Below are 72,089 nucleotides of genomic sequence, written 5' to 3'. Positions count from 1 at the left end.
TTTTGCAGACAGAAATTGTGTAATTTCTTCTTCTCTCTGTATCCTAGTCAGAAACATTGCAACTATTACTTACCCTGATTTCTCAGAACCTTGTTTTTCATGAGGTGAGACTGCTATGTGACATTTTACCTCAAAGTCTTTTAATGTCTTCTTCTGTCAGTTTGAGCTGAATGTGTATGACTCTGCCAGTATCTGTCTTATACCATATGTCAGCTTAAAATGAATGGTTTAGCACCTATTGTGATCTCATGTGTGTGTATTTTTCTGCCTGTCTCTCTGTTTTATTGTCACTCTAAGTCCCTCTCCTCATTTCTTTATCTGTTTGTTACCTGGCCTTTCCTTCCTCTCACCCTCTCTCACTCTCTTGGCATCTTCTTTGAGTGTTATCTTTTTCCATTTTATCCTTTCTATTCAGTCTGTCTACCCTTTTACTCCCGCTCCATCTCTTTCCTTCAGTATCTGTATACAGAGCTCATCCTCTCTTCCCCCATCACCTCCTTCTTCCCTTATATTTGTTTTGGTTTTCATTTTTATTGCTCATTTCTCTCTTTCTTTCTCATTACATCTTAATCATTTTCATCCCTCTTGAATTTCTTATTACCTACCTTGTTTCAGTCTCTTGTGCTGTTGTGGATTTAATGAAATAACTATTATACATTGGGGATATATCCTATAACTGCCAGGCAGCTAGCAGGTACAGTACAGGTACAGGTATGCCTCTCAGATAAAAAGTTGGCCTTTTGATCTCCAGTTGCTGCAGCATGTATGTTGCTAACTAGCCTGTCACGGGTTACGGGGAAAAAACTCAAAAGGGAGGACCCAAATGCAGATAAAACAGAAAGATTTAATGAACAAACAAAAGAACTACTTACAACTTAAAACACCGGAATCAAAATCAAAGAAACAAAACAAAATCCAAAAGAGCACGAGGAAGCACGAGGAAGCACGCAAGGACTGAAAACTGAACACAAGAAGCAAAACTACAGAAACACTGAAAACACAGGAGGATACAAAGAACCAAGGAGTGAACTCAAACACAGGGAGTAAAACTAAACATGAGACATAGGAATTAACCAAACATGAAACACAGGGAATAACTAGACATAAAATACAAGGAGTAACTAAACATAAAACACAGGGAGTAACTAAATACTAGAAACAGGAAAATACTACACAAGAAACACGAGGGCTAAAGAAAACTCCTAATAAACTCCAAACCTAAAACAAGATCAAACTAGAAAACAAGAATTCACAAAGATAACCATATGAAAACTCAGAAACATAATAAATCAAAACCTGGATCATGACACGACTTTTGTGGTTTTTGAAAAGAAAACAACTCACTGCTGATCTTTGTTCTTCTTTTCATGAAGACATGTTGTCAAGTTCTGATAAAACTGGCGCTTAAGCAGCATCCACGCTAAGCTCTTCCTCCATAACTGCACCAGCTCTTGCTGCTGCTCGTTTACTTCACGACTCTGCCGTGCCTGAAAGTAATGCCCCTCGTCGCTGATTGGTCCTGTCACTGTCTAATGTCATATAACATTGTAGCTGTTATCATTATGTTGTGAAGTGGTGAAACAATAGAACACAATAGAAATATTTATCAACTTTTGACACTGTTAAATCCCGGCTGCTCTCTGTCTTTCTACATGATGGTCCTATCTCTCATCTTATCTGTTTTTTTTTTCTCATTATTTCTCAGAAGGCAGCGACTCTACAGCTTATATCAGAAACATGTCTTCAACAACATACCTTGCTATCAGTCTGTTTAATGCTTCCTTAGTGACACACTCAGCTGGCGGCGATTTAAAATCCAGTCTTGGTTGTTTACATGGAGTGGCTCCTTCTTGGTCTGTTTTGCTAACGTGAGCTGTACCTGGGTTAGCGGTGTTTATAGCATCCGGCTCTCTGGAACCGTGTTGTTTAACCTGAAACGTCGTGAGGTTAGAATAGCTGTTCTTGGTGGTGTAAAACTTTTCTTTCCTGTTGTTTTTCGTCATTTATTCTGAGGAGGGAAAAGTATTGTTTGTATACAACACAGAGAGCTCACGCTCGAGTGCTCAGCCATGACGTGTGTGTGCGTTTCAGTGGGTGTGTTTGTTTATGTGTCTTAGTGCTTCAGCTGTATCCTTCCTCACAGGATGCAGATGTGCCAACGGTCCCGTCACGTCATCCGCTGAACCGGATGTTTTCTAACCTTCATCAATGGGTTGTTGGCTGTAAAAGTAACGAGTAATGAGTGATTTAAATTCTCAGTAATTTTAACAGCGTTAATGATTTTAAAAAGAAATACGTTACACCACTAGTTACCTTAAACAACAGAGTTACTGTAACACGTTACTTAGCAACATGTTAGTACCAACACTGATGACATATGACTGGAAAAGTTCTCTTTTCTTCAAGTGAAAGTCATAGAATGCAAAGATCGCAGGTCCATTTTTAAAATTAAACTATCAACCCTCTGAGACCAGCGTTGTCGTATATGACAATAAGAGACATGTGTTATTCAAAGTTAAATTTTTTTAACCATAAATTGTTGCAACTTTTTTAGTGAGCCTGGAACTTGAGAGACTTTAGTCTTGAAATTTTAAATCCACACAAGTAACTCCAACACTGAACATCTTTTCTATAAACTTTCCAATCAATATTTTATTGTTCATAGTGCTAGCTTTTGCATTATGTTTCCTACAATGCATTATGGCAGACTTTTAACAACCAATAGCAGGCTGAACCGCTGTTATGTCATGCTTTGCCAAACTGCGTATGCTTCAACACTTTGAAACTGGATGAGACAGCCTGAGTGTATAACAGAGAAAGACACAGAGAGAGAGGCTGTGATGTGTCCCTCGGTGTCTCTGCAGACAGGCAGAAGCCAGTCCCAAAAGGTGCAATGACATTTTTTTTTTAATAAATATGTGAATATTTTGGATATTCTTTTGATAGAATGATTTATGTTTCTGATTTTAGTCCCCAAGAGATGAGAGAACAAGTTTGTGCAAAACAAACAAAAAAAAGCCATTGTGTTCATTGTTTACTGTGTGTCACACATAAAAATCTTTGAGTTTTAATTTCCATTTCTTTTTCTTTTGTTGTCACAGTCCCATAACTTTTTTGAAATTCAATTGACATTGCTTTAGAGCACAAGTCTAAAGGCCAGGTTGTCCTGAAAAGGAAAAGGATGTTTAGAGCTTGACTGTGCACAAGAGGGTTGATGTTTTACAAGATTTTTAAGACAAAAAGTCCAGGTGAGACGGAATGGTAAAAAAAAAAAAAAAGGATAAGTCTCAGAGATTTTCAATACGCTTGCACTCAACTGCACTACTTACAGATAGTTACGTCTTATCTAGCCATGACTCAAACATACATTTTAACAGTACTTCATAAATATCTGTGCATGTGAATAATGTGACACAGTGACCTGACATGCCAGATGGATGTGTTTCACACATCCATCTGGGAAAGCTTCAATAGGAAACGTTTGAGAAAAGGCACAGGCTTTGAAAAAAAATTTGGAGTGTGATTGGATGAACGTTCTGTCTGAGAAATCTCTACAGGCCAGAGAGAGCAACAAAACACGTGACTTATCGAGCTGTGCGTGTGCAGCTACAGGGAATAAGTAAGTAAGTACTCGACTTTTGTGGTTTTTGAAAACAACTCACTGTTGTTCTTTGTTCTTCTTTTAACAAAGAATTGTTGTCAAGTTCTGATAAAACTTATGCTTTAGCAGCATCCACACTAAGCTCTTTCGCCATAGTTGCACCAGCCTCTTGCTGCTGCTTGTTTACGTCACGACTCTGCTGCGTCTGAAAGTACTGCCCCTTGTTGCTGATTGGTTCTGTCACTTTCTAACCGGGCCCAAACAGTTCAGATGAAAGCTTCACAAGATGGATTCGCCAGTGAAAAACACGGAAATGGGCGTATCCATCTGCTTTGCAAGGTTAGTGACACAGTACTTCAGGTCTCATTTGCTACAACTGCAGAAATAATAAAGGTATTAGAAGCTGTTAGATAATTCTGGACCCTCTTTATACATAATGCTTCTAAAATCTACAGACTAGAAAATAAAAAGCTGCATCACTTTAATGTTAGTAGCCTATTTCTCATCCTCTATCAGGGATCAACAGTAATATAAACATGAAAATAAATCCATTTGTCATTAACATATTTGTTGTGACCCAAAGAATATTTTTTCCCTGAATTTGTTTTGTGGTATTTTTTTCATATGAGCATTGACAGATTTGGACACCTAACAAACACACACTCATTCATTTAGAGAATGAGTGTGTGTGTGTCTGGGCTCTGCTCTCTTGCCCTGCATGTTTCAGAGTGTGTGTCATACAACAGAGTGTTTATTAGCCCCTCTATCTCCAGTTGTAGGAGCAAATTAAGCGATATATGGTGGAGTTTACCACCACATCAGGACAACTTCATGGGAGCTACAGCCAACATTAATATCCTGCTAATATCATCTTACATTTTTCACCTTTTCTTGTTCATTCATTCTGTTAATCATTGTTTAATATATCCTGATGCTTTTTGCAAGTTCCCAAATCTTAAAAATGAGAAGTATAAAAATAACTGTGAAATCCTGACACTAACAAGTTGTGAACAGATTCTCAGTGAGAATTTTTAAACTTATTCTGTGCAATACAAGAGCCCATCTGGTTTTCAGGTTTTAATAGAGTACCATATTTACCAGACTATAAGTCGCACTTTTTTTCATAGTTTGGCTGGTCCTGTGACTTATAGTCAGGTGCGACTTATATATCAAAATATATATAATTTAACCTGTTTTTTAATGTTAACTCAAACTGACTGACATGCACAAGGAGTAAACATTACTGTCTACAGCCGCAAGAGGGCGCTCTAGCCTTGTGACAACTATATGCTGCCCCTGTACCACTAAAAAAATTAACGAAAATGGTAATCGAGCAGCAGAAAGAAAGTTTGAAGTGAGTGAGAAACTTGTGAGGGACTGGCAAAAAGCAGAGATTACTCTTACTGCAATGAAGAAAACAAAGAAAGCTAATCGCGGGCTGAAAGCAAGATGGCCAGAGCTGGAGGAATGAGTCCACAGATGGGTGCTTGAACAACGTGCTGCCGGGAGAGGCTTGTCAACGGTGCAGTTACCTCTCCACGCCCTGGTAGTTGCCAAGGAGAGGAATATAAATGACTTTGCAGGTGGGCCTTCTTGGTGTTGCCGCTTCATGCAACGCAACTGCCTCTCTATCAAAGCACGGACAACGGTGTGTCAATTTCTAAATAAATGCGACTTAGAGTCCAGTGCGACTTATATATGTTTTTTCCTCTTCATGACACATTTTTTGACTGATGCGACTTATACTCTGGAGCGACTTATACTCCGGAAAATACGGTATACATATGGTGACATTTCTGCATCATTTACTTGTTTTTTCCCCCTCTTTGCCATCACATTCCCTATACACCCATAACTCACTACAAGGTGTCCTGCTTGGTATTTTGCCCACTGACCAGGCACTGCAATCCCGTTCTGATGAAATCACCCCATACTAAATGGTGAAACAATGCCCTGTCCTGTCTGAAATAAGCTGAAAAACTCAGATACCCTCATCATGACCCTAATAAGGATTTACTGAAATATGACACCTTCTTAAAATTCTTGTCTTTGCCAATTTTTATATCAAGCAGATGTTGTATCATATGTTATAAATCCTGATTTTTTTTTTTTTTTTTTTTTTAAGCATATGATCAACATGGTCAAAAACAGGAACTATAGAAACATATAAAAGACACACCAAATCTTAGATAGTGTTAAAAACAGAATCAAAGTTGTGCTCAGTCTGGCTAGTTAAGAAACACACATGGATATCAAATGATGAGTAGGGAAAATTCTCCCAGCTTTACTGACTATAGTTGCTCCTTTTCTGAACAACACAGACACAGATCTACATGCACTAACCCACACACATACAAAAGCATCAAAATGATGTCCTGGCATGGTGTTCCCCTCTCCATCTTGGTGATGGTTTCATTTTTATCTCTGTTCAGGTGATTTATAGGTCCAGCAGGCTGCTATTAGTTAGCTTAAAAAATGGCTCTACACTGAGAAATACCAGCTTTGATTGGAGCAGACATGGCCCTCCACCTTCTCACTTCCTGCAGCCAAGAAAACCACAACACATTCAGCAACACACACTTGAATACAACACTCATACACACAAGGTTTTTCCAATCCCACACTTGTCCTTTCTCTTTGGAGCCCTGAAGGGAAAATGGAATTATTGTATTTTAAATAAAGCCTCTTAATATTTGTCTGGAAAGTTTTAAAAAGATATCAAAGCTGAGTATCATTAAGCATTTACAAACATAAAAATAAAGCTCGATTGTGATAATTAAAACCCTGGTTCAAAGTCTTTACTTATTAGAGTCAGAATAAGATAAAGAAGTAGAGGGACTGTAATCTGAATGATTCATTTAAAATGGTTAAAAATGCAGAAAAGTACTTTATTTGTCAGCTGATGTTTCCTTGTTGTTTTCAAACTTTGATTGCTATGCTAAATGATGACACAGTACATTAATTAATGCTATATTATTACATAATTAAACTCCCTCTAATGAGGTATTAAAAACTCAAACTAAAATAGATGATCAGCATCTGGTACTGAACTCCTGCAGTCTAAAATAGACAATCAACAGCAGGTGCTGACAGTAGTAACACATGATCAAAGCTTAAACTTAGAACATTTACATAATGACTCTTCATTAGAATGGTTTACAGGTTGAATGTGTCATTTAAACAGAGATTTTAAACTGAACCACTGGGAGTGGGTACACTTACTCCACTGATTAGCCTTTGTTACACTGGCTATGTCACGGGTTACGGGGCCCTCTGTCACGGGTTACGGGGAAAAAACTCAAAAGGGAGGACCCAAATGCAGATAAAACAGAAAGATTTAATGAACAAACAAAAGAACTACTTACAACTTAAAACACCGGAATCAAAATCAAAGAAACAAAACAAAATCCAAAAGAGCACGAGGAAGCACGAGGAAGCACGCAAGGACTGAAAACTGAACACAAGAAGCAAAACTACAGAAACACTGAAAACACAGGAGGATACAAAGAACCAAGGAGTGAACTCAAACACAGGGAGTAAAACTAAACATGAGACATAGGAATTAACCAAACATGAAACACAGGGAATAACTAGACATAAAATACAAGGAGTAACTAAACATAAAACACAGGGAGTAACTAAATACTAGAAACAGGAAAATACTACACAAGAAACACGAGGGCTAAAGAAAACTCCTAATAAACTCCAAACCTAAAACAAGATCAAACTAGAAAACAAGAATTCACAAAGATAACCATATGAAAACTCAGAAACATAATAAATCAAAACCTGGATCATGACAGAGCCCCTCCCTCAAGGGACGGATTCCAGACGTCCCAAACCAAAAAAAATCCAAAAACAGTTCAAGACCAGCAGGGTGGGTGGGAGGGGGGCCTGGAGGAGGGCCAAAGAGTCCATGTGGGCTGTCAGGGGGCAGCCCAGACGGGCACGAGAGTTCAGGTGGGCGGCCCAGAGGCGGCCCAGAGGGGCACGAGAGATCAGGTGGGCGGCCCGGAGGCGGCCCAGAGGGCACGAGAGATCAGGTGGGCGGCCGGGAGGCAGCCCAGAGAGGCACGAGAGTTCTGGTGGGCGGCCGGGGGGCAGCCCAGGAGGACACGACGATTCAGGAGGGCGACCCAGGGGCAGCCCAGAGGGACACAAGGATTCAGGAGGGCGGCCAGGGGGCAGCCCAGGAGGACACGAGGACTCAGGAGGGCGGCCAGGGGGCAGCCCAGGAGGACACGAGGACTCAGGAGGGCGGCCAGGGGGCAGCCCAGGAGGACACGAGGATTCAGGAGGGCGGCCAGGGGGCAGCCCAGGAGGACACGAGGATTCAGGAGGGCGGCCAGGGGGCAGCCCAGGAGGACACGAGGATTCAGGAGGGCGGCCCAGGGGCATCCCAGGAACACAGTTGGGGGTCAGAACCACCGACGGGGAGCCAGGAGCCGAGGGCTCTGTCAGGACCTCCGACAGGGAGCCAGGAACAGAGGTCTCCCTCAGGACCTCTGACAGGGAGCCAGGAACAGAGGTCTGGACAGCCACAGATGAGGAATAAGGAGCTTGGGTCTGGACGGCCACCGACGAGGAACCAGGAGCATTGGTCTGGATGGCGACAGACGAGGAACCAGGAGCTCTGGTCTGGATGGCGACAGACGAGGAACCAGGAGCTCTGGTCTGGATGGCCCCCGGCAAAGAGTCAGGATCTGGGGTCCGGACGGCCGCCAGCAGAGAATCAGGATCTGCGGTCCGGACCGCCTCCAGGGAAGAGTCAGGATCTGGGGTCTGGACGGCCTCCAGGGAAGGGTCAGGATCTGGGGTCTGGACGGCCTCCAGGGAAGAATCAGGATCTGGGGTCTGGACGGCCTCCAGGGAAGAGTCAGGATCTGGGGTCTGGACGGCCTCCAGGGAAGAGTCAGGATCTGGGGTCTGGACGGCCTCCAGCGAAGAATCAGGATCTGGGGTCTGGACGGCCTCCAGCGAAGAATCAGGATCTGGGGTCTGGACGGCCTCCAGCGAAGAATCAGGATCTGGGGTCTGGACGGCCTCCAGCGAAGAATCAGGATCTGGGGTCTGGACGGCCTCCAGCGAAGAATCAGGATCTGGGGTCTGGACGGCCTCCAGCGAAGAATCAGGATCTGGGGTCTGGACGGCCTCCAGCGAAGAATCAGGATCTGGGGTCCGGATGGCCTCCAGCAAAGAGTCAGGGGTCTGGACGGCCTCGGACAATGGGGTACCAGGCACAGGCCTCCAGACCGCCTCGGACAACGGGGAACCAGGAACAGGGCTCTGGACAGCCTCAGACGACAGGGAACCAGGAACTGGGGCCAGGATGGCCTCAGGCAGGACAGGAAGCAGACAACACTCAGCCGGGAATAGTGGCTGACGGCGCCTCTGCCGAACAGGAACCAGAAGGCGCTTGGCAGGAACAGGAGGCAGACGGCGCCAGTTGGGACTGGTGGCTGACGGCGCCTGCCAGAACAGGAGCCAGATGGCGCTTAGCAGGAACAAGAGGCAGACGGCGCCCAGCCGGGACTGGTGGCTGACAGCGCCCACCGAACGGGAGCCAGACGGCGCTTAGCAGGAACGGGAGGCAGACGGCGCCAGCCGGGACTGGTGGCTGACGGCGCTCTGCCAGAACAGGAGCCAGATGGCGCTTAGCAGGAACAAGAGGCAGACGGCGCCAGCGGGCTCAGGAACCAGACGACGCCAGCGGGCTCAGGAACCAGACGACGCCAGCGGGCTCAGGAACCAGACGACGCCAGCGGGCTCAGGAACCAGACGACGCCAGCGGGCTCAGGAACCAGACGACGCCAGCGGGCACAGGAAACAGACGGCGCCCAACCGGAACAGGTGGCTGAGGCTCTGCGGCTCTGGAGACACGTGGCTGAGGCTCTGCGGCTCTGGAGACACGTGGCTGAGGCTCTGCGGCTCTGGAGACACGTGGCTGAGGCTCTGCGGCTCTGGAAGCTGGAATCTCAGGGGTACTGGAAGCTGGAATCTCTGGGGCACTGGAAGCTGGACTCTCTGGGGCACTGGAAGCTGGACTCTCTGGGGCACTGGAAGCTGGACTCTCTGGGGCACTGGAAGCTGGACTCTCTGGGGCACTGGAAGCTGGACTCTCTGGGGCACTGGAAGCTGGACTCTCTGGGGCACTGGAAGCTGGACACTCTGGGGCACTGGAAGCTGGACACTCTGGGGCACTGGAAGCTGGACACTCTGGGGCACTGGAAGCTGGACTCTCTGGGGCACTGGAAGCTGGCTGAGGCTCAGGGAGTGGTGGCTCTGGCTCAGAGGAGTTTATAAAAGCCAGCAGCCACCCAGGCAGCGAAAACTTTAGCCATGGTTTTACAGCAACCTTTCTTTTGGCTATCTTTAAAGCTGCCTCTCTAACAGAAGAATGAGCTGCTTTGTCCTTCCAAAGTCCATAGAAGGGAACTAAAATGTCAATTAGTTCAAAAAGCTCATCTTCAAGGTGAGGATCTGCTGGGTCCATTTCTGGTCGGTTCATTCTGTCACGGGTTACGGGGCCCTCTGTCACGGGTTACGGGGAAAAAACTCAAAAGGGAGGACCCAAATGCAGATAAAACAGAAAGATTTAATGAACAAACAAAAGAACTACTTACAACTTAAAACACCGGAATCAAAATCAAAGAAACAAAACAAAATCCAAAAGAGCACGAGGAAGCACGAGGAAGCACGCAAGGACTGAAAACTGAACACAAGAAGCAAAACTACAGAAACACTGAAAACACAGGAGGATACAAAGAACCAAGGAGTGAACTCAAACACAGGGAGTAAAACTAAACATGAGACATAGGAATTAACCAAACATGAAACACAGGGAATAACTAGACATAAAATACAAGGAGTAACTAAACATAAAACACAGGGAGTAACTAAATACTAGAAACAGGAAAATACTACACAAGAAACACGAGGGCTAAAGAAAACTCCTAATAAACTCCAAACCTAAAACAAGATCAAACTAGAAAACAAGAATTCACAAAGATAACCATATGAAAACTCAGAAACATAATAAATCAAAACCTGGATCATGACAAGTCGAGTACTTATATGTCTATAGTTGCCATGTTTCGCGTAGCTGCGCACGCACCGCTCGATAGCAGCTACGTCACGTGTTTTGTTGCTCTGTTTGGCCCGTGGAGATGTGACAGACAGAACGTACATCCAATCAAACTCTGAGATTTTTTCAAATCCTTTGCCTTTTCCCAAATGTTTCCTATTGAAGCTTTCCCAGATGGATGTGTGAAACACATCCATCTGGCGTGTCAGGTTACCCACCCCTAGTATTAGCTTATTCCATTCAGAGCTACTGATGCATGCAATGGGAGCAAATTGAGGTGAATTGTTTTGCTCAGGGACACTTTGATTTAAGACTGCAGGAGCTGGGGAAGTGATCAGATCCAGGTAAAAATAACCTTTAGTGAGGCCCTGTAGCACTTGACAAAACACAAGCCTGTAAAGGAGTCGAAGTCAACCAAGTTTTCTTCAATAGCTATTTGAATGAGAAAAACTTCAACTTCTTCCAGAAGCTACACTTTTTCTCTGTTGATTTTAGTTGTTCTGGTACAATCAGAATCATTACATTTGGTGAAAGCATTGTCATTGGCTTTATGTGTGCTTATATGATTACATGGTGTTTAATGGGTCGTTATTACTGTTTTATATCACTTTCATTGTTCTCATGCAGTCCTGGAACTAGAGAAATTGTGTAATAGCCCCTCAAAACAATTCAATAATTCAATTAATACCTTAAACAAGGGGGGACTTTTAATTTAATAGATTTAACTAATTATTGTTAACAACCTAGAACATCATTATTGTGACCAGTTGAAGCTGAGACAGAGATAGCATTTGATGCAGATGTTAATCAAATGTATATTCATTAACCCTCTTGTACCACCCTCGATATACTTGCAGAATATAGCTTGGCAGTCAGTTAAACACCTTCTGTTCATCAAAACTCTGGAGACAGTCATCAGTTTGTCCGTAGGTTTATTGACTAGAAAAAGGGTGAAACTAAGAACAAAAAAGGGCATAATCAGCAATAAGTATGCTGTAAGTTTCTTGGACATGTATTGTAAACACACTTTTATCATGAATAACATTGAGCCTTTTACAACTAACTCACATTTCTGTATGTATTGGACAATAAACAAAAGATGCATTACAAATTAAATCAGCCTAAACTAAAATAGTAGCTGCGGTAAGTCATCAAATCAACTGTGCAACACATCATTGTATTTTTACATCAAACTACACAAAACAACCTTTTGTATGGCAAATAATGAATTGGAATTAAACATAAGGATGTAAAATAACATTACATACCGACAATGCTGCGTATGGCATAAGATGTAAGCAGATGTTTGCCGATGAAAGCAGACAGTAGGATGATAGCTGTTCTCTCTCTAGCATGTGCGTCTCATTATTTTTCTCATGTTACTTCCTTAACCTGACTTCCTGTCACTAACTTCCTGTATTTCTTAAAGGGACCACGACATGTGATCAAAATTTACACAGACAAACCTTGAGAACTAACTGTGGTAACAGAACACCTCTACATTCTCCGGTTAAATCTTTGAGCCCGTTTCAGACTGGGAGTGGGACACATGCGTCTGAACCGCGACACGCCTGGATTTTCAGTTTGATTGCATGTTAACAAGTCAGGGCTATCCGAGTGCCTGCATGTGCACCACGCATGTGCCTGATACCCGCATCTCATGTGCGGAGAGTTTAGAAATTTGAAGTCTCGCTTATGTTTTTTTCCGCGCACTGCGTGCGGCTATGGACCATATTAGTCAGGAAAACGATAAATGGAGAGCCATATTTACATTGTTGTATCATACATGCACATAGAATATGTTTACAGTGTGTTTCCTGATAACCCTGAGGAAGGCCACAAGCATAAATGCGCCTGTTTGATTAAGTTGTTCTCTAAAGATCTACTATTAGTGAGACTTTCTGCCTCCACACTGGTAGAATATGTCACAGGAAAGTCAAACACAGTAAGTGCTTTTCTGGTTTTTGCATTTCATATTAAAAGCCTGGTTAAGTATGTCTGTACAGAAACTCCTAGCCTTTGTCTTGAATAGTTCCTTACATACTTCCTCTATACACTGAATCAAGTAGCTTGTAGGGGGGTTTATTCAGGTAAAACCTGTGAAGGACAGGTCTGTGAGAGCAGTGAGATTCGACTGACATGCAGCAAAACATGCCCCCAGTCTGAAACAGGCTTAAAGTGTTCATTAAAGCATAGGTGGTGTAACTTATAGCATTTGTAACTGTGACCTGAAATAGAATCTTGTCAGAGCATTTTCCTTCAGATCGTATTTCTTCATCCACTTTGTTGCTGTTTTTCAGGACTCTTATTTATCAAGGTTTACTGTCAATCACATAAACATTTTTGTGGTGTTATGAATGATATTTTAAATGTTTTTTTTAAACCAGCACTACCTCTCTGCCAAATGTAGGCTGCGTTTTTTTTTTCAGAGTACGAGATTTAATTCAGGTCAAGTTTTGCAGACACTTTAATGCTGTGAGGCAGATAAGAAACTTTGATATGTGAGTGGAGATGGTTTGTCCCTCAAGCCTTCCATCCTCAACATAAATAATCTTCTATGATTCCAAGATTGAATTCAGGTCCCCAGGTATTCAGCCAGGAAGTTTGCACTGATACTTTGGTACAGGAGAAGTGTGTAGGCGTCCACACTTTGGAGAATTAATGAGGGGAAAAAATCATTCATTTAGCAGGTTGGATATTAAAATTAGATTGAGCATTTTGTCATTCAGAGAGAACAATTCTTTCATTGGCGTTTTCATTTGCTTGATCTTGGATATCAGCTTTAGGGAGAGAAACAAAAAAATAATGTTATGGGCCAACTCTGTGATTAGCCTTTTGTGTTACACATTAAAAGGGTTAGGACTGGGGATTATATTCATAAAGTGGCTGTGTGTGGGTAGGGATGGTCCAAACCATTTTTTTTCTCATCCCTGTGTGTGTAGGCTTTAGTATTAGTCATCTCTGGTTATGCCTCAGATACAAGTGTAAGGACATAACATCTGACAAATATTATGGTATAGGATATTGGTATATTGATTTGAACAATTGCTGGTATCCAAAACAACATTTCAGTTGGTATTTGAGGCCAATCAATACTTCTGATACTGCTACAAAAAAGAACACAATGGGGGCGCAGATGGCCTAATGGTTCAATCACACCCCATGTGTGCAGGAGGCTCAGGTTTGATTCTGGCCTGCGGCTTCTTTTCCACGTTTTACCCCCACTCTCTTTTTTCACAACTCTATCCACTGTTCTTCTCTCTGAATCAAGGCATAATAATCCCCAAAACATATCTTAAAAAACTGAACACTATCTTGTGGTTGATCTGCTAGATAGGCCTGGTGGTGTTTAGGATAAGAGAACTGAGCAGAATACAGTAGATTTTAAATGAACACAAAAGAAAGTTATAAAATAGCTACAAAAGTCAGAAAAATATCCATAGGGCAATATACCGTTGTCCTGACTTGTGTGATACAATTAACACTGTTGCCAAAGGCATGGTTTTCCATAACAGAAGCCCACCGGTCAAGCCCGCCTACAGAATTGCCTGGGCCCCTGACAAACCTAGAGAATGGGCCCTGTCCACTGGTGATTTATTGATATATATCAATACATTTGTGTTGGATCAGTAGCATTGGTGCAAGCGTCTTGGCAAACAGTTACTTCATTTTGGAGCAGAGAAGTGTATCAAGGTGTTATTGGGTTCTGATGTTGCCCACTCAGGAGAAAAACCATCCTCTCAGATTTAAAAATGTCACAATCTGAATGTTGACTTTATGAGCAAAATGCAGCTGCCTGGCTCTGTGCAAGAGAAGAGATAAAGTCCATTTTCTGGCTTCAATCTCTGTTATGATGCTTTAAATGATCCATAGTCCACTGTGGCTGATAGATTTGGCAAATTTAACTCACAATGAACAATAAAACAGCATTTAACAACAGACTGTGCTGAGATGAACTGCTCTGGGATTCTATATTGTAGTGTTGGAGGTGCAGGGTCATTCCCACTGTGGGCTCATGACATCGTGAGCCCACATATTGGCCCCGCCCACATGAAACCAAGCCAGGAAAGAGGTGAAAAACTTTCTAACATCCAGAATTTAATCACATGTAGATCTCAGTATTTTCACATGTTTACAGCAACCTTATTCCAACATGTGTAGTGTGTTAAGACAAAAACTTTGGATTTCACTTTACAGGGTAAAGGGAATTTCTGTTTAAGAATAGGGATTTACAATTTAATTAGGCTCATTTCTACTACAGTAAAAATAAAGTTCATTTTTTGTTGCTTTGACAAGAGTGGTTATTATTCAGATTAGAAATAAAATATGATATTTAAGTTTAACTTTACAATGGACCATGATTTTCCTGACTTCCATGGGCCCCTTGTTTGGCTGGGCCCCTGATTATTGTTGAGTTTGTAAAAGTTTTTCCCAAAAGTTACATCTTTATTATCCTGTAGATCAGCAATCCCCAAATGGCGGCCCATGGGCCACTTCTGGCCTGCCAGCAGGTGTCATCTGGCCTGCAAGACATTTGGGAAAAAAGAAGGAGATTTTTAAAAATATAACAATGTTTTATTTTTACCCTCTTAGGTGTTTCAAATACAAATTTGTACTCATTTATCACGATCTTTCTGTAATTATAGCAAGGAAAGGTCATACTACTATGCAATAAATGAGTTAGATATGGTGTGTTGAACTCTCTTTAGGGAGGAGCATCGTAAAAAGACACTTCATCACCTTAACTCTGCAAATATGCTGCCTGAAAAGAGGCTGATACAGAGTACATGACTTTTAAGAGTGAAGGAGAAGGATTTATTTTGTCTAATCTAATATTGATTATTTTGCTGAAGATGAAGAATTTAACCACCGTGCGCAGCTGCACAGACTCTCATAGAGTCCAGCCCTTCCCACACCTCTGACTAGTTTTCTGCATCTCAGGCTTTAACGAATGTCAGAGGTTTTTGCCTTGTAAAAGATCAGCATTTTTGGTGTTGGTGCAGCGCTCACAGACGTAATTACACACGGAGATGGGCCACTTCATGATGCGCACAGGGATGTCAGGGGGATTACGAAAGAACGGACATACAGAAGAACAACTGTTGTGGCTCAGACGTACTTTTAAGTCAAGTTTTCTCTCAGTAGGTGAGGGTTTATAGCTCTTTGAGCAGTAGACTAATAGTGCAGCAGTCAGGGAAACATCTCAGCAGGATCCTCCTCTCACTCTCTTTCTGGACTCTGCAATGATCTAAGGTCGGGTGAAATAATCTCAGGGTTTGATCAGATATTGTGGACAACAGGTTGCCATTTTAAAGTCATAAACAGTCATGCTGAATGAATGTCTTGTAAACTTAGCATCAGTGGGTCTTAAAAACGTTAGGAATGCAAAAAAAATTGCCACCTGATATAAGGACAGCATATTTATGCCACCTGTTTAGATTACTTGCAAATAAATCCTCTTAAGTGTAGCTAATTAAGCCATACTCTGTGTGTGGGTATATATATATATATATATATATATATACATGAGCCGGCTCCAGTTTGGGTGAATTCAGTTTGAAATTCCTCATTCCTGTTCAAAATGGTAAAACATGGAGAGCTCACTGAAAATGAAAAAGTCCACATTAAAGCACTTCATGATGCTGGATGGTCTCTGAGACAAATACGACCAGTGGTCTAATAAATTTAAATTTTGGCCCCCAGGAAAAACTAATTGGGGAACACTGCTGTAGATTAAGAAGAACTTTTCTCTGCTTAAATATTTTGATGATGGGAAAGATGCCCATCAGTCTGTACCAGCCCTACCCCTCAGTGTTTTAGTGCGGGGATACAGAAGCACACTGCTGAACAGAGTTCAGTCATGGTCATTATCAAGGCTTTTTCAGAAAATGTCAAAAAACACAGTGGCAGCAACATAACACCTGCACCTTCAAAGTTTTCTATTTCTACCTTTACCTCTCTCTCTCTCTCTCTCTCTTACTATCAGCCAAGGGTGAGCAATATGCCTTGATCTCCTATCATTAGTTTAATTTTCAGCAACCTGATGTATTAGGTTTCATTGAAAGACATTCTCACTTCAACATGTCGGTGTTTTAGTTTGTGATTTAAAAAAGCTCAGACATGCAGCAGAACAGATCTCAAAGCTCATTACAGACTACTGAAAATGAATAACTAAACATGTTCCTGTGGAAAAGGAAAAGGGCCACTGAAAAAGAAAAATTAAACGCAATTTTTATTTTTATTTATTTATTTATTTTACCTGTGAGAAAAAGAATTCTGAGTTTCGAGTCAGAATTCTGAGAATAAAAATCAGGAATCTAAGAAAAAAATCTGAATTCTGAATTTAAAAAAATGCGTCTCAAAATTGCTTTTGTTCAGTGGCCCTAATCCTCTTCCATAGATCCCAATTCTGAGGGATCACGATTTAATTCAGGATCAATTTTTGATACAAAGCGATTCCCGATTCACAACACATTCCCTATTTCTTTGAAAAGGTGATACTTTCAGCATCTGCTCCAGTCTACTGTGCATTATGGGCTGTATTTTATTATTTGACATTAAAAAGCTTAATGAATTGCATTCAAGAAAATGCTTTTTAAGCATCTTTCCAAACCAGCACTGACAATAGAGGCCAATTTCTCTTTTACAATCATTCTCTAAACTACTTTAGTAAACCAAAATAGGTCATTATAAAAATCAGTGTATATGTTAGAATAGTGGCAGTCAAAGGATGTCAGTGAGGAGAAGCTAAAGGTCAAGCATGACCAGAGACAAAAATGAGACTGAATTGCAGTGAATACAGTCCATTAAGTCATAGTAAGGGCATTTCCTACCTCAGCTTATTAGATGTCAAGCTGTTTTATTTTATGACTGTCTTACAGTGTATCAGTTATCAGTGAATAACTGCATCAATATATTATCGTTACTGTGAGCCCTATACTCCATCTTGAATGACAGTGAATAACTCTGCAAATCCCTCTACAGTCAGTGGCATCAGCTTTTGTCACTAAAAATGACTGATGAGCACTGAATACCTAAATGACAGCTGTACTTGAGAAAGTCCAACAAACAGTGGCACAGTGGTCCATAATCAGGCCTGCATGAATAGATGATGTATGCACATCACTATGGAGCAGTAAGTGCAAATTTGCTCTTGCATTCAACAAGGTTAGGAATAAAAACAGCAAGAGGAAAAAAAAACAAAAAAAAAAACACTTTTATTAGCATTGTAATGTAATTAAGAGTGTTTTCATGGAAACCAGGAGGATTGTGTGTGCCGTAAAAGGGATTCTCATTGCTCACTAGGGGCTGTGAATATGTTTATTAGCTAAAGCTCTTATAACAACAGTGAAGCACCACCCAAGGAGTCTTTAACAAGCATAAACACACCTGCAAACTGGTGACATTAATGTAACAGAGCATCAAGAACCAGAGTGTTACAGAAATTCATGCACTTAATACTCATAAGACTTTACACCCATTCTGACACCTGAGTGTTTCCATAATCAGAAAATACCTCTCTTGAGACAGAGAGGCGATAGAAACATTTTTCCATCAGAGCTTTTTCTTCTTCTGTGTTTCTGTGGATCTTTTCAAAAGTTGTTACACGAGGAAGGTGGTCTCAGATTGGTGGTGTCTGTTATTTCACAATGGCTGTCAAAGAAATTCACTTTTCCACCGCCAACCACACACATGACAGCAACAAGTGACAATTTTTACTATCTTAAACTAGTGATGTGTCTTATGTTGGGTAATTAGAAGTCAAAGAAACATTGGACGGTAAAAAAATATATATACAGAGAGAGAGGAGGACGGAAAGTAGCTGATAAATGAATCAAATGAATCACAAAGAGAAAATGAATTAATAAAAATCACAAAGAAGAAATGGTGATTGAATTATCTTCAGCAAATAGAAGTAATCCAAAGCCCATTATCAGCAGCATTTTATCTTAAAAATGTCTGCCACTGTCTGTGAGTCAACACAATAGCTATTCTTCACAGTATAAGAAAAACTGAACAGTGAAATATATTTCTAAAAAATGTTTGAGGGCTACTATTATGTGGAAAAATACAAATGATCAGTAATAAAAAAGAAGAGTCTTTTAATTTTTTTCTCATTAGTACTTTCTATGTGCTAAAAAGTACAGAAAGTGCTGTTTTACAGTATTTGTTATTATGTTATGTGGAATAATAAAGTACATAACAAATCATTTATTCTTCCTGTTTTGTAGATTATTTGGCATGTTAAAAATTCTGATCAAGTTTTCAGTTTTTTTTTTTCACTTCTTGCCGGTCCATCTGCCAATACAAAAAGAAAAAAAAACATTTCTGATATTTCTTCAAGTGTAACAGTCAGTTATCTAAAGTTCTTCAGACAGATTATATGTCTATCAAACTTTCCTTCAAACTGACATCCCCTTCAAGGGCATACATTAGACATTTTCTTTTTTTAAAATATTTATTTTTGGCCTTTATTTGATAGGACAGTGGATAGAGTCGGAAACAGGGAAGAGAGCGGGGAGAGACATGCAGGAAATAGTGCCACGGGCTGGATTCGAACCCCGGTCGCCTGCGTACATGGCGCACACCTTGACCACTCGACTACCGGCGCACCCTACATTAGATATTTTCTATCAGTTCAAATGTTAGTGGATCACAAAAATAGAGCAGAGATTAATACAGGACATATTTATAAAATACCAGGGTATAGTTATTACCACCAGGTGTTTGAAAATATTTTATAAGCACTTATGGAGTAAATAAAGGGTCATGTACTTACGTCTTCATATACAGATCCGGCTTTTGTTAAAAATTAGCACTAAAAGTAATGATAATGACTTAATGAGGAATGTAGCGTTTACTGATGAGATCAATATTTATGACGAAGTATCAGGTGTGCAAGTGTTTGCTTCAGTCAAAGTGTCCAATTTGTCTAGAATAATTTTAGAAATAACTGGGGTCTTTAGAAGTAAGTAATCAATAGTGAAGAAAATATAAAAGATGCACCCTGAAGTCAGAAAATTAAAGTGTTTCTTTAACATATATTCAATCTTAGATGTAGGAGTTTGTGTCTGCATCACTGAAAATCAGACTCTTATGATTTGAAATTCAGATGCAGGCACACTCATCATGCAGTGTTGCCTTCATTTTCTAAATTTTCAAAGTTTGATTTTACCTCTTTCATAAAATGTTACCCGCAGTGACTGAATTACTGCTGCAGTGACAGTAAAAACACACTGAAAGTTTTAAATCATTAAGGCTTTTCAGACACATGAATGAGGAAGACACCAGTACGTGCCACTGACACTGAATGTAACTCCACAGGAAACAGAACGTTTTTTCATTATGTTTCACTGAGAAGCTTGTATCTCAGTTATCTCAGCTTGTAATAAGTTTTTGCACCTTTGAAGTTGCTAGTGCAACGCTTTGCTTCTTGCCTTCAAGTGCAGGGTTTAAAAACCTCTTTTGGCACAGTTTTGTCTCTTTTTGTTTTAACGTTTCATGCATTAGGTTTTAACAGAGAATTTTTTTTTTCCTTTAAATAGGAGTAGCATTTACAATTTTTACTCGTCACAACTAAAGAAAAGAATGCAATTTTGTTTGTTTGTTTCCATCCTTAATGATTAACATACACTATATTGCCAAAAGTATTCACTCACCCTGCCAAACAATTGAAATCAGGTGTTCCAATCACTTCCATGGCCACAGGTGTATAAAATCAAGCACCTAGGCATACAGACTGTTTCTACAAACATTTGTGAAAGAATGGGTCGCTCTCAGGAGCTCAGTGAATTCCAGCATGGTACTGTGATAGGATACCACCTGTGTAACAAGTCCAGCCGTGAAATTTCCTCACTCCTAAATATTCCACAGTCAACTGTCAGTGGTATTATAACAAAGTGGAAGTGATTGAGAATGACAGCAACTCAGCCACGAAGTTGTAGGCCATGTAAAATGACGGAGTGGGGTCAGCGTGTGCTGAGACGCATAGTGCACAGAGGTCACCAACTTTTTGCAGAGTCAATCGCTACAGACCTCCAAACTTAATGTGGCCTTCAGGTTAGCTCAAGAACAGTGCGTAAAGAGCTTCATGGAATGGGTCCCCATGGCTGAGCAGCTGCATCCAAGCCATACATCACCACGTGCAATGCAAAGTGTTGGATAAAGTGGTGTAAAGCACGCCGCCACTGGACTCTAGAGCAGTGGAGAGCTGGAGTGACGAATTGCGCTTCTCCATCTGGCAATCTGATGGACAAGTCTGGATTTTGTGGTTGCCAGGAGAACTATATTTGTCTGACTGCATTGCGCCAAGTGTAAAGTTCGGTGCAGGGGGGATTATGGTATGGGGTTGTTTTTTAGGAGCTGGGCTTGGCCCCTTAGTTGCAGTGAAAGGAACTCTGAATGCTTCAGCATACCAAGAGATTTTGGACCATTCCATGCTCCCAACTTTGTGGGAACAGTTTGGGGATGGCCCCTTCCTGTTACAGCATGACTGTACACCAGTGCACAAAGCCACCAAGCGACTGCATGCATGTATGCCGCTATCATGGACACTAACTGGAAAAGTTGTGAGAACCGTTATGCTCCGATTCCTCTGGTAAACTTTGGGTTCTAATGGCAAATGGACAGCTTTCATTTCCATGGTAACATTTCTCTCCTCTGCTACAGCGATGAATAAACCCTTGATCTTTGATATAGCACATAAAGAAAATGACCTGAAAATAATGATAGGCTAGAGCAGTCATGGCAGAGGGAATCTGGGTTAATAAGAGTTCAGATACTGCCTTTGTACTCCCAGCACCATTTTTAAACAGTCTTTTTGGCACAAAGGACTCAGAAGTCCATGAGTGTGTGCACACTTTCACGTGCATAACAGAAATACTACAGTGTATAGTTACTGCAGTGATAGTTCAGGGTACACCCTTGCTCATAAATCTTTGACATTTTAATGTAAAGTTGAATATGTATATATGGATGTAAAGGTTTTTTTTAATTTGCATTCTTCATAAAAAAATGAGTAGGACACTTGAACTGGACACGCCCACATTGTGTTTATTTACAATAGCTAAACATATAATGGAATAATGAAAATGCTGGCAGTCCTCAATGAGTTCACAATGCCTGCTTTTGAACTTAGCCTTGGGATGCCAGTGATTAGCCAGCTAAATGGTTCAATTTGGATCCCGTTGTTGTCAACACTAGAATTAAGAGTTTGTTAATCTAATTCATATTTAGTTAGAATTAATTTAGCAGTTTTGATCAGCTGAGCTGCAAACACTCCATCTAAACTGTAATTCAGCTGCCCACCACTAGTGGCTGCTGTAGCTGTTCTTAATGACTACTGCCATGATTCCACACTGCTCTTTTTTCTGATAAAAACATCCCATAATTGCTAGTTTAGCACTATTTACAAGTAAAAGTTGCTCAGTGAAATTTTACTCAAGTTAAAGTACTAAAGTACTTACTTTAAAAAAATATTTAAGTATTCAAAAGTACAAAGTACATTTTCTTGTATCAGTACATTATCACCCAAACCATAATTTTTAGTCTGTCCCCTCTTCCAACAACCATCACCTCTGGTTTGGTCAAAAACAAATCCTTAATTCACCGCGTGTAAAGAGTGGAAAGAGTCTGACTCTGCAGGATGTTTTCCTCTCACATGTCACCAAGCTTAGCGCACTGATGGTCGGCTGCATTTCAATCATTGGTCATCATATTAAACCCCAACTACTTTAACCTCAGACAGCTTCATTTAAAATGTTTATCTAGAGAGAAAAATAACTTCTGTTTACGTATCTCAATGTGCTTTTTCAGGTTGGACGGTGAGTTCTTGAATGCAGAAATGTAGTTTGTTTGCGGTGTACACAGAAGACATTTGAAATGATATGAATTATTCCTCATTTCTGAAATCTCAAACATCAAGCTGAGATATGGCCATGAGTGCACTGGTTTTTCATCTCCATTGCCGAGTTTTGTTTGAATGAAGGCGGGAGAGCTTGCTACACAGAGCGAGGACGTAGCTTATTTCCAAATCCATCCCAGGTGTGGGCGGTGACTGTGATTGGTTCCCTGCTGTAAGGAGCACAGCATGTGGCCAATTGCATTTTAGAAAAGAAAAACACCTACATCTTTCTACAAAGCTATGCTGAACCTAAAAGGAACAAATAACGACAAGCTTCCTAGAAATGCAGTGGAGTGGAAAGTACAATATTTGTCTTTGAAATGTAATGGAGCGAAAGTCATAAGTTTCCAAAAAAAAAAAAAACAAATACTCAAGTAAAGTACAAATACTGGAAAAATTTACTTAAGTACAGTAATCAAGTAAATGTACTCCATTACTGTCCACCACTGTCTGTAGATATTCATCTGCTAAACAACTGATTCTGCTGAGAATGTTTCAACTGTGCTCCAGTTTATCAAAAAAAGAAAAAAAGAAAAAAAAAAAAAAGATGACTGCCCCGTAACTGTGTGCTCTTCTCTAAACTTAACACCTGTGTTAAAGTATTAAGAATAGATAAATCCTTTTAAAAACAAGGGCAGAAACTGTCCAGGGTGTTTTTGTTTCCAGACTGGCAGATCCTTCTGAACAGCACTCACTGTTATTAACATTTGTCTGTTATGCAAATACAGTGAGAGGGTGCAGTCGCAGCTGAATACAGAAACCACACACACAAACAGTTAAACACACATGCTCACATGTGAGTGTCACCTGGAATGAGCATGTGTAATGAAAGGCTTCACTTCAGAGGCAAGAGAACCCTCAGATCATTATAATGAAGCAGCACTGGCACAATCCAACATAGACTGATAAATATAGCTGCGCAAGTAAATATAAAGAGGTCGTCAAGTGTGTATAGACACAAACAATATCCATACACACACAGGGGTATAAGTAAGTATGTGCACACGCTCATACAGGATGTTAAATTAGACACACCTTTTGAAAAATAGCTGCGGTGTATGATGCACATGTATTGATGTGCACATATGTCACAGTTTAAATTAGATTCCAAGCAGGCCTTTGAAATGGCAAAAGGAAGCTATTGATTTGCCAATCTGTATGCATGGCTTCTCTATAGGAGATGAGTTCATAATGCAGACATACCATCCAGAATTATAAGTAATTGTTGACAAAAACGGCACCTTGACACTTCCTTACAAAGAGGATTTTATCCTATTGCTATTCATTTCTTTATAGCTCATTATCTTGAGTGAACTGTTTAACTAAACACTCCTAAGGAATGGAAATGTTGCTTCATATTTTAAAGAATGCATCTGAATGCAGTGCAGATTTCTGAGCAACAGATTTGTTGACTTACAATTAGGAAACAATACAGATGAAAATGTGATACAACTTCGTGTCAAAAAAGGGCTCAAATTGAATCCAGTGGGTTTAGGTAACAACTCTGTGGTTATGGTATTACCAGCCTTGCTCTGCTTCTGCTAACATTCAGAGTTATGTTTTTCATCTGACCCTTGGCTTTCAGCTTACAAAATGAGATTCTAACTGCTTTTTCATTTGCATTTTGAAATGTCATTTTTAATGTCAGTGTGTGTCCATGATGTTGTCAGGGTTTCACTTGCAGTGACTAGTTGAAGCTCATCAAGGGCGACAGGCTGAGCCAACAGGTCTGATAAAGTAGATGTTTTTACTTACCAACAAAAATTAATGTGCATTTCACTAGCAAGGACCACACCACAACAGAATGTGTTTAAAGGTTTAATCAGGATTTTTAAGTATGTGCTGTAAGACTGTTGTCTGTTGTGATGAAGATGAGGGACGTGGGTAAGTAGTTTTAGTCTAGTCTGGGAGATGCAGACTCGCCAGAGGGAGACTCAGGATGAGGGTTCCGTCTCAGGTGTCATTCTGCCCGAGCAGAACAAGAATAAGATGACACTTGGGTGAGGCAGATAGTTGAGGAGGAGATTAATGAGTTAGAGAACGGAGGGAGGGTGGGTTGAAGACTCTCAGACAGACGCCGTGATGTGGGTTGGCTACGTTTAAGTAGGCTTGTCAGGTGATTGAGGGTGTGGTTTTCGTGTGGCCCTGCTCCCGAACTTAAGTTAATACATTAACTACATTAATACATGTAGGCACAGAGCTTAAATGCTCCGCAGTTGTGAAATAGGTCAGACAGATTTCACATTTTTCTATTGTTTCTCATAAATCTTACTAAGCTACATGGCTGTTCTTTTAATATTTTATCAGAGGTGACAAACAACTCTGATGTTAGAGTGTCAATACTCTGAACTACACCATGCTTCATCAAATACTTTCCTAATCTAACAAAGTGAGTCACAACATGCTTTTTTGAATATTTTGCCCAAATTTTCTTCTAAACCTTTAATCAGACTTATTTTTAAACCTGTTGAGTTACACCAAATTCAACACTGGGGGAAAGGCAGTCTTTTACAATACAGGAACTTTGTCCACGTCTCTCTTACAGTCTTTGGACACAGTACACATGATTTTTGTGCTTTGTTGATTGTTGATGCACAAAATGAATAATGGATTTAAGTAAGAAGTACTGACTGTACCTGCAAGGATGAGACATTTGAAAGTAGAAAAAAAAAACCAAAAGCTTTTATACTTTAATGTCATTCAATTTAATAATAAATGATGGTTGTTTTTATTCTGCTTTCATGTATGATAGAGTGTTGCAGCTTATGTAAAAGTGACATCTTGTGCTCTTGTTACACTGCTTTTGAAGCAAAAATATGTTGTGTGAAAGCCTGCACTAGTTTTCTCTCTTTTCAAAGTTAAAACATTTTGTTAAAACTAGCATTTCTTATCACCAAGGATGCCCTGATACCACATTGTTCCAGACTAAGTACAAGTTCAAGTACTTACATTTGGGTCCTCACAGACACCGAGTACAAATGTAACCTCTTGATTATACCATATATCCTAGAAAATTTTCCAGTGCAAACTTTTTATTCTTGTCTAATTTTGACATCGTCATTAATGTTAAATGATCACAAAAATGCAGACATTGCTCCAACTTTTATGATAAACTCACCTGATTATTAGATGGCTCTAAAGATGATAGAGTTTCCTGTGGTGTGTTAAGAGTGATCTTTGCCTCTCTGGTAAGGCTATCAGAGCCGCTCTTCATGGAGATCAAAAATTTTAAACATGTAAAAAATTGTTTTTTCACAAATCCTGTTGTGTAAGGGGAAAACAGGCAACTGAGCAGGCACTAGCAGGATTATTACATGGAACGAAACTACTGCCAGTCAGAAAGCAAGCTGACTGAAGGAGGAAGCACAACAAGCACAGCCATGGAAACTGTAGTACATGAAACAAGAAGTTAGATTGAAAAGGGAACTTTAACTTGCTAACTCCAAAGTCCAGCCTGACCATAAGATCTTGAGTTTTGAGAGTGAAGAGGTAGTTGGTGAGCAGAATCTGGCAGTGTTAAGATGGTTAAGATCACCATCTGTTAAGATGGTGTGGCTCTATGGATTAGATTTGGAATCCACTACTACAAGATCAGCTTAGTTTTCCTTGAGAGCAGACCTTTATGGTATTTCTCCTTTTTTCCAAGTAGGCGTGGGAGATCTGATTTGATCATTCATGGCTTGAACTTGGAGAGCTCTTGTTTAAGGTTAGAGGAATTTTTCGGTTTTAGTTTTCATCTGAAAACAGAATGTAACTGTTGTAAGGATAGGTTTAACACTTCAAGATGCAGAACATCTATAAAGGTTACTGCTGAATTTGATTCTACAAGGTACTGCAGAGGTGCAAGGTTCAAACTGAGAAATATAGAACAGAAAATAAAGGAACTGACATACAAATCCCATGTGTTTATATATATATTTATATATTTCTTCTACCTTGTGTTAAGTGTGACGCTTTGACATATTGCTGAGCACAAAAATGCAAGACAAACAGTACATATAAAGGTGCTGATTCTGTTATAAAAGTCTAGCTCAGGGTTTCTGAACAATAGAAGTGAAGAAGCAGCTGTTTAGCTGTGCACAATTAAACATGGCAGGGTATTATGTTTGAAACAAAACAAAATCCATTTGTCATTTCATCTTTTATGCTGTACACTGAGAGTTTCCTTACATGTTTTGATGTGTCCAATATATTGATCATTAAATAGTATTTTATTATATATTTACCCTTGCCCAAACTGACATACTTTGCCTTAAATGCTTTCATATTTAGGAGTAATGTGTAAGATTTTAATGTAAAAAATCAACTGGTAGTCGTTTGGGAATTTTGATGTAAAAGGTTGTAAAAGGGGATGTTAAAGTAACCTATGACTTTCTTCATTTTAATGTTTGTCATATTTATCTGAGTCGGAGTCACTTTTGACCTTTAGTGTGTAGCATTATGACATCTGCCCAGCCCAAGCCCATGGGCGTAGCACAGGGGGAAAAAGGGTACTGATTACCCGGGCCCACAAAAGGGAGGGGCCCCTTGGAAGCCTGCAATGCAAAGTGTTTTATTTATTTTTTATTATATTAGTTAGTGTCATTATTGAATCAAAAGCAACTAAATGAAAACAGACATACATTTATATCAGAATGAAATAAAACGCTGGGGGGCCCCTGCTCCTCCCTCAAAAATGTCCAAATGGTATAGTCCAGCACTGCGAAATAATGCAGGTAAATGTAATTTAACCATTGTAAAAATATTGCTCATAAATCAAGAAATTGTGGTTAAAAAATACATTTGAATACATAGATATTTGTAAAACTGACACACTTGTTGCTTGGCTACCCGGTTAAGGGGGGACCTTTGTAATATTTTTTCTGGCGGCCCAAAATCCCAAGCTACATCCCTTCCTAGCCCAATGATAAACAAGACATGGTACTTAGTGGGTTCCAGAGCATGTGAGCGGAGTGGAGCGATGAGATTTCCTGCTCCTCGCTCACAGAGCTGTTCCTTGCGCCCGCTCGTCCACTCAGAGGGGATTCACGGGGATTCATTTCTACCCGGGGGGTTCTCTCCCCACTGCTCTCCCTCCTCTACCCCAATGACTGCACCTCAGGGGACCCAACTGTGAAACCCCTGAAGTTTGCTGGTGACACCACAGTCATCGGTCTCATCCGTGACCGTGACGAGTCAGCATACAGACAGGAGGTGGATCGGCTGGTTCTCTGGTGCAGTCAGATCCACCTGGAGCTGAACCCTCTCAAGACTGTTGAGATGACAGTGGATGACCTGCCCTCCATCCAGGACTTTCACAGGACCAGGGTCAGGAAATGGGCAGGAAACATCTCTGCAGAGCTCTCACACCCCACACACAAACTGTTCAACCTCCTCCCCTCATGCAGGCGTTACAAAGCACTTTACACCAAAACCAGCAGACCAGCAGAGCCAGCTTCTTCACCCAAGCTGTTGCTCTGCTGAACTCTTAACGGCCACTGAGTGCCAAAACAAACTGTGCAATAACCTTGGACAACTCCTCATTTAACTGTAGAAAATTCTAACCATAATTCTGTATTTATCTGTATTTATAATAACTTGCTAGTATTTACAGCTCAATGTCATCCCCATATCCATATGTATGCACACAGTATTCTTGTAAATATGGCATAACCATAAGCTTCATCTACCTCATGTTTATCACTCAGCTGTAAAAACTGCATGAATGTAGTCACAGTCTCTGTAACCAAGCCAGTTAAAAGTCAAAATGTTCATATCCATAGTGTATATTCATAGTGTATATTTATAGTGTATATTCTTGTGCACTAAGAGAGTAATGTTTAACCAAGTCAAATTCCTCGTATGTGCACACATACCTGGCCAGTAAAGCTGATTCTGATTTGCAACAGAACCACTGGCAAACATTAGTGAGCCTGTGTCCTGGTTATTTCCAACTCAGTGAGATTTTGGAAAACCAGAAAGAGTTCTGGCAAATGCCACTTTGTTTAGACGGGTGTCTAAATGGCAGATTTTGACATTTCAATGAAAAACTGACTACGAAGGTACTCTCAAGGCAAATACAGAGGCATCATCTTTTATGAACAGAGAAATGCTTCCTTTAGGTTGGTGTTCACAAGTTTCTCCTACAAGCGACCTGGATGTGACTCACTTCATTTGACAGTCACTGATGTTTGTGTTAATCATTCTGTTATGCTACTTTCTTTTACTTTTATGGCTCTCAAATGCACCTTGAATGTAACCATTTACTTAAATACATAGTGGTCTAATATCAACACCTGTACTTCAGCTGTCCTGCTGTAGTTACTGATGTTTAGGCGTATGTCTTAACGTGAAAGAGTATTGTATCTGAATGCCCTGCCAACCGCCATGACTCATTATCTTTAATACATTCTGTATGTGAACATGTGTGGCACGGAGAGATTGAAAAAGAAATGCAGAGTGACAGGAAATGACTGATGCATTTTCAAGAAAAGGTCATAGACACTCTGATGTAGTCATACACTGAGGCGTATTGACTGGCATGAACATTTATATTCACATTGTGTCCAAATAAGGATAACAGCGACTGCTATAGCATTGGTAACAGAAACAAACTGACCTGTGTGTTGGTGTGTGAGTATTAATAAGTTTTTCATATTCATGCCCTTTCTTCAAGGTCATTTGAATACAGGTGAAATGCTACTATGGTTAACTAAACAATTAGAGCTTGTCAGAGCAGTTTAACAATAAGACTGTTTTAATATAAGTCACTGACTTTAAGTCTGCGAAAGCTTCACTTTTCCCATTCATTTGCTCCTCTTTTTTCTTGTTTTCTGCTCACTTACACATGCTCACACCCTCCCCTGATCAGCTGTTTAGAAACTGAAGTCTTTTTTTTCACCTCAGGTAGAAAAAAAGACTTGACTTATTTTGCCACCAATTAATTGATAAATTCAAACTCCCCTAAAGAACTGGCAATAAGTGTCCTGTAGCAATTATCCACCAGAGCAGGTGATGGTGACATAAAGTTCATAAATATTTTTACACACGACAAAAGCACTGATTTCCTATAGCAACACTGATGATCCCACATTGTTTTTGCACTTTTTTACGTAATTTTTATTTCTTCGAAAGAAAACCCTCGCTGTCTTAAATAATTACAAACTAGGATTATTTATAAAGGCTAAGTAAAAGGCTTATAAAAACATGAAACTGTCAACTTTAAGCCAGGAATGTGTGCAATTGGTTGACTGAATGTTTCAACACCCTGTCCCTTTGTTGGCACAAGAATCATGAGTTGATGGACGTAATTTAGGGATGCACTTCACTGGATTTTTTCTGATATTGAATATATTGATATTTCCAAATTAATTTGAGCTGATACCAATATTTACACTGGTATATTAATGTAGTTCAGACCTCAAATTTTAGTCCTAAAAGCCTTTGCACACTAAAGACAATGTGAAGAAATGGCGCAAAATAGAATGATTTAGAGAAAATTTTGTTACACCTTCCTATTTATAGCACAAGCGACGAAATTTTACAAATAAATTCAGCAACTTTTCAAAAACATTCACGCTGCAAAAATCTGTTACATTGTATGTTTTACGCACCAGTCTGCGTGTAACAGTACCTCTATGCACAGGTAGGAAGTCCGTGCTGTTTTTCACTATTTAATCCACTGCTCTGCTCCCTTTTATCAGCCAAGCTGGCTGTGAGGAAGGACTGACTTTTCATTTGTTCTTATGAATATTAAGGGTGCAAGGAGGGCTCAGCTGTTTGTGTTACACACTGGTCAGAGGACTAATTTCAGTGAGCTGATTGATCTGGAGCAGTAATTAGCCATATTTCTGAGGTCAGAGGAGACTGTGTTGTCAAATGTATCCCTAAAGTAAAGTGCCATTTGGTAGTAATCAGCTCCAGCTGTGCACATAGTGCTGTTCGGTTCATGTGGATGCTGTCTCCAAAGAAAAAAAAATTATATGAAAAGGAGAAAAAAGGAGGTTTGATACTCTGCCCCAAAACTCTTCTCCCATCGGCAGCGATGAGTGTTTTGATTGGTCAGACGTATTCTTGTTGAAGTGAAACTTTGAAAAAAAAAAAAAAATCTGCTTCAATTTGCACACTGAAATTACACTGCTGGTGTGAAACTTGTGTTCACTTGCTAGATAGTTGAAAGAAAATTATTTCCTGTGAATTATTCACATGAAAAAACATGTTTGGTGTGTTTGGGTCTTAAAAATACTATTTAACCTATTTAACCCTTCAAAGCCTATTGTATCACATTTTATACACAGTTTTGTGAGACCTCTGCATAATCAACATGATCAGTAGTTTCCTTTAAAACCTTATGTAACAGCCAGATTAATGATAAAAAAAAAGCCTTCCAGTGGATTTTCAATTGTCAGAAATGCCTTATGCATCAAAGATGATTAAAAAATATATATGTGAATTTTTGGGGGATTTTGACAGAAGGCTAAATAAATATCTCAGTTCCCTCAACTTTGTTTTTTTTTTTTTGGCTATTATTTAAGGTTTCAAGCTTTAAAGAGTTAAAGTTGAAAGATAAGAACAAACAAACATAAATCCTCAACTTACACTGACTTTTTAAGGAATGAGGATGAACAATTAAAAGATTTCTGCAGGCATAGCTCTGTTGGTCCTGCCTGAAACACCGTAAAATGATACAAATGTACAGCTGCTATTTACAACTAATATACAGGTTGTAAATATTGGCAAAAACTTATATATCTTCTGAAAGTATAATTAACTTTATCAACTATTATCTGCCTGATATCAAGTAAAAAATATTGTGCACTTTTAATGTAATTCTTAATTGCTTCAATCAAATCCATCCAAACTGTAACAAAGTCACCTGCCAGTAGTAGCCACTGTAGTTGTGATTAATACTGTCACAATTGTCTTTACTCTGTTTGCTTCTGTTTGCACTGCTGATCCTGATTTAAATCAATAGTGCCTATTTTTGACTGTTTTTTTAAATGTATTTATATTTAAGTAACTGATGTTTCACATAAAAAAAAAATGTGTCCCCCTTGTTAGCAAAATGACCCCTTTGTTAACCTGCCATCCCCTCTCTGTCAGGGCAGAGCAGGGATGCTTAGTTGAGTTCTGCCTGACTCATTGATCCTTTACAGGGTTTCCCATTTATTATCACCACTGTTTAATTAGCCCCCCTGTTTTAAAGTCAGCATTCCCATCCAGCATAACTTGTACTGTCCCATGCAGGGCCGGTTCTAGGCATAGGTGATAGGCTATAGGCGGTTGCCTAGGTCACCACGGTGAGGGGGCGCCGTCATGACCCCTGAACATTTTTAATAAGCCCACCAATGTAACAGATCATCAGCTCCTGCACTCCTCTAACCTCTGCGCCCCTTGTTCATGAAATGGTCCAGCCTCACCTTGCCACTCCTTGTCTCTCTCTCCATGCATGCCCCCGGCACACACACACTGGGAGCCCAGAAAGACCTTTAGAGAAAAAAAGTTTTCTTTTTCCTCGTTCACACAGCGCTGAATGGACAGGATGTAGAGATAGCGTCGGACAGCTAACACCCTACCTGCCCATTAACACCTGCTTGTGCATCCCTCTCTTCCACCTGTACCCGCAACATGCGCGTCCAATTTCTCCTGAAGTCTGACCCAACACGTAAAACACTGAATGACAGAAGCTGCGTTCAGTTTAAAAAATTATAATATTGTGTTCACTTAAGCACTGCCATCGACAAATAGGATTTTCACTGTTCTCATCCAAGTTTTCTCATTGAATGAAGTGTGAAAGAAAATTGTCACATCCTCATCAGCCATAACGCTCCAAAAAAACATCAGCTATGGCAGCTGACAGCCTGGACTAATTTAACTCTAGGTTATATCAATAAGAGTAACATCAGGATCATATTTACAGACTATGTACACATCCCTTGTTTTTTAAGCTGTAGGTGGATTTATTTCCTAAACAATATACATTCCCCTTGTTAAAAAAAAAAAAAAAAAAAACTAATCGCCTACTGGCTATAGCTAGCTAGAAAAATATCAAGTCTATATAAAATTACTTACAGAAAATAACAAATGATTAAAAAAATTACAAGATGATAGGGTAAAATTTACATCATACAATTACAGCAAAAGTAATAGTTAAGAATGCTCATCTTTGATTTTGTTTGAGCCCCTCTTTAACCCTGGTTTTCAGTCCCTATTTCTTATATTAATTTCATTTTAGTTGGTAGTGCATCCCACATTTGAGAGCCTTCTATAGAAAAAGCTGACAGCCCATGGGGTTTCACGATGGGTAATTTTACAATTACCACTGGCTGTGCCTCTGGTGTTCCTGCCACTCGTTTGCCTCAGATAATTAGAATTAAATTTCTGGCACTAAGTTTCAAACATGAGAATGTTTTAGAATGATCGAAATAGAGAAAATGATATTTCATGTGTTTGTATAACTTTGGACTAATCAACCAAGAGCATTAATAATTTGCATTTACCCACATTTTGAATTTTTCACCTTGAAACTGACAGTTTAAGTGCTCAACTGTTGTTTGAATGAGTTGTTGCAAAAAAGGGCAGAGATAGTTCTGTTGACAGATGAGGCTCTTATAGCATTCTCAGCTGGATTAAGAGAGTAAAGATGGAAAGGTGGGAGAAAATATATTGCAAAAATAAACAACTCTGTCTTAAAACACCAAGGTATACCAGTGAAACTGCGTGTGTATGTTCCAGCAGCCTTCAAACAGACTCTTGCCATTCTTAAGTGTATTAAACACTTGATTTAAGTACTTTCTAATGAGCTTTGTGTTTCATGTAGCCTTTGATACTCCATCAGAGAAATGTGATTAACTTCAGCAGAGACAGAAAGCAGAGACACATCTTCACACACACAAGGGCCTGACCTGCCCAGTGACAGTGAATCAGACCCAGACTTTAGGGACACATATATCTGCTCAGAAAAGGGCATTCTAGGAAACTGTTCTGATTTGTGCCTGACACCCTATTTGTCAAAGTCTTTAGCAGGCTAACCTTTCGGAAAGCACTGTTATTGATATTTGCACTCAATAGCACCTTGGCTACATCTGTTTCCATTCAAACACACGCTGGTTAACATTCTTGGACATCAATATGTGACTCTTAGACAGAAATGACCCGTGTTACTATGCTAAACATGCCATTAAAGATGCGTTTTTTTGGTTTGGTCTTTTAAATCAGCTGCCTCTGTCTAAAGTACATCTAAAGAAGTAAAGAAAAGCATGTATCTGATTTCCTGTTGCTCAACCCAGCTTTTATTTTGTATAAGAACATATTGCTCATAAGTTACACACAGTTGGACAGAACAGTCATTACTGCAGGTCTTCAGTAAACTTGTACCTGCAAAATGGATACATTTTCCTGCTGCTTACATTTTAGCGTCTGGGTGATAATTTGTTTTTCTTCCTCTTTCTACCTGTTGAAACAGCTTGTTGTTCTGAAACAACTGACCTTTCTCTTAATAAGCTGTGGGTGCATACATGGGTATTTGTGTGAAACAGAGCAGCAACATTGTGTGACCCATGTGAATTATGTTCACATCATAAACTTTTCCTGCTGAAGTTGTTGAACAACTTAAATGTCAAGTGAAACTCTTTTCTCCTGGAAATTTGACTTAATTGCTTACTAACAATGTTAGTATTACTGTTGATTTTGTTTAAATCATTGACTCCATCATAATCACCTAGGATGAGCTAGATGTCCCATCCCATATGAAACCATTAGACATGATCCTTTTGTGGGAGTTTATTACTACTGTTCATTCTTAATGTGCAAGTCTGTGAAAAGGCTGAACAAGATAACTATTCAAAATGAAGAGTGCCAAGACTGCAACCATTTACTGCAGAAGAATGAGACCTTTGGAAAAATTGATTTAAAAAAAGTGGAGAAAGGAGTAAATACAAAAGTGCTAAAGAGAAGTCAGACTAGTTATTAAAGTGAGAAAACGGTACAGGAGGAGAGTCATCTCAGTTTTCAGATAAAAGAACGAGCAGAGAGGATGTATGAGCGGCAAAAGTGCTGAGAACAAATGAGAAATGAGCAAGAAGAGAATATCAGCAATAAAGGGAAGCAGTGCAGAAAAGCTGAAGAATGCCAATGAAACAGCAGAATCGAATACAAACTTCAGGATAGAAAAGTCTTTCAAGCATACCCGTACAGAAGAGCAACTGAAGGAGCAGTATGGTGCCATGTTAGTTCAGTGCATCTAGCAGTTTGGTGGCATTAAGTTACAGTGGGACAGCAAGTTCTGGTGCCTTGATGGATTCGTTCTGGATTATGGTACCTTTAAAAAAAGACAATATTTTTAAATTGAGCCCAGAAGATTAAGATTAAGATAAGATAAGATAAGATAAGACTTTATTGATCCTCAGAGGGGAAATTCTTGCATTGCAGCAACACATCAGGTGGTAAAAAAAAAAACAATAGAATTGAACAATATAACTAAATAAAAGCCAAGTAAAGAATCTAATAAGGGAAAGTAGGTACGTATATACAATTCAAATTTGTTGCAACATTAAAGGGATAATTCAATATTTTTGAAGGTGGGTTGTATGAGATACTTAGCATAAGCAGCCATTACAGCTTTTAACGGTTGAACTTTGTGTTTATTTTCTTCTAGTGATGATTTGATATTTGCATTTTGTTGTAGTTTGGAGGGCTGTGGGTTTTTCTGTTCTTGTATCCCTTTGCTGCAGGCTGGTGGGAGTGGTTAGAGGCACAGGGGCTCTCCAGCTACACAGCTGCAAGCAATGTGAAGCATTTAGCTCTAGCTCATATTCACCTGGCTGAAGAGTGGAAGTTGCCAGAGTATGCCTTAAAAGTGCAGTAGGTAACTTTTCGGCAAACATCCAAGGGGAGAGCTTTTGAAACATCAACACAGCCCCTCCCAGCCTGATTCTCTCTCAGTTCACTCCCCACACTTCTGTGAGCCCCTCCCACAAGCTCATGCATGATCTAGTTTTAACCAACATGGCTCAACAGAGGACGCAAGGATTAAAGCCGTATCTGATTCTAAGAGAAGAAAGCTCGTAATGTCCGAAAATAATTCAAAACTGATGTAGTCGACCCCTCTTATGTAAATTTGTAATGAGGATGTTTATTTTACTAGGTTAGCATTAGAAGCCTCATCCTGGAGCAGCAGCAGAGATGACTGAAAGAGATCTTCATCACCATCCAGGGGTTCACAGCCATCATCATACATGTTTGTTTTTAATACGCTTATTTTCTGTGGACATTTACATACATTTTCACTTTTAGGTTCCAGGTTATGTTTATTTATTTTTTTTTTTTTACTATAAATGTATTTTTTTTTCTTTTAAATTTGATTTTGCTTTACACCTTAGTTTTACCTTGAGCGATTTCAACACTTGCTATACTTTTACTTTGTTTTCTTAGATTTGTAAACTACTTGTAGATGTGCAGTTAAAATGTTTTTACTTTAGAGTAAAATTAAATCATAAATGTGCAATTGGTTTGTTTCAAGCTGCTCTCCAAATAAATCAGTAAAACATATTTGTCATCCTCTCTTATGTGAGAAATAACTGTCACTTTGTTTAATACATCACCAAGTAGAATGCTGCATAAAAGATGAGTAAATATGATCCAAAAGTATTTTATCAGATAAAATAAATAGCCTTTTTCTGCATAAGATCGGGTACTCAGCTGTCATAGACAGTTAAACAATGAATACTTGCCCTATGAGATCTTTAGTGCGGCAGACTGGGACATGGTCTGGAGGTAGGAGTGCATCTTCAGGAGTTTAATCTTCATCCATGGTTTCATACAGTTTCACAGCTGGAAGTGCATCCCCCATTGCTCCTTCTGAAGTTCCCCACCTGTCCTGTTTAAACAGAAATGAAAGGCACAAAAGAAATCATTATACACTGGTCAACAGCCCAATGCCCTTTAAATTCAACAGTGTGGCTGTAGATTATCTGTGCTGTATTTCAATGGCCTTGCTGTTGCATTGAGCACTCTGACATACTGTATATATAACACAGATGGAGCTGCCCTCTTTATTCAGGGTCACAAGTGTTTTCTGATCAGAATGGAGAATTTTTGACTGTTGATTACTCAGGCATATGGAAACACAGAGATCTCACAATAGTGTCATTTTACTCCTCTCATTAAGAGCTCTCTGTGGATGTACGAACATTTGATCTAAACAGAACAGAAAAAAATTCACATTGGTTAGCAAAAAGTTACCTACTGCACCTTTAACCAGCATGGTAAAAGGATCTCACTCTAGCTTTGCTCTTTGAAAAGATTTTGTCATTTTCTCAAGTTTTTCATGAAGGCAAACTTACTTTATACTCTTTTCTCTTCCAGTGCCTCCATCCAGACTCCACATGCCTCTACCACTTCACCAGCCTCCCCTCTTCAGTTAATCACACCAGACTTCTGTGTTTTCAATAAATGTCAACTTCTACCATCACCCCAGTCTGTGTGTCACTCCTGGGTTCAGACAAAAGTTACCATCACACAGCTGTTTGCATTTGCAGGCACTGTCAGAGAAAAGAAACACAACATTAAGCTCAAACCAGTTATTTCATCTCAGTTTTCCACTTCATCAGCTGACACAATGTTTTCAGAGTAAACATTGTGCTGATTGTAGCTTGTCGAGTTATCGGCCATTAGAGGGATAAAGCAACAGCCATAAACTTACCTGGATGACAAATTTACATTTACATTCAGCTCTTCTGGTCGGGGTCAGTTTCTCCAATATATCTTCAGTAGGTTGAAGAAGGGCAGAAAGCATCAGCATTAAGTAAGGCAGGGAACTCTTGATGGGGAGTGATGCAGGCTGCAGGTGTCTATGAACTGTTATCCTCTGATTACAAATGTACTTAAAATGGATCAGTCTCACTCGCAACTAATAAAGTAGCTCTTTGGGTTTGATAGCATTTGCTCACATTTTTACACACCTACACTAGCAGGGAACTTAAGATCTCTCTTGCTGGCCAATTTCCAAAGGTCCGTTAAAAAAACATTCAGTTTTTAGTAAGGCAGGGAACTCTGGATGGGGAGTGATGCAAGCTGCATACATCTGAGCCACTATTCTTGATTAGCAATGTCCCGAGGGAGTGTTGTGAAGTCTCATTCATGACAACAGTAGCTTTTGAGAGAATGGGCTCACAGTTTCCATATCTTCCCCAAGCGTGTCCTGTTTGAAAAAGCAATGCTCACTGAAATCTCCGGAGGCTAATGCCACTTTCATCACAAGTACCTGATACAACCCAACTTCAAAAACACAGAAATATCCCTTTAAGATGCAACTAATAGGTGATCTTGATGGCGCAATTATAGTCTGAGAAATATCTCAGTTTTACAGCTCTCACAATTATACAGCTTTCATTCCTGCATTCTAAAGTATAAGATCACAAGAGCTGATGCCCTTCAACTGGTTGGTCAATTGGCTGGTCGTTCAGCTCTCATCTGACAATGGGAACATGCAGTGGAGTGAATGAAAGAGATAATTTCACTGCGGAGGGAGAGACAAGAGGAGCATGCAGTGCTGGGTAGTCCAGGTAGAAAGAGACACAAACCCAGCAGTGATTCTGAACAGCCTATGTCAAACTCTGATTATTTCACAGCGGGTAGGTTCTCAATAACGTAGAAACATGTCTTCAACTTAAAGCAAAGATGCAAGATATTTGGATTGAAGTGGCATTTCGAGTGACACTGCCCCCTCCGTCACATGTTATGATTTGACCAGTGTTAATTCTGACAGCTAGTTTTAATTTTAGTCTCAGTCTTAGTCTTCAGATTAAATGCCTTCTTTTCTACCCTTTGAAGTTTTAATCAAAGACAATAAAAGATATTTTAGTCTAGTTTTAGTTCATAAAATACTTCACATTTTAGTCCTAAAATGAGTCCATGCATGTATTCTCTTGCCTAAATCTAGTACCAAATCATGGTAGTGTGTTCTCTGGACCCTACCAAACCTGGGGTCCCTGCTTTCTACAGCAGAAAGGCAGAAGAAATTACATTTTAGTCTAGTTTCAGTCATCTTGAAGACAACTGAGGTTACTTTTAGTCATCAGAGATGTATTTTTGGCTAGTCTTTAACTAGTCTTTCTTGTGGAAAAAAGGCTGCCAACAAACAATGACAAAGTCATAGTTTTGGTTGATGAAACTAACACTGCATTCAACATGTCTATCTTTATTATTTTATATTTTGACTCCACTGGATTAAAATGATTGTCTTTAAAACATAAAACAAAAATACGTTCACATGTAGGCTGCTGTTGTTTTGCAATGCACTCAGTATAGTGATGTCAAATGATTGTATTGCTCAACATCCTATAAGTGTCATTCTTAAAGCTTTTTTAGTTGAACCTGGGGGCAGTTTCAGTGAAGAGGACAATGAGGATGAAGATCCTGTGGTGTAGATGGAAGCAAGGAGAGTTGGAAAGATGTGGGAAAAAGAACAATACCAATTTGACATCACTCCCAAAAATGAAACAATGAACAATGAAAGCCTATATGTGATCTCAAAGCTTATCTCAAAATGTTGAAATCTAGTGTTTCTTAGTACAAATATATATAAACACTTAAGTTAATCGAGTAAGGTTTCCTTTAAATAAGGAGTTTGCACTCTTGAACCTTCTATCAATTATTTCCCCCTTAACTACAGTTGTGTTTGTTTTCTGATGTTTCTGTCTTTTGTTTTGTCTTTCTGTTTGTGCATATGTGAGCATACTGTGAGTTTTTTCATCATGCAGAGCGGCTCTGCATGATGTCCTGAATAATATATGAAAGAAGAATGCATGAATATGCAATTTATGTTTTTTTGGTTGAAGTTTTGGTGAGTGTCACTGTGGAAAATTATTTATTTGTATTTACTTTCTCAGCATTTTTGTCAGGATTACTTTCTCAGTTCAGATTAAATGTGGACATCTCTTGTGTGTCTTTCATGTCTATGTGTATCTGATATGGTTAGATTTATGTCAGTGTGTGTACATGTGTGTTAAATGTGGGTCAATGAGGCCAACAGCTCTCCACAGTGATGGAATATTGATGGCACATAAACATGACGTTCTCAAACTACGGTGCCCCAGAGAGCCATAAAACATGAGAAGGCTCTCACAATACAACACACCAACAGCAGCAGTTATTGACCCTGAGCTAGACTGCAGCTGCTAATGCACAGACTCAACATACATGACCATACAAAGATGAAAATGAAGTGTTATCTTGGATATATTTGTTTTCGTTCAAATTTTTATCAACCAGCTGCTTCCTTTTCTTGTTTGAGTTTATTTTCTCACCCATCCTCACCTTCTGCCCTTCTCCTTTCATGTAAAGGCTCTATGTAAAGGAGGTTCTGTCTCAGCAGACTTCTCAATCTTTACTGTTTATTTCTCCTCTCAAATTTTTACATATAATTTTGTTTCAGAATTGTTTTTATTTGGTGATTTAAACAAAAAACTGTCCTTGGGTGAATCACAAATTGCTCCCTCCGTCTCTAGTCAGTCTTTGCAATTTCACAGCATGCATTCTGTCTTGGGCTTGTCCCAGAAGTGCCAATCCACGTGGCTTAGCTTCACTTGAGATACGTGCCAGGAAGTAGAACATGCTGGTAAACTTCAAAATGTAACACAATACACGGACTCCCAATGGTAAACATCACTATATCAATGTTACATCCCATCCTGTAGGACGAGCTTCGTGTCAATGGTCAGTCAGAGGGCTACTACAGTAGCCCTCCCATAGACAGCGTTTGGGAAAAAGAAGAGCCTTTAAATTAAAAAAACTTGGAGGGTGATTGGATGATCATTCTGTCAGTCACATCCTTACAGGCCAATCAGAGCAACAAAACACGTGATGTCGTAGCCCCTACCGAGGTGTGGTGCTACCAAGGAGTAAACTCCATAGAGAGCTGCACAACACGAACCATGGCAACTGTAGACATGTCAGTACACGACTTTTGTAATTTTTGTACAGAAAACAACTAACTGCTGTTATTTCGGCCAGGACACTCTTGTAAAAGAGATTTTTAATCTCAATGAGGTTTTTTCCTGGTTAAATAAAGGTTAAATAAAAAAATGAAATAAAATAAAAATAAATAATTTTTTCTTTTAATGTTCTGATAAAGTTCTGATACGTTCTGATAAAACTTTAGCAGCATTCATGCTAATGTATTCTGCCATAATTGCACTGGCCTCTTGTCGCTGCTTGCTTACATCACGACTCCGCCATGCCCGAAAGTACTGCCCCTCCACACTGATTGGGCCTGTCACTTTCAAACCGGGCTCAGATGGGAGCTTTGCAAGATGGATTTGCCAGTGAGAATCACGGAAACTGGCAAACCCATCTGCTTTGCAAGGTTATACTACAGTGCCACTGATGAATTAAAGTTAGCTTTTGAGATGGAAAATGACAGAATTTTAAATGATACCACACTTCCTTTTAGAAAACATAAATGTTTTAACTTCCTATTGTACTTGCCCATGGAATAATATTGGAATAGAGGCTAGTTTTCTACAGGGCAGTATAAATGTCCTGTGGGAAACTCTGATCTGATTTAATGGTTAAATGTGAATAAAATGTCTACATATAATTTTTATGGTCACTCATGAAAATATTACTCTCTTCAGAAAGCATACAATTTTTTTTATTAGATTTTTGACCCATAGCTGGTTGATTATTGGCTTGTTTTGTAGACTCAGACTAGTGTTGCACAGCATGCTGAAATAATCATATCAGTTTCAGTCTTTTTATTTTAAACGGTACGGTACCCAAATTTCCAAGTGTACCTTTTATCATTTGGTATGGGTCCCTCAGTATCAGGAATCGTAACATATTGCAGGGCATTTCAAAAATCTGCAGTCGAATTACAGGTTGGACCCTTACTGACCTAACTCGGTTGTTCAGAGTTAGGACTCTAAAGAAGGCCCAGTCTATTCTGGCTGATCACAGCCACCCTTTATTTTCAGAGTTTAAGCTGCTACCATCGGGTCGCAGATTCAGCCTGCCAGCATGCAGGACAAAAAGGCTAAAAAGCTCTTTTGTCCCTGCTGCCATCAGCTTTCTAAATAATTAGCCAAGCCTGTGTTATTTCTTGGTTTTTATTGTGTTTTATCGTTGTATTGCACACAGTCACACGTGCTTCTATTTATTGTGTTGTCAATGCTGCTTTTTATGATTGATCTGAATGTATGTCTTGACTGCTGGCTGCAAAACAAATTGCCCTTCACAGGGATAATAAAGTAAACCTTGAACCTTGAACAGTACCACTCTTTGGTCACTGGTAGGTATAAAATAGACTGGAAGAGTTAAAAAGTTCAACATGGATCTTCTACCAGATGGCAGTACAAGCAAGACAGGAAGATGGTGTCAACAGCAAAGTAGACGGCAGTCAGTTGGTTCCATTCATCTGTTCAGTTTAATACAGTGTGAGCTGCAGCCACGAGAGGAAGCACTTCCACAAATAACAAGAAAAGCGAGTCATCCACTGAATATATCTTGGAGCACAGGTGAAAAGAACGTACTACCTTATGCACAGAGCAGACACTGAACAACAGAATTATTATTATTATTATTATTATTATTATTTGCTTAACTTGTAACAGTCAACAGCAAGTTGGGGCATGCAATTAGTAAGACTAAAATGAGCATTGTTCAGGGAAGGCACAAAAATATGGAACATTTATCTATTAAATGTTACCAGATGCATGAAGTAAAAATCAAAACAACACCAAAAGTGTTTCATTAAGGGAAAGGCATTTTCAGCGCTAATATGTCTGCTCAAGAAAAGTGTATACGTACAACATTATTTTGTCTTGTCGCTCTGATTGGCCCATCATGAATGTGACAGACAGAACGTTCCTCCAGTCACCTTTTGAGAAATTTTTGATAAGTCCTGCCTTTCCCTGACTCTCTCTATGGGCACTTTCCCACACGAATGTGAAATACATTTGTGCAATGGATTACAAAATACTCTATCTGGCAGGCCAGTATAGTAAACATCCTGCTTCGGGTCTATTAGGTGTTGAGTATCGAACTATTGTTTCAAGTATAAAGTATTGTTTTAGTATTGAATATTGTGATACTAAACTAGGTATCATATCAGAGTAAAGATTTTGGTATTATGACAACACTAATGTAGACATCTTGATGTTTGACAAATCTGAAAGTTGTTGTTGAGTTGTATTAATATTATCGATAACAGACAATGCAATTTAACTGTGATAGAAAGTAATTAAAAACACTGGAGCCAAAGTTTGAAATAGGCAGTAGCATTGAGAATGTTTGAAAAACTAGATTTCATACAGTCCAGCTGGTGCAGTTTTTTATTTCATGGTAGTAAAGTAGTAGTAGTAGTAGTAGTAGTAGTATAGTCTCCCATATCCCATACTCTATCCTATTTCCTTTATCCTCCATTTGTTAATAGAGCTTTCAAAATGGTCAATCATTTATAAGACTAAGGGCCTACAACACTTTTTGGCACATTTTGTATTTTTTAAAGTGCAATTTTGTTTGATAAATGCCAATGTCATTTTTTTCTAAGCCTTCATCCATTTTTCTGAGGTTTTTTTTTAAATACTGCAATAAATACCCTTGTTACCGGCAGAGGCACTGGAAGACCTTTATAACTGGGGGTGCTGAGGGTCAGTGCTATGCATACAGTGAACAAAATCATATAATAAATCCAATTAGAGCCCATTACCCTTAAACAACAGATAACTTTAATGCATTACACCAAAGAACCTAATACAGGAGAAGCCAAACACATTCTGCACTCCAGGGGACGTTTTGAACCATGAACTTTGCCTCTACAGACTCTCAAAATATACCTACAAAATCAAAAATGCCAAATCCTCTCAAATCCTTTATCAGACACAGCATTTCTGGCGGCAGGGCTCGTTGCTCCATCCTCCGGCTCGGTCGTTTCCATGAAGGCGGCAGCGAGAGTGCTAGCTGCGGTACTTGCGGAGCTGCTTCTGTTGAATCTCGAAGAAGTTGTGGCGTTATTTGCAGTGTTCCTGAGCAGTTTAGTCCCTTTAGGATTTTTTTCTGTAAAAGTCTGAAATCCTGCTCTGTGACATGTTCTATGAGCTACCTACAGGCTTGTTTGTGTGTGTAACAGAAATGACTTCCCGCTACTGATACATCCTTGTGTTTGGGCACAGAGGGATCCGACTTGTCAAAACCACGTTCTGACTATGCAAAAGTTAAATGAAAGGATGAAATAATATTTACAATGATCTAGTCGCCATCAATATAGACTGTTAAACAGCACACCTTAAGTCCATGAGAGTGAGAAAACCTGTATTTATTCATCTTATTTTTATAAATTCCAGTTGCCCAGAGAAAAAGTAGGGGGTGCTGCAGCACCCTTAGCACCCCTACTTCCTGCGCCTATGGTTACTGGGGTAAATACCTGTAAGTACTGTGAGATTTTGATACCATTACATCCCTAGATCTAACTGGAAAGTACAAGGAAATGTGAGGAAGCTGACACAAAGGACAAGAAAAACCAGCAGGGAAGGAAAGGATTTGGGAAGACTAAATACTTTGGGTAAAGTGGACAATTACACACAGGTAAAACAGATGAGGTAATCACAGATGCAGGACACAGGTAGGGATGGGCAGGAGGTGGCAATAATAGAAAGAGATACACAGTACATTTCACAAAATAAAACAGGAAGTACAAGACAAGAAATATGAGAATGAATAAAATATAAAACAAGATACTAAATTAAACCTGTAGACATGATATTAACATAGTTTTAATACAGAGAATAAGACTGTTAAGAGTTTAGAGAAGCTGCATACATCCACATCAGTGTGTCCCACAGAATTAAACCATTCTTCTATTGGTGGGGGGAGGGCCAGTGTGGGGATATATTTATATTCAATTTGTACAGAATATCTAAGCTGTAATGAAGCAACCTCTGAATAGACAACTCCATGAGAACAGTGACACAAGAGCATTTGTGCTGACGTGTGTCAGTGTGCACGTGTGCATGTGGACACATGCTATACTGCTGTCATGGATGATGACTGTTATTAATTTTATGTGTTGCCGTAATGAAAACGTGTTGAGCTTAATCAGTTGCTGCTCATAGTTGTCATGCATCACTTAAAGGGTTTGACCTTTGTGCATATGAGATGATTAATATCCTATCGTCCATCTAGGCATGTTTATAGCTCTTTGACATCATTATTAGTTACTTTAACTGTCTTCAGTTTCTGCAGATTTGAAGTATATATTTCAGTTATCCCTATAGCTCTTATGGTTTATTAGTATAAATTACTAAATGAGAGGATCTTATTATGAATTAAATGCATTACTTTCTGTAGTTTTTATGCTTCATCTGCTTAGCTTCCTGCTTAAATTACTCTGTTCTTACTTTATACACACAAAAACACACACACACGCTATCACTTCTAACATTAATCCACAAGATTAATGTTTTTGTTTTACTGACATTTTTGGTGCTAAGCTCTCACTGAGGTGTTTGTGTTGTGATATCTCTATCTGCTGCTAACACACATACACCTAAAATCTTCCCCCTCCTTTAATCCCACCTCAGTATCAGTGAGTGTTCGAGGTAAATGTCCTGAGGGTGTGTGGAGTCTGTGATCTTCTCTGCTTGCCAAAATAATTCACTCTACCTCTCACTACGATCAACTCCCCCCTCCTTCTTTTTCTAAAACTCATATTTCTGTTTATCTTCTAAACTCCTTCCCAGCTCTGCATCCTTTTCTTGTCTTTTTTGTATCAGATGAAAGTATCTTTCAATTTATATTTGTCTCTTAAAACAATCATTCCTGCTCGGGTACATGTTTGAATGTTAAAGGAGGTCAACAACCAAGGTAAATGGCTCTGCCAAGGAAACAAACTAGAATTACTGCTCAGATTCTCAGAAGGCAATTGTTCATAGCTGCATTATCCAAAAGTTCACAAAGGCCAAAAAGCAATAAAAAGCAGCAGATGCATGCAACAGCCTGACTGCCTGTTGATGAAATAAGTCAATAGAGGATCTTTTACTACAAGGTTACTGCTAATCCTTGAAAAGTCTTTAATTTGAGTTGTGAAATTTAAGGCTGTCAAAAGTCTTAGTTTAATCGTGAGATGTCTTACAGCTTAGAAGGCACATTCCCTAAGATGTGATTTATTCAATCTTTGTTTTCTAGCTAATATTTTTCAAGCATCTACTTTTAATGTTTTTTTTAGGTATTTTTCTTTATAATTGATTGAAGGTGGTATTAAGATGGCAGAGTCCACATCGACAATGAAAATGTGCCATTGTAATGAGCACTTTGTTCACTTTGTACAGTTTTAAGATATATATTAAAAAAAAAAAACATTAAATATAGCTCTAAAATTATGCATACAAAAATCCCCTTCATGCCAGGGAAGATTTCTGTCCGTCCAGATCATACAGTGCATTGAACTCTGGGATATCCATAGTCACAAGCCCTGCAGGTGGCTCCAACGCAGCGGGATAAAGGACACAGTCCCTTCATGTTTGGATTTAACCAGGAGGACTCTTGCAGCTGCAGTGGGAGAATGGGCAAACTTAGTTCCAATTCAGTGTTTTTCAGAGCCTGTTAAACCTTTAGCCATGGGACAACCATGGACATTAACCCTGTGTTCTACATTCTGGACCCTGGAGGACATACTGAGCAGCTGTCTCAGGTCAGAAGGAGACACTGGCTGAAGATGCTGCTGCTTAGTTTTTTTCTTTTCTTTTGCTGAAGACAACCACTCAGGTAGGAATGGGAAAACTGGGTTATGCATATTTCAGAACAATAATTGGCACTTAACACCAAGAGGCCATATTGATCCTGTAACGTATTGATACCCTTACTTCACCATCATGAGGAGCTGAAAAATATCAAGTTCACTAAAGTTCAAACAAAAGGACATTGATTCCTATTTGGATACCATGTCAACAAAAACAGAAGTCCTAGGTGCCCAATACTGAGTAATTTCTTTATTTCACTTTTCACAAATCATCATCGAAGTATTGTTTTGGACCATCATTCTCTTCTTTGAGTTCACATGGGCTGTCATTCAGTAGAGCTGGAGAGGTGTGTATTGAGAAGGGTTGCTGCAAGGTTGATCTCTGTCAATAGCTGTATAGTTTTTGGGCATTGAATCAAAGACGCCAGGCGCAGACGTCCACTAAGCACTAAAGCTGCAGAGAGAGCCTAACGATGACAGAGGCTCAAGAGAGGAGTACCAAGAGGGACTGAGCAGTTGGCTGTGTAGACACAAGCTGGGGTCTGATCAGCCTCAGTGAGGTTATCTGAAGGATGAAATACATGATACTGAAAGACATGAAACACAGAACAGCTCCAAAATATCTCTGATGACATGATAACAAACATCAGTGCATTTCTAGTCAAGGTTTGACTTCTTCTAGAAAGTATGAAAATAAAATGCATTTTAATTGATTAAATCAAAATTTAGAAAGCATTTACCATCATTAAGAGGTGCTAAAAGTCAGTTCTGAGTGCTTTATTATTTCTTACTCTCCCTCTGTCTGACTCTACCTCTATCGTCCCTCTCTCCCATATCTTTTGGTTAGCTCTCATTGAAAATAATAAAGACAATGGAAAAAGAAAAGTGGAAATATTTCTTTCTCTTTCATTACTTCTGTCTCCAGGATTATCTGATTTTAAAGTGATTGCCTGGTGATATCAAGACCGATGTTTGTGCGGTTGAACTTTCTCTCCTCCCTGCGTGCCAGACTAAAAATAGGTGCCACTACAGTATAATCCAATAATCAAGACAGGCGTGCAGATACAACCTCACACACAAACACACACCTCTGACTCTTGGCTTAAGAAAATGTATATAGAAAAACATAAAGCTTCACTCTGAGGGATGAGGCAGAAAGGCAGATGATGTTTTCTTGAAGTTGTTGAAGTAGTGAGAAAGTAAATGAAGAAGAACTAGAGAATGAAGAAACTGTGAATGCTGCGTGCTGAATGGCTAACACCAAACAGTACTGCGTCTGAAGAAATCTGAATGATTTGTTTTTGAATAAGGTAGAATGAATAGTTGAATGCTGATGCTGATCTGTTAATGCTGCATTGAATTGAAATAGTTGAAAGAATCTAATAATGAGAATGGATATTTAAGCTATTGGGAAAAAAAACGAGTTAAACTGCAAAATCTACATATGACTGAAAATCAGTCTGTGAAGAATTTTTAGTGTCATGATCCAGGTTTTGATTTATTATGTTTCTGAGTTTTCCTTTGGTTATCCTTGTGAATTCTGTGATTTCTAGTTTGATCTTGTGTTAGGTTTGGAGTTTATTAGGAGTTTTCTTTAGCCCTCGTGTTTCTTGTGTAGTATTTTCCATGTGTCTAGTTTTTTATTGTATTAAGTTATTCCCTGTGTTCCATGTTTAGGTTTTCCCCTGTGTTTCATGTGTAGTACTCCATGTATTTCATGTCTAGTTTAATTCCCTGTTTCATGTTAAGTTTCCCTGTACTTCTTGTTTTGTTTCATGTTTTAGTTTTACTCCCTGTGTTTGAGTTTCCCTCCTTGGTTCTTTGTATCCTCCTGTGTTTTCAGTGTTTCTGTAGTTTAGCTTCTTGTGTCCAGTTTTCAGTCCTTGTGTGCTTCTTGTGTTAGGTTCCATGTTTCCTGTTTTATTTTGTAGTTGCCTTCCCTTGTGTGTGATTCCAGTTTTGCTTCCTGCCTGAGTTTCCCTCCACTTTGATTATCCTTCACCAGTTTCACCTGTGTCTGATTGTCCACACCTGTCTGCCATTGTTTCTCACTCCCTGTGTATATAAGCTCTGTGTCTCCCTGTGTCTGGGTCGGTTTATTGTTGCATATGTCTTCCCAGTGCTTGTTACTCCTCGTGCTTCCTCGTGCTCCTTTGGATTTTGTTTTGTTTCTTTGATTTTGATTCCGGTGTTTTAAGTTGTAAGTAGTTCTTTTGTTTGTTTATTAAATCAGTTTTGTACCATCTGCATTTGGGTCCTCCCTTTAGAGTTTTTTCCTGAAATCCGTGACATTTAGAAAAGCTGTTGATCCATGTGCTTGATATAGTTTGAAGACCCAGGGTCAACTTTTATTGTCTCATCTGAAGATTGCTAACAATATGGATCCTTGATGTTGTGGTTGTAAAAAACCTATTTTAAAGAGATGTGACCTTATAAAACAGTAGCTCATAAGTGTTGTCTTTGAAAGAGTTAAATTCAGAGAGAAAAGTTAATCCAGGTAAAATGGGGAGTTAGAATAGGATTTACAGTGAAAAAGTTTGGCAGATTCATCATCGCCACTGTATCTGACTGGGCGCTGCACCCCTGTGTGTCCATGGTTGTCATGGTAACTAATGCCTACAGGGTCATGCATGAGTGATCACAGCCTGCAGGTATGCATGCTCAAAGCAATTACTTACACCGGAGGGCAGAGTGGCCATTTTTGGCTTATCAATTTAGGGGGAAATGCTTGAAAAAACAGTCTCTTTCTCCTCTCCCTTTGCCAAAACCTTACATGCTATCATTAAACGGATTTCAGGGTGAGCATCTGCAGATTTTGAACTATCAGTGACGATATTTCGGTGTTGATTGTGTGAGAAATTAGGCCAGGGGAACAATCTATAAAAAGTGCTTCTTTCTGAGTCTAAGGAACAAAGTCTCAGATTTCTGAGTTCTTGGGACAGTTGGTCCTCTCACGCCAGAAGTCTACATTCTGTGGCTTTGGTTCTTGGTTTGACAGAAGCAGGACTAGATTTCCTCTGTTTTAATGTTGGATTTATATGTGTGGTGTTAGATTTGTGGTTTCAGTGGAAATTTGCTTGGGAAGGTTGCTGCTCATTCAACCTAGGCTCTACCCTGTTAGGCACTTGTTACCAAAGAGACAGCAGACTCACTACAGATCAGTGGGAATTTTTAGTGGGACCTGACCTGAAAACATGTTCTGAAATTTATGGCGCTGTAACAAGATCATGACTGCTATCCTTAAACGGATCGCACCATGAGAAAGACAAGGCTTTGGATGAAACAGTCATGTTAATTTCATGTTGTTTGGGTAAGAAATGTGGCCACAGCAATGAGTTAAAGTCCTCTCCTCTAGGTCTGCTCAGCATTTTCTCCAAAAGTTTAATATTGTGGTAGATGGGGAAGATTTCTGGGTCCCTGCGAGAGTTGGCCAATTTCTGGGGAAGGGGTTGATGCTATGGCTTTGGTCCCTGGTTTGACAGAAGCAGAACAAGATTTCCTGTTTTAATCTGATTTTTATTTCTGGGTGTTAGAGTTGTGGTGGCAATTGCAATTTTTTTCAACAAGGTATATTGTTCCTGGGCCCAGGCTCTCCACTGTAAGGTTTCAGTGCCACTGTCAGTGTGTTCTATCCCATTGAAATGAATGTGAAATGACCTGAAGGCTGAGAAAAAGTGAACCAACTTTTAAAGGGTCGCTGTGAAGAAACACTGAATGACATGAAGGAGCTGAATCATACTGAAAAAGCTGAATGTCTTGTGAATATTTCAGAGGTTGAATGGAGTCTGAAAGTGAAAGTACGAATGAGTTTTAAGGTTTTGAATGAAGGTTTGAAAATGTGAAAATTTGGCAGTTGAATCCTTTTGAACATTCTACCCATTCATGTCAATGGTCCCAATTTTTTTGAAAACTACTGAATATCTCTAAAAGTACAATGAATAGCTCTTAGGAAAGTCATTCTGGGCTAGTTCCTAGTTAGGCTGAATATTCTGAAGGTTGAATGGTTTGAATAGGTTGAATTTTGTAGGTGAAGAAGCTTGCCAAAAAAGTGAGTGGAAGAATTTTTTTTTTTTTTTTTTTTTTTTTTTTTGCACAGAATAACAACAGTGAATGCTAGAGGCATTCACAGCAAATATAAAAAGTAGAAAAGGAAGAATTAGAGATGATTCTTCCTTTTAAAGTGACATTTTAGTTTGACATGACAAACAAAATCCATCTCACCACTGCCAGAGAGTCCAGCTCTTCTGTGTAACCGTATTTGCTATTTTGGTGTCATGAAACCTTATGAGGCTTTTGATAATGATGTGGCTGAGTAATATTGGGTTTTAAAGATTATTTTTTATTTTTAAACAAGATCAAGAGTAGGACAGTGTAGTGAAATAAAGTTATAATAAATACTACCTCAATAGCATAGTATTAATAAAAACAGGACACCACCGCTTACGTGGATTGGTTATTTAATAACCAATTAAAAAAATGTAATTATTAGTTGATAAAAAATTTTAATTAATCAATGAAGTTATTAATTATGAATCAATCTCATACCTCAAGTTATGAGTCCTTGTGACAGTGACTCCACTTCGCAACTTAATAATGATTTCTGGACAACTGACGTTCTGACGATTTATTATTAAATCACAGAAACACAATGTACATATCACACAGTTAATACGAATATAATGTGAGTAAATGAAACAGGAAATGACTGAATATGATAGTAAAGGAATGATGCTAATCTAGATTGATGGAGAGTGGATGATTTGAAAACAAAAAAAATCATGAGTTAATGGCATAGAATTTAATATGTGATTTTGGAAAAATAGATCTCAATTATTTAATTGTTTCAGTGGAACTGATGGAGACACCGTCAACCCTAATGAGTTGGATCAGAATCCTACTGTTTGCCGTAGAAGAAGGATGACAAGATGAACTGGTGAGGTGCTGAAAGCCCGGAGCTACCGCTGGTACCAGCTGGATCAGACCTTTGATCAGCTGAGCTGGGGGGTCTGCAACTGTTTCAGTGGGTCTCTCAGATGACGGTCTGACAAACACGGCAAGATGTGTCCTTTCCACAGATTCTGATGGACTTGTCTCATTCCAAAAATCAGTTCTTAATTCATCCAATTAACTTATCAAAAATAATGTCTCAGCATGGCCGACATCACTTTGTGAGTTATTGGGTGGAGCACAGTGATGACGTCTGGACGTGCGAGAAAAAAGATATTAAAAAAACTCTGTCTGCTGCAACAATAGCACAAAGGCTATAAAAGAGTAAAAGAGTAAATAAGTGCTGGATTAAAAGTAAAGTTAACTAAAACTCAGTGTTCAATTACAGTATTGAACCTAGCTCAGACTTGTAAGGCACAAAGAAAGGAAACGTATTTCACGGAGAAGTCTAAAAAAAATAACTTAGATAACTTAAGAAGAAAGATAAAGAAAAGCAACAAGAACTAACGAAGAGGAGCACTGAACAGGAGACTAAAAACTCTACTGAAGACTTGGGTTCCAATACACGATGCGAGAGCGAGAGGGAGGGTCAGACTTCATCTGAGCCTTCCTCTTAGGAACCTAAATCCTTATGTGTGTGCCCTGCGTAAACTTCATTTGCAAAATAATAGCTATGGCCAAAAGTTCTTTTTTGCTCATGTTCAGAATTATTCATACCCCTGACAATATCTCAACAAAAATGTTCTTTTTTTATAGTGTCCATTGCTTTTACTTTTTCAAGATGTTCCAATGGAATAAATACCTTTTTTGTCAACCAAATGTTTAACAATGAAAAAAATAGCATCTTTCCAGAAGAGTATAAAAAGGGGAAAAGTGTTCTGGTCATTTTCAGTTTCTATTCATCATGACCAAGAAGAAGGAGCTCAGTGAGGACCTACGTCAACATATTGTAAATGCCCACAGAGAAGGAAAGGGTTACAAGGCAAGGATGTCCCTGTAGCAACCGTCCAGAGCATCATCAACAAGTACAAGATGTTCAACACTGTTTAAAACCACAGTTGGCGTGGCAGGAAACGTAAGGTGTCCCCCAAGCTTGCCCGGAAAATCTACAGAAAGGTCAACAACAACCCCTGGACAGCAACCAAGGCCCTAATGGAAACGTTTGACGAAGGTGTCACCATCCACCATTGAGCGTGTCTTACATGGAGGAGGTCTCCATGGACACAGGCCTCAGAAGACGCCGCTGCTCAGGAAAAAACATCTGGAGGCTCGCCTGGCCTTTGCTAGAGGCCATCTGAAGAAAAATCCCAGCTTTCGGTCAACCATCCTGTGGTCTGGCGAGACAAAGCTGCAGTTATAGGAAAGGAGAAGCATAAAAGCCAAAGAATACTGTGCCCACCATCAAACGTGGTGGTGGGAACATCATGCGATGGGGATGCTTCTCTTCCAGTGGCACAGGGAAACTTGTCAAGGTCCAAGGAATTATGACTCATTTCATTTCTTAGTCATCTAAAATAATACCAGAACAGGAAACGTATCATTGTGTTCCATGTGTGCTATCTCAGACAAATACGAGAATGTTTTGATAAACATATGATTATAGCATTTATGAGATATGGAGTCATTCTTGACTCAGATCTGCAGAGAAAGACAGAGCAAGTTATTCACGATCACCATCTAGTTCCTCTTTGTTCAGATAGGAAGCTCTTGATTTACGTTCCTTCAGTTCAAAGGTGTAAGTTTTTACGTCTTTGGTAACACACAGACATGGTCAGTGAGATGGCTCTTATTTGGGCCATCCAATCAGATATCTCCAAGTTTTGAAGTTAAAGTGATCTCTCCTCAGATCTGTCAGATATGTCATCCTGTCTGGGATGCTTTTTAGGTAGGAAAAGTTGGTAGATAGGGGCAGGGGGGATCCCCCTCTTAGAGATCCTGCAAGAATTATGAAAAGCTGCAGACATTAACCAAAGGGAAGGGTTTCCCTGTCTTTCTTTCTTGGGTTGTAGGATATCAAGCAGATTTAGGCCTTGAGTCTGCTACAACAGTAATTGTTAATACTGACATAGTTTATGCCATGTTTCAATAATGTCATATGCTTCTATCAACTTCATCAAGCCAATGATAAGTGCAATGTTGAATAAATTGTGTTGGGGATTAGAAAGAAAGAAGAATATATTTCAGTTATACCTGTGGCTCTTATGGTTTATTAGTATAAACAACTAAATGAGAGGATCTTTTATGAATTAAATGAATTAGTATCCGTGGTTTTTATACTTCATCAGGTAGCTATGGAGGAGGAGGGGGTTGCAGCAATCGCACTGAAAAGACTTACTGTGAAGGAAAGAGAACAGACTTTAAAATATGACAGCTGTAAGATGATTGTATTGAGAGAGGCCGTGGCTGAAAGGGATTGGCTCAAAGCTTAAGTGAGTACATGCCCAGTGATGATTACTAGAGCAGGAACAGGTGCAGGAAAAGGGGGAACAGGTGAGTGAGTGGTTACTAATAAATCAAACAAATTTATTGGCATCCAAAAACCCCAAACCCTCCGTCGGACTGCTGTGGCGGTTTTAGTGTCAGTGGATTTGAAACGGTCTTCCTGCTTAAACTTACGCTAAGCTTCATTACTCTTATTGACCACAAGACAATCTGCTTGAAATTTTACTCCAAATGGGGAATTATCATTTTCTTTTATTCAATCTCTAAGTATTTTAGTGTATCTCTAATAATATTGGTAACTGTTGGATATAAACAAATGTAACAGAAAATGATATTGTAGACCAGGAATGCCAGGTATGAACAGATATAATCAGTATGATGTTGGTCAATATAAGCTTAAACAGTGAATCTTCGTATCGGAAGATGATAACATTTTTGCCAGTATTTACATCAGTATTTTGGCTCCTAAATCTGCCTTTATCAGCTTCAAATATTTGCCATACGAACAAATGAGTTGGTGGAGTTTTAGGCTGGACCACCAGACCTACATAAGCTGAAGTATTTTTCTTTATTCATTACTATTCCTCAAAAGTTAGGTATGGTTAAGCTCAAAGTCAGAGCTAAATAAACATGAAACATGCAGTAAGTATGGCACAGACTTGTATACATTTGTGTGAGATGAGTGCTATGTCTAGAATTAAATACAACACTTTTTCCCCATCATTAATCAAGATCAGATCCTTAATGCTGATTTACAACCTGGAGCAAAGCTGAAAGGCATGACATAACAGTTCAGTTTCCTACCTGCACATAGCCTCATCTTTCACATATTTCTGTTGTCTGTAGTGTAGAATCTAAAACACTTCCTGCCTCTCAAATCTTAGACGCACAGAGTTTTGCTCACTTGACCCACCATTTTAATATAACATAATTTTACTTTTCCGTCAGGCCAGTGGGTCAAGTTCATCGTGAATGTGACGTCTGCATTTGAGTACCACAATGATAATGAATGCAAGTTTTAGAAAGTATTCTGTGTGTGTGAGAGAGAGAGAGAGAGAGGAGAAAAAAAGGCAGTGAATAATTTTATTTTCAGTCGAAATGATGGATGAAACACAATGAAAGTGTCGAAGAGAGAAAGTGATACAAAGGGTGGAACAAAGTGAAGAGGAGAAGAAAGAGGAGGCCAGTGCATGGCAGAACAGTGACTGCGTAATGTCTCCATTAGTGGCAAAGTAGTTCTTTATGGGTTTATGACTTGATAAATGAGCTGTAATGGACAGAAAGATCATTTCTATAGTCTCTGTTACACTCTGCAGGATAAGAGCAGTCACCTGAGTCTCTCTCTCTCTCACACACACACTGGGTACCAAATTTGGACAGAGACTCTCTCGTTACTGAAACTTGAATGTTTTGTGGAGGGATTCAGGGACTTAACTTTTTCCTTCCAGTCATAGGTTTTAATCTGTGTGCCTTATGCTGTGGTACTCATTGGGATCATTTTTACTTAAGGAAACAGGAAGCCAATGTGCTGTAGGACTAAAAACTGAGTTAGTGGCATGTTTTGTTTGAATAAATGTGTAACATTTGGTTTCAAAAGGGGGTTCAATTTTTGCAGTTAAGACCTTTTAGATTAATGGTTATTTTTTTCCATGCATCCCTCCATCACACCTTTATTTCTTCCATCCTCCCTACCTCTGCTCAAATCAGGGTGTGAACACATTAAGTCAATCCAGACGTTCCTTACCCCACTGAATTCCTCTTCTCATTCTGCAGGCATGTTCCCCTAGCCAGATGGGATATATAATCCCTGCAGCAAGCTTTAAGGCTTTCCCAGCTGGGTGTACCCGGAACAGCTCTACAGGGAGGCGACCCCTGGTTTCCTGATCAGTTACTGAACCACCTTAACTGACACCTCTCCATGCAAAGGAGTGGCGGATCTACTCGAAGCTCCCTCTGGACATCCAAGTTTCTCACCTGTTCTTTAAAACTGAGCCCACTACAAAGGTACTGAACAACTCCCCCAGCACTGCTGATGCAGCATCAATCTTCCTGTAAATTTCAAAATCAAATTAAACGGGTACTGTTTTCTTTTTCATTTTGTATAAGGAGTTACTGACAGAGTGCAGTCCAATAACAATTTAAAGATTGCACTTGAACACAAAAGTTAGTTTTTAATGTTTTCTATATCAGTGGACAAAGATGCAATAGTGGCATGAGTAATATTACTCTATCCTTCAACTTGCTGTAACCCTCTTCCGGAGAAGTGTGGTTGTCCTGCTCTGTTATGACTGTGAGTCATAATTACTGTATTTTGTTGTATATTGTGTAGAAGAGTGCTCTTGTTTCCTTCCTCCTCTCTCTCTCTCTCTCTCTCTGTCTCTCTCTGTGCTCCTCCACTTTACACTACTGCAGATGTGGCGCATTATGATTGGATGGCAGCGAGGGCACCAGTCGCTTATTGGAGGAGTGCAGTGGCGTCATGGGCTGCAATTGGCAGAGGGATGATGGCTGCTAGTTCAAAAGAAGACAGCCGGAGTGGAGACGGCAACCCTACAGAGCAGAGTCTACTGTGTTATTGAGAACTGTGTGTTGATAATTTGGTGGTTAACTGAAAGTTAAGGGGATACTTCAACATTTTGGCAAATTTGCCCATTGCCATAATTCCTGTAGTCTTAGTAATAGGTTCGTTTCCGTTAGTTGTCGGTGCAAGCTGTTTCTATATCTGGGGGGACCAATATACCAGCTGCACAGCTAAAGCTATGTAAGCAGATGGTATTTTTTGCTTTCCCTCATAAAACTCATCAAATACACAATCCAACAACTCCAAAACACTCTTGTGGACAAGTTGTGACCTCTACATTCACCACGTTATGAAATAATCATGGAACATTACGAGACGGAGATGTTTTAAAGCTAAATGAAAAGCCGGAACTACACTCCAGACATGGCTGCTGCACTCCGCCCAGTGGTTTACTCAAGAAATAGTTCAGAGTATTTGCTTCATCTGGCGTAGTGTTACACAATTATACTTTGTTATTTCATAGCGTGGTGAATGTACAGGTCACAACTTGTCCATGAGAGCGTTTTGGAGTTGTTGGATTGTGTATCTGATGAGTTTGATGAGGGAAAGCAAAAAATACCATCTGCTTACATAGCGTTAGCTGTGCAGATGGGAAATCGGTCCCCCCAGATCTAGAAACAGCTTGCACCGACAACTAACAGAAACAAACCTATTAATAAGACTATAGGAATTATTGCAATGGGCGAATTCGCCAAAATGTTGAAGCATCCCTTTAAAACATAAAAGCAGTCCCGGTAGGTAGGGGAGAATAGCTTTTTGAAACCGTTTTCTCCTGTTTTTCATTTAGGCAGTCAGTTTAGGTTTGTATATATTCCCTGTAGGTTAGGTGTTTTGATTTATAAGAGTGTTTTGATAATTATTTAGCTATATCTCCCTGAGGTAACTTGTTGAATCAAAAAAAAAAAAGGAAAAGCAGTAATTAAATTTTCTTTGATGGACTGCAAGCTTCTTTCCTGTCCCTTTTGTGCTGATTCATCTTGGGAGTGAGGAAGGAGTGGTCAACTGTATGTTACACCTAGTATATCCTAGGCTGGGCGTAACAGCTCCTACCTTAGGTTTGATCTTTTATTAGTCTCTGCTCTGCAGATGTGTGTATTGCTTGATCTGTAACACCTGTTACGCTGAGTTACTCTGATGATCACCTACTCTTCTTTCTTATCTCATGTTTATTTTCTCTTTTGTCTCGTGTTTACCTACCTAAATTTTACTTATCTGTTCTCATTGCTACTACATTTCTGTCTTGAATCTTTGTTTTATCCCCACTGATGTGATGTCATCATTATCTTCATGTATTTGTTTGGTTGTTTTATGTATTTAACTCTCTCCTCCTCCCACATCCTATATTATCATAGGAATCATTATTTTTTACTGACTCCATTATATTTTAGATTTTATAATCCTCTACTGTAACTCTTATTCAAGATCTACTTGTGTTATTTTCATTTTTGTTATTTTTCCTCTATGTCCACATTATGTTCTTCCCTTCCTGTTTGATTTTATTGAGCTCCTATTCTACTCTGATTGTTGATGTTTATTTTTCCCTGAGTTTTTGCTCTTGCTATGTGTAAAGCACTTTTAAACAACTGTTTTTAAAAGTTCTATATAAATAAAGTTATTATTATTATTATTATTATTATTATTATTATTATTATTATTATTATTACTTAGCATTCACAGTTACTCTGATGACAACTCAACAGTGAGCAGCAAGCAGAAAGTGTTGGTTTATAAACCATTCTCCAAGTACATTATTCTTCTACAAATGAATAAATAAAACTTAGGTTTGTTGCCTACCTGATAGTGATGCCCAGGTTAAAGCTTCATGTGGGAAAGGCTGGATGTCCATTATTTTCACTCATTGCTTCAGAAGCTCCTTCAGGTCTATTCGTGGTTTTAACACATGGCTGTGGCAGCTGGTTTAAGCCACAACGTAAATCTTTCCTGCAGTTATATTTGATCAGGGTCAGTTTATGCTTTCACTACAAACCAACCATACCAGGGTTCAGATTAAAGCTGGCTGAGACCTACCTTTTCAAGTAGTCTTTGTCCTGTTTTGTGGTCCACAATAGAGTTTGATGGAAGGCATTCACAGACGCACAAACAAAATAAACCAACTCAAGAAACAGACTCAAGTTCCTTTAAACTGGCCCGAACAGCTAAGACATTAAAGCTCCCCCAATGTTAATCAAAAGGATGCATGTTTGCTTCAAAATTATATTTCATTATTTATCTGGATAGGGGCATTGGAACAAGCTAAAATATGTTAACAATTTCCTCCTTCCATTTCTCTCTCTGTGTTTTCTTTTGATCTCTTTCATTGTCACATTCATTTTCTTCCTCTCCTGATTTTATGCCTCCTCCTTTTCCTGTCACCTCTGTTTTGTTGCGCCTCAATTTCTCATCCCTCTCTCTTTATATTCATGCTTCTCTCTTTTGCTCTTAACATTCAGAGTGAAAGCATTTTCAGGCTTTATCCCTGTCTCCATTGTTATTCGCCTCTTGAGTGTGCACCATGTGAGTATGTGCATATGTGAGTGTTTGTGTGATATTTCAGTCTGGTGCCTTCCCAGTCTGCACTGCTTGTTCCAGTGTCTCTGTGCATATGATGCTTTATGCATATGATAGAGACTGCATGTGTGACTATGTGCATGCGTGAATGTGCTTGTGTTGCAGATATATCATATGTACAACAGGGAGAGAGAGGAGAGTGTAGAGAAAAGTTAATGGCAGCCGATGTCATCACCAGGACATCTGGGGTAATATAGGGAGTAGTTTTTCAAATTATTACAAACTTCATACAGACATAAGGATGCACACACCAAGTCAGCTGGCAACCACATTCACACGCTCATACAAGCTATGTCAAACAATTTGTAAACATTTTAACGCTGCATTGTTCACATTAATAATGAGTCGCTGCCTGGGAGAGAAAGACAACAGCTCTCTAAGCCCGTCACAATGTTTACCATAGCCATAGACGACATTTAGGAAAGTGCTCAGCTGTTTCAATGGCTCAACCAAGCCTGGGATGAATATTTGAGTTCACTACTGAGATTTATTAAAACAGAAGCTCCTGTAATGAACTAATAAAATTAAAAGGTTTACAGCAACTTCTAAAACTACAACTCCATGTTAGAAATCACCCATATGATGAAACAAGGTGCAATGGCCAGAAAGTGAACACACAACACACATTATCCTTTGTTAAAGAAATCCCCCCAGCTGTCAATGAGGCATGCATGGTTTTTGCCTTCAATTTAGGTTAAGTGTGAGAGCTTCATCTAGTAGAAGTAATTTAAGATTCATTGTAAGGTATTATGCATTAGCAGTCATAATTTTTTCTTTGAACCCACTGCCACCTGCCTTTTAGCTTATTTTGTTTCTTAAGAAGTTATTCCCATACATTTAGTATCTGCTATGGGATATTAAAATTTTATCTTGAATTCACAAATCAAATGAAGTACTAAACGCAGACATAAAAGAAGGCAGTACAGACCACGCTAGCATGGGAGGCGTACAGTTACTAATCTTTCACCTGCAGACTTTCAAGTTCGATCTCTTTCAAAAATATTGGGACAGCGAGGTCAATTTCTTTACGCCCAGGTGTGTCCTAATACATTGATTATTCAAACAATACATAGCGCTGAATGTCTACGCTCAGTTTCAGATTTGGGTTATGTCTGTGCTGACTGCATCAATAGTTAGAGGTGTAACCAACATGAAAACCAGAGAGCTGTCTATGGGTGAAAAACATGCAATTGTGAGCCTGAGAGAAGATCAAAAATCAATCAGAGCCAGGGCCCAAACGCTGGCCATAGATTTCAAAGTTTTGTGATTGATGTATGGGTTTAAAATCAAAGCTTATACAATAAGCCAACTCTACTGCTCTATGGTAGCCTTTTAAGTGTCCCTCTTGGCCCCTACATGTCATCCCTGACCTCTGTTATCTTTCTTTCACTTTGAGGCTAAGAGGGACTTTCTGCTCTGGACACTTCATCCAATTATATATGTACTCCCCTCTCACTTAGCCATCATCAGCTCAACAAGGAGCCACTTCCACCTTCTGATGTGGGTGATGACCTTTTCCAACCAGAGCCTACATCAACATCAACACTTCAGAATTCAAGTGTTGACATTTGAAGGGTAATGATTTAGACCAGTGATGAGACTTTTTTCCCAAAATAAACTTGTAAACTATGGTGTTTAATCTTATATAATTTATCATTGAAATATTTTAATTAAAGTTAACAGAAGGATTGAGATTATTACTCTTTAAATGACATCTGTTTGATATCAAATTGATTGTTATTCTAGTGTTTTTCCCATACAGTCTACAATGACTAAGACCATTTCTGATACCATATAGGTTTTCAACTACAATTTCATGTTTTCAACATTTGTATTATTATAGAATCTGGTGTAAGCATTGTTTTACCGTAGAGCAATTGTGATATCAATCTTGATGAAAATTTGTGACTATAAATTGTATAAGCTTTGGATAGTTTTACTTAATTACATATAGATTTAAAAAAGACAGATTTAAAATGGATTTATTTGGTTGTTCTGGTACGTCTCTGTTAACACACTGGACTCATTGCAAGGCATTGTTATTATGGATGTTAATGCGTCACCCACACAAAGAGGGAATGCATTGCAACTGTAACCACCTAAATACCAACTGCCACTGGATCTCATCAGAGGTCCAAAACATCTTATATAATAATAATAATGATGATATTCAGTGCTCTCTCAGCATAGTTACAGCATTGTGTTTGAGGAAAAACTTTGGCATGCTGACATATTGTGGAAGTAGACTTGGGAAAGAGAAAGAGAACAGTACGATGATAATCAACAAAATAAACCTCACCAAATGTAACAGTCACTGAGGAAGAGAGATGAAGAGTTCATAAGGATAAAGTCAGGATTTGGTGAGAAAGTAATGAAAACAACTTCAAATTTATGTTTTCTAGGCCTGGGGTGAGCTTGCAAAAGTTAATGTTATAAAAAATAACATAGCTTCGAAATTAATTATCTATAAACGCTGTAAGATGAAAGGAGAGCATAGGCGAAGAAGCAGACTTCTCTCTGTCTTAGAGGTTTTTATCAGACTACATTGTATGAATGATTACACTTTCAGTCTGCTAGAGTGTGAAATATGACAGGGAAGTACTGGATGTTTCTCTTTTGAAAAGATAACATTTTTTTGATTAATATGAGCAGAAAAATATACCCAAATATGCAAAATAATACATTTGACTCAAGTTTTCCAGAGAGAGCTCCCAATCTCACCAAGATCCACTTTAATTAAACAACGTCTCTTTTAACCATGTGAATTAACATGCTAACTTTTATATTAATTATTTTTAGTGTTGGAGTACTCGAGAATGGTGGTCCTAGGACCACATTTTTAATATCCTGGTTTTATCTCCGAATCAAAAGCATTTTTTCTGTCTTGGTCTTATACTGGCCAGACACTGGATTTTCCATCAAGACTGGTCAAGACCATCACTGATGTGCTATTCTTCCATGTCATTAGTGTGGTTATAAGGAGAAACACTGGCTAAAACAACAAATAACTTCTTCTTTACTTAAGGTGGTGAGCTTGGATTTTTGAGTTTTTTTTTTTTTTTTTTTTTTACTGAAGTTTGTTCAGGCTGGTCTTATGATGTCATTTTCAAATTAACTGTTCCTGATTAATGAATGTTGTAATTTACCTTAAAACAGCTGCTGTTATTTCACTGATTCTTATGCCTCCTCGGAAATCTATTCAAGTGCTTTATGTGTCAGACACCTGCAAAAACTCAGATCTTAACAAACAAGTCCATATATTTACAGTCAGAAATACCTCTTTACACTTCTTATTAGGCTGCATTCACCTGACAAATTTAGATAAACATCTCATTTTCAGATATTTAAAACAATTCCAGACTTGTCAGTGGATTTTTAATTCAAGGATTTATTTTTGACAAGAAACTACTTGATTAAATTAGCTCAGATTTAAGATCTTTGCATTGTACTTCCATCTCAGCACGTCTCACTCTCGACTCTGTCTTGATCCCGAGAAGTCTTGGTCTTGTCTTGGTCTCAGATAGTGTGGTCTTGACTACAGCTCTATGTATTACATTCTGTTTTGGAGATGTACATTTGTTGGTATGATAAAGCAGAAAGTCATGGTAAAATTATCTTCTTCGTCCCCTATCATTTCTTGTAAATTGGTATGGTTGAGCCAGTGCACACAATACATGTCCATAGTATGAAAGGTACCACCATGTCTTATTTTAGCCAGAAAAGAGCCCTGGCAGAAGAGTTTATATAGCAGCTGAGCTAGAAGCCTCTTATCTGGCACAGACTTAGTGTCCCTTATAGTATTGGGCAAACAGATGTTTTATCTGAACCACTTTGATTTAGGTTTTTTACTGGCTTAGCTTTCTGGTGTTTTGGTTTCAGAAAGGGTGAATCCCCTGTGGAGGACTCTGGTTCCAATCAAAACCCTGAGGGGGGTTGACTTAGTTAACACCAAGATGCTTGGTCCACCGTAGAGTGATGGAGAGACACTGATATTAATTTATCATTAGTTTACCAAACTTGACTAATTACCCAGCTGTTCTTCTAATCTTCATGACAGCATTATCATATCATTTATTTATAATTTAATAGAAAAGTGTTACAAAGTATTTGCCATATTGCCCACTGCTGTAAAGAGCTTGGTGATTTTGTTTTTTACCTCACAGGTATGGGTTACTGGTATGGTTACTGGTCTGTTTTATCTACTGGTATTATGGGTTCCTATTTATATTGAAGACAGGCTCACAGATTATTACATACTTAAGGATCCCCCTGTGGTTTGTTCTGAATCTGTGAACAGTGACTATAATACGATACAGTGACACAAAGTCCTTCTGTTTACAACTTCAACCCATTATTTCCTCTATTCCCCCAGCTCTCATTTCTCAATGCTAATCTGACAAAGCATCCTTTTGATGATGAGCACTGGCCCTGCATGTGTGTGTGTGTGTTTGTGCACTTAAGAACTAAGTGTGCTTGTAGTGGTAGCCGTATATGTGCAATTCTGTGTGTGTGTGTGTGTGTGCGTGTGTGAGGAAGTAAGGAGAATAGCCCCTGTGGAATAGCAATCAGCAGAACAAAACCGGTGCTGAAAAAAGAAAAGAAAAGATGAATAGCTGTTGGAATAACAGAGAGAGAGGGAAAGGGGGGTGTTGACAGCTCTAATTAAAATCCCGCCCATTAGCTCAGTGTAAATTGGATGATTTATTCTCTCAGGGGACTGACTGACAATCAAATGATGCAGGCAGTATTAAAACGGATGTGAGAACGGGTATTATCATGCTTGTGATATGAGGATTGCAAAACTGTTGTTTTGATAGGAATAGACCAACAATGCATCAGCCAATCAGAATCACTTGATCTCCAAACACAGCAAGCACTTAAACAGATGTAGATACATAAAGTAGAACTGGTGCACTGATTTGACTTTAACATGAGATGACTGTGCAGCAGTTAGTTATACTAAAGGACAAAGAAATTATTACCTACAGCAAATTTAGACTCAGGATAAAGGTGGAGTTGAGTCAGAAAATGCTAAAACATTTCTGACATGCAAAGGTAATCCTGTCAAAAGGGTTTTCTTTCTCTGCTGTGTCAGCAAGTCATTTTACCAGAAATGGTAATTTCTGTCCATGGCTGCTCCACTCTTTTGGCAGAGTGATTTTAAAGTGAAGGAGTGAATTTACATAATCTTGATTTTGCATTTTTGGCTGCTCATTGTTACTCAAATGAGACGTTATTGTTGCTGCTCTGGTATGGCGGAGGATTGGTTGTGGGAAATTCTGTATGCAGATAGAAAAAACATCAGCCTATAAATATGCAAACTCAAGACTTTAAAGTAGCTTTACAACAGCATTGTGAACATTAATTAAAAGGATGGTTGAGTGTATGGACTGACAGGACAAATCGGTAGACAGATTAGGTTGGATGGATGGATGGATGCATTGGATGGATGGATGGACGCCCATTATGCTGTTATGGTAGCAGGCAACCAGAGCCAAAAAAACAAAAAAAAAAAAAACCCAAAAAACAAAAAACAAACAAAGAAAAATACTATTAAGTAAAAAAATAAGTGTACGAAGATTCATAGCCTATCGTTAGATGATGGCAATAATAGACAGTACATCTAGAAATTACCACTACAAAACAAGTTCAAATCTCATCTAATCTACATCTATTTAGTTGCTCAAAGTCATTCTCTGATCTGATTCTGAATGATTTGTTTTACTGCTGACTGCAGAGCAAATTGCCCTCAACGGGGATAATAAAGACAACCTTGAACCCAAGTCCTGTTATATCCTCTACCTATATTGTTCACATGAGGTATCTTTAAATCAGTGATCAATAACCAGACATTTCTGGGTAGTATACAGTATAACATGCCAAGTTACTCTGGTCCATTAAAACCTGTCAGTTCTATTGAATTAATCAAGAATAACAGCAGAGGTTGAACTTATCAAACTATTTTTATTCAACTTTTTAACATTTCAAACGCATTGCTGATTTTTGGGGTGACATTGTTTTAATGAGTCTTTAAGAGATTTATTGAGTCATAAAGGAATGAAAGTAAAGGTGAACAGGATTAACTAGAAAAAAAATAGACTATTTGGCTCACGCTGGTTTGAATTGCATATCTTGATAGAGGAAATTGACGGAATCATGGCAAATTTGAAACAATTACAAATTTACTGAGAATGAAGCCTGATTTTAATTCCAAGGTCAAAAACTCATTAATTTGTATTGAATACAGGAGTATAATTTACCTAAAAGATACTGAAAAGATCTCCTGCTCCTGAAAGTCATTTTACAAAACAACGTCTTCAATGGTTCTCTTATACAAGTGTGTGTGCATACTACTTTAGAAGCCGGTGTGCATCAGGGATGATAATTATTAGTGGTTTTGAATCAAAAATTGGTGAAATTTCCTTGGCTAAAGTTAATTTACCCGCCACCATCATAAACATTTCATATGCAATTATCGTGGAGCCTCATTCACCTTGTTTGGTCTGTGAAAACACAAAATGATAACAGACTATGATGTAGCACAGGGAAAAGGAGAAATTATGCACCTTGTGTTATTGAACATTTATCAATTTACTGATCCCTTATTTCCTTTTCAAATTATACAAGATCCTTTTTCTATGGTTAAATTCATCTCATGATCTTTGATCTAACCATAATTCTTTCAAAACCAAAGCAGGCCTGTGTCCAAACAGGAAGTCAGTTACCCTTAGTTTAAGACTAAGTACACCTTAAACTAAAATAAGTGCCAAATGTAAAATAGTTAAGTAACATGTTTTACAGCTTTTTTTTAAGTAGAGGGCCCCAATTTAATACTTCCTGTTGCCATTTAGTAGACATAAAATCTCAGGTTGGCACATTTTTTTTTTTCCTATAAAAATATACATTTTTCATTTAGCTCAAATAAAGTAGTCAAGCTGACTATTTCCCCTAGAAAATGTTGGGTCAACTATATGTTCACCTGGGATATATCTTAGTTAAATAAACTCAAATTAGTTAAGTTATCAGAAGTACTCCCAGTACTTAATAGTTCACTTATTAAATCAAGTAGATTTTTTTCACTGTGCACAAAGATCCTGAATGAAATTTTAAAAAGTTTTAAATGCAAAAACAGTGGTATTTCAAAATGGATAAATATGTGAGATTAATCACTCTTAACCTCAGAAATTATGAGATTCATCATAACTAAAGATTTTAATTGTTAGACAACCCTACATAAAACAGACACTTTAATATTTATCTTAACAATGTTAAGTAAAACAGATCATTTCTTAAATTCTTAACAGCTTTCACTCATGCTCCAGCCACCTGGTGGTTGTTCCGCATTACAACCAGAAAGTATTTGCAAAAAAATGTATAGTTTTAAGAGTGTTAAATACCATGTGAAATCTTCATTAAAAATGAATATATGACCATTCAGATACTCATGCCCCATCCATTGGTGCATACATGGTGAAAGGTGGGCATGCTTACTTGTATATCTATTATTGAGTGTGTGTGGATGTGTTCAGACGTCTAAGATTGGCTGGGTTATTTAGCCCCCCCTAGTCCTTCAGTAGAGGACTTCAAATTGATTGAGCTCAATTGCCTTTCAAAGCTACTTCAATTTCACCCCTATGCAAATTTACACTCCTCTCTCCCTCTCTGTCTGACTCAACCAACATCCATCCTTGCTCTTCATCCTACCTTTCCCTTCGTTCTCACCTTAATTCCTCCATCTATCTTTGAAACTCCATCACTGTTTTTTCTTTTGTTTTATCATTTACAGTATGTCCGCCCTCCCCTGTCACTGCCTGCATATTCACTCCCAATAATGACAGCAGCAGCTTAGAGGCCATGTGTTGGTGTAGCAGACTCACAACCAGCTTGTCAGCAGTGTGTAATTGTGTGTACTCCTCAGAGCAGTGGATCGCTTTGTTAGCTCCTGTTGTCTGCGCTGCAGTCTGACACTGGTGTGGTGTGTGTAGGTGTGTGTCAAGTGAAATAAGAGACCTTGACAACATCAACACAATTGCAAGTCCATAAAACGGCTGCAGCGTTTTAGCTTATGTACCTGGAAATGACTTTTGGCATAAACTGCTTGTCAGCTTTCAAACAGGCGTGCACACACCACACTGATGTCGAACACACACAAGTACACACACTTGCACTGTCCCGGTTTCTCAAACACTCAGATACACAGACCGATACACCTGTCATGCTGACTGTGAGGCCAACTACCTGATTCACGCTCACAGATCTCCATTTCAGGATACTCATGCAAAAACAGTTGTGCATGCACACAAAACACACACACACTTTGTGTGCATATAAATCTGCACACACTCACAGCTCTCAGGTTCTCTGTCGCTGCCTCGCTGCATCTTTTACTGAGGAATCGTTAAATTTTTTTGATGGATTCAGCAGTAGGGGGTCGGACTGAGATAGTGTCTATTGATTTTATATTTGGCAGACTACGCTTAGGCCACTTAGTCCGGCAATATACCTTACTCTCCCTCTCTTCTCCCGCTCTCTCTCTCTCTCACACACACACCATCAGTCCCTCTTTCTCTCCTCTGCTTGTCTCATCCTTTTTGAAACTTGCCGTCTCTCTCTCCTACTGTAGTCTTTCCTCTTGTATTTTGAATGTTCTTTTTGTTTATTTGTCATCCGCTCTTCCTTTTCATCAATTTTTTCAAAATTTCAGTCTTTTCTTTTTTCTGCCATTTGTTTTTTTTATTCCTTTTGCTAGCAGCTTCCATTCTATTTCCCTTTAATCCCCTTTCTTCTCTTTTCTGCCTCTTCACCTGTTTTACGCCCAATCCATCCCGTCCCCATCCGTGCCTGCCCACCATTTTCTGCTGCCTCGTCTTTTTTTTTTTTTTAACTCTTGCTCCATCCTTTATTTTCTTTTCCTCTATCTCTCTCACGCTCTCCAACACGGTTTTGTCCCTTTACCTCTACATCCCAGGCTTTTAATTCTCACTTTTGTTATTTATTTTGATATTCCTCCTCTTTTTCTGCCATGTTGAATGTATTTTCTCTCTTCTCTCATTCACTTTATGCTGCTTGAAACTCATTGATTGTCTTTTTTCCCTCTTTTTTTTATCCCATAATTCTTCACAACTCTGTTTTCTCACCCCTTTTTTTTCATTTTCCTTCTGTCCGCCTTCATCCTTTGCTTTCTTTGTTTCTGTCAGTCTTGTCCAATCCTTTGAGAATAAACTACAAGTACAAATTTGCTGACCACGACATTTGTCCTTATTCCTTCTACCTTTTATTACAGATTTTTTTTCTTCTTGAACTTTTCAGTCATTAGACTGTGTATGATTGTCCTAATACATTTTGGAGCTTGGTTAGAAGATTAATTTCATTGGTATATTCAAGAGCTGTCGGCATCAACACATTAATTGTGGTGCTATTATTGTTTAGCCATTTTGCCTTTTTTGGTGTATTGTTAAGATTCTGTAGCAGAACAGCTGGATACAGCTGGGTGAATATACAGGGTGAATATTCCTCTATTCCTCCCAGCATTGTGAGTCTTCTTCGCTGTCTTTCTCTCTGTTACGCTCCGACTCGTCTCCTTGACCGGGCGTGCATCTTTCAAACTCTATAAACTCCAAAACTTTGAATAGAAACACACCCAAAATGCTGCTGGGATTGAAGTTACTCATGTCTGCCATCTCCTGGTGTTAAGTGGTAACAGCGCAGCCCTCCGCCATTAGCCCTATCTCCCAATAGTACAGAATCCTTTGAAAAATTCCTGAATCCAGACGGTGATTCAGATCACTCCCAAAATCGAATCAGTTCTTTCTTATGCCATTTCTGACATTTCTTGAAAATTTCATCGAATCTGTCCACAACTTTTTGAGTTATGTTGCTAACGAACTAACAAACTAACAAACTAACAAACCCACCCGATCACATAACCTCCTTGGCAGAAGTAATAACAGACAGCTTAGAGAACAAGTCAAAAGTCATACGCTGTTTGAGAAAAATCTCTTAATTGTTAAACTTAACTGAGTTACAATACAAAGAAAGCAACTAAACTGAAACTCCTGAAAAGAGCAGATGCTGTCACATTAACCGTCATAGATTTCAGTGAGTTATCTTGTACATGCACTCCTGCCTATTTTTTGATGTATAACTGTTATAAACACTGTTTCACTGAAAAAGCACTTTGAAACTGTGTGGAGCACTAATCTAAATTAGAAACCTAAAACTCAAGATCACGAAGTCTTTGAATTCATTTGATCGCCAAATTATGTGAGAGACGTCTGGCTCTCAGATGCCCCTTTTACAGACCACTGTTGGCAGCAGCTGTCCTGCTCTACTTCTGGGGTTTTTGCTCTTTGTGAGTGATCCTTTACTTGGTACTTTGGTCATTAATTGTTTATGGAAACAATGTAATTGATGTCGGTAATGAGAGGTGCCCTCATATTATTTGTTTGTTTCACTACTAATTTTTATCTTAAAAAAACAACCTTCTATACACCGTGTGCATTGCCTGTAACATTACATGGCAGCACCTGCACCCAGTTGGATGTGAAGCACTATGTGCCACTTACTGATTTTGTTCCCTCCTGTATAGCTCTTTGTGTCACTTTTGACAAAAGCGTCTGATAAATAATATCATAAGATTGTAACACCACTGTTGAAAATGACATAATATGCCAGCTCCAAAATATTTCCCATTTTAGAAGTAGTTACATGAACGGTGTCTCTGTTAGCCTTAGCTACATAGCAATGCTAATGTAGCTACACTAGCTACATAATTAACATTGCTACGTAAGCCAGCGTAGCCATGTCAGGTTAAGCAAAAGAGTTAAATAAACAATATAGGTAATGTAGCCTTACAGCATAGTCAACCATAGCAATGCAAGCTTCAGTAAGCTTTAAATTAGAGTATTTTTTATGGGTGGCAACCTTTTTTTCTGAGGGCAGACTGTGTAGTTGGCTTTATAAAAAATTATGTTATTAAGATTTGCAGGTCAGATTTTTAGATTTTAACTTTTCCCAACCCTCACCCTAACACTAACCAAAGTTTATTCCAGTTTTATTTTAAACGTTTTTGTGTGTATTATCGCCCTGATGGGGGTGTCTGACAGCAGCGGTCTGCACCTCAGGTTTCTGAGAGAGGCAGTGTTCAGCCAGACTGTCGAGGAATATCAAATATCTTGGGGATATTGGAATTGTCAGAAAAGAAGTGTTTTCATTGGCTCAATTGCTTCTTCATTTCTTTGAGTCTTCATTTCTTCATCAATCCGATGATGGGTTTCACACAAACAGTGCATTTCACCCATGACCTCACAGTCAAACCTGATAAATCCTTAGGCAAAACATGTTTGTTTAAAAATAAGGGCTAAATAAAAAGAAGAAGCCATTCAGCCCTCTTGTATGAGTTTTTTTTGGCCATTTTCAGCTACTTATTTATAATGTAGTTACAGCAGGCTAAGAATAGACTAAATGAACTGTGTGGTCCAAACATGTTTATCTTTCTCATAACTTTTTCAAGCGTCTCTTTCACCAGTTCCCCTTTAATAAAAGCTTGATTAAATTTTCACCCATTTAAGGCATCTTAACCTTATTTTATGTACTTTTTTCATCCTCTCCCTCCATCCCTTCTGCCTTCTTTTCTGTTTTGTTATTTTGCTGTGCCCTCTTTAGCTCCTCTGTTTCACCGTACATACTTATGTACATTTAATAGGTCATTGTAAGAAATGAATGCAGACTATATTCTGACTGAGATAACGGCAATGCTTTGGTTTGCATATGTGCAACCAAGGAGTGAAGTGAGTGTGTGATTGTTCAGGGCTAATATTTGCTCTGTATCAGTCTTTACTGTAGTCAGTGTACCGTGGCACCTGTTTGAACTAATTAACTGAGTTGACTGAGGTGATTAGATCTATATTCTTATACCAATATGACTAATCCTTAGGAGTAATGGACTGTCACTGTGAGCCTGCAGCTATTTCGATACCTTCAAATGTGACTATTTAGTCTATTTCCTCCCGCTCCCCCCAAGAGCCTCGTAATTTTTCTTATTATTTTAGCCTGTTTGGTTTAATGAAGCGCTACTTCTAATAAATGGACTTCTGATACACATTTTACTAAAGCCTGTAGGGAACTTTGGAACTTGTTTATAGAAGCATAAGAGAGTAAAAGATAAGTCAAGTACTTAAATAGTAACATTTCATGCTGTTCCCTGACTTTTTCACTTTTCTATTTTGATGGATTTGAGTAGAAATGAAATGGCACTTTTTTGGCTGGTCAGAGTGATGTTTTCAGTTTTATGGATTATTAGCTGCATAAAAAGACAGGCTGTGGAAGTGATGAGAAGGATAAATTATGTTCGCATAGCAGAAGTGCTCTTCACATCCTCCCAGCAGGCTAAAGCTCAGACTGAGACCAATAATCCTTAAGTCAAACGGCAAGTCACTCCCTGCCATCTGTGCCTGCATCCACTTTTCTCCCTACTCAATCTCAAAGCTGAAGGAGGCTGCAAAAGTCAGTAGGATACAGCACTCTTTCATTAATTTGTTTTTGGCATTTATCAGTCCTGTGTAGTTGGAAACTGTGTGCAATCAGAGCCTAGGTGGGTCTGGGCTCTGTTTGGTCTTTATTCACGGTTAAAATGATTATCCCATGATTAAATGTGCTTATTTTTGCTCCCTAATGTGCCTCCAGAAGATTTTTATGATTGTTAAAAAGATGTGCACAAAAGAAAGCAGACATCTTTTGAATCACTTTTCCTCAATAAAATCAAATAGTGAAATGTTTTGTTTTTGTTGAATCTTGTGTCGGGTACTGCCATAGAAGAAGCCTCAAGTTTGTCATTTCAAATGTTGCTGTGTTTGGAGCAGTTTTAAAGGAATTTGACAGGTGGGTGGTTACACATCAGCATGCTTCATTAATAAAGATCATGTACAGGGGTTGAGGTTTTTTTTTCTAAGGTGATTTGTTTTGGTTGATCATTTCTTTTTTGTAACAATGCTTCTAGGCAATAAATTCTTATACCGTTGAAAAGCCTGTTTATTTCCCTGTAATTGTTGCCACATTTTTAAGAACAGGCATTTTTGGGATGAGCAGTTGAACAGTTGTGAGCTCTTGTTTAAGTATTGGATGATTGAAGTCTGAAGAAACAAGACATATTGGCAATTTAAAAATGTATTCATTTAACAAACACAAGCCTCAGTAGCGTGTGGAAGAACCACACACAGCCACAACAGCCTGGCACCTCCTCTTCATGCTGGC

Source organism: Cheilinus undulatus, linkage group 5 (assembly GCF_018320785.1).
Source record: "Cheilinus undulatus linkage group 5, ASM1832078v1, whole genome shotgun sequence".
Classification (NCBI taxonomy): Eukaryota; Metazoa; Chordata; class Actinopteri; order Labriformes; family Labridae; genus Cheilinus; species Cheilinus undulatus.
Note: the sequence above shows the minus strand (reverse complement) of the source record.